The following is a 51,265-nucleotide window of genomic DNA, read 5'->3' on the forward strand; positions in this document are numbered from 1 at the left end:
GATTTGAGGATATGAGGAGTCAGGGGAAGACAGGTATGAATGGGTTGAATTTCTAGTTGGGTGATGGATAAAGATTTGGAAATAGTGATGGTTGGAGAACATTGTAAATGTAATTAATGTTTTTAAATTGTACACTTAAGAGTGGTTAAGATGGTATGTTTTATGTTATACACATTTTACCACAAGAAATCTTTTTTAAGAAGAAAAAGAAATTTGGTTTTTTGACAACATCCCCAACATGATAAAATTAGTCAACATTGGAAAAAAAAAAAAAAGAATTCTGCAGTGGCAAATGGCAGACTCCAAATCATTGCCTGAAAATTACTTAAAACCAGCTGTTTTTTACATAATCCACTTGAAATACGGGGAAGGAAAGACAGGGTGGTGGTCTGGTGGTTTCTTCTCCCAACCCCACTGATCCCAGCTGTATCCTAAACTTGGGCTCGTACGTTTATTTTACAGTCTGCCTTCTGAAATAATTGTACTGTACAAGCACTCAACTGGGGGGAAGGGGCAAAAATCACAGGGATATCTAGGTTTAGAAACATTGTGTAGGTGTACATGGGGTTGTACAGAAGGTTTCCCTTACTCATTGGAGATGAGAATGAGGCCCTTTAAACCTCCTTCTTATCCAAATCTGAACCTAACTCCACAAGAGTAATGGACAGACGCAGTGGAACAGACACTTCTATAGGAATAGAACTCAGGCTTCTCCCTGAAGCTCCTGAAGGAAGCCACGAGCATAACCACACACACGCAGGCAAAACACACAAAGCACAGCACACCTCTCCGTGCAAAATGAACAAACCTTTTGGAACCTCTAAAAGTAAGAAAGAGAGTTTTCTTCGAGCCCAACTTAGGGACAGCTGCCGGGGAAACCTGTTCTTCGTGGGGAAGAAAATGTTCCGGAGAATGAACGGTCTTTACAGGGCGATATGCTCTCTTTTCCATCTTGTAAGAGCTCAAAAGATTGTAGACTAGTCCAAAGGCGGGAATCACGTGTGTCGTCGCCGCGGAGCGGAGCGAGCAGGAGCGCTGACCGCATCTCCAGGACAAGACGGTTTCCTTACACTACTCATCCACGGAGGGAGTACACGATGCACGGTGGCCATAAACTAGGCTTCGGCTGTGAACAAAGCTTATGAACAGTCACACCAACTTGGAAACTTACAGTGGCTTCCCCGCGGGGCACCTGGCTGGCGCAGTGGGAGAGGAGCATGCGCCCGAAAGCACCAAGAACACGTCGGAAGCGTGAGCTCCGGCTTCCCCTTCCTGAAGAGCTCGCGGTGCTCGAGGCCAGTGGCTTTGTTGAACCTCGCGTGGTGCCCACGAACGCGGCCGACCCAGGCAGCTGCTTCTGCTGGCCACTGGCCATCTGGACCTCTGCGGTCCGCTCCAGGCACTCTTTTCTGTATGGTTTCACAACAAGTAGACAAAAACGGGACCCTCGAATATGCCACCTGTGACTTTGAGGCACCCGTTCATCTTCCTCTTGCTTGGGTGTGCTTCAGTGAGAAAACCTGAGAAGTCCTAGGAAATCAAGAGATCGGCCAAGCTATCCCGTTGGAATTGTTCAGCCATTAACACGGTGACTTTTTAAAATAGGCTGTTGGTTGTTATCTTTGGATTCGAACAAACAGAAGATACTTTTGTGAGAACATAACTCTGCTGAATCAGGGTTTTGGTCAATGACTCGTAGAACAAGTTGGAAATCTGATGCATAGGGTACCTGTAGCTAGCTGGGATTCCTCCCTCCAAACCCGAAAAGGGTTTCTGAACAAGACGGAGGCAATGCAGGTGTATTTTCCTTCCTCTGATTTGCCTTCTCTGCTTAAAGGATCATCCCTCCCCAGTATTTCAGACCCCAGGCCCTCGTATCTCCTGCGAGGCCTCAGATATCCCTCTCCTGAATCTTCATTCTGTTGACATTTTTCCTTTAGCAACATATTCCAATCTCTTTCACCCTGGGGCTGCAGGACCTTCTCCCTGTGGGCGTCTGATGTTCTACAGTAGAAATGGCCTCTCATTGTTCATTTTTATAGCCCAGCTTCTGGAAAGAATGATACGGCTTGTGTCCCCTTCTTCCCTTTCCGTCACACCCCACAGAAGCAGAAAGCCAGACTGCCAGGGCTTCAATCCCCATTTTGTCACTTACCAGCAGCGTGATCTTGTACGAAACACTTAACTCACTTGTACTTCACGTCCCTCATCTGTAAGATGGGGTTGTTGTGACGGTTAAACAGCATAGGGTTCTCGGATGACTGCGTTAGTACACATGAAGACCTTATAACATGCCCAGAACATAGGAATTCTCAACTGACCTCTACGGTATGTGACATTGCCATCCCCAACCTTTTGATTGAAACTCTCCTCCCTTGGTTGCCCTAGATTACGTCACTTCTGCCTCTACTACACCACTTACGACAGCTGCTGTCCCCGTGCTAGGTGTGAGCCGTTAGAGGAATGGGACTGGGTCTCATCGGCCTTTAAATTCCTAATAGCCCCTGTGCAGGCACATGAGTTGGTAGTGCTCCATAAGCATTTGCTGAATGAATGACACAAGAAATAAAATGAGCACTCTGGGCCAGTGTCTCTTGAAAGAAAAGGCTGAGGAGTTCAGCACTTTATGAGACCTTCTCACATGCAGTGTGGGGATCAGAACCATTTGCTTGATTTCTATTCCAGAATATCCCCACAATACACTCAACCACTGCTGAGGTAGCCTTCTAAGCATAGTGAGCGCAAGCACAGGCCCTGGGATCAGACTGTTCATCTTTCAGCCTCATCAGTTACCAAACGTGTGCTCTTGGGCAAGTTACTCAATCTCTGTGCGCACCAGTTTCCTCCCAAGATAAATCATCATCATAATACACATCTCATAGAATTTTGGTGACAGGTTAATGGGAAGTGTTTAGATCACGGTCTGGAACGTACCACCTACTCAACTTAAAAATTACTATTTCAAATATGAAGACGACTCCCGGTAGAGCATTTTGGCCTTGCTCAGTTTTCATTAAAAGCAAATATGAAACGAAAATAAACCGCAGCTCCCCCGGAGAATCCCAGAATTAGCAACATGATTCGCTAATCTTGAACGCGTGACTGGTAAACCCTGAGGATGTTCTCACGGCTCCCGGCCCCCAGTACTTTGCTCACAACCGGAAGTCCTTGGTTACACCGCCAAGGACTCTTTGCCGTCTGAGGGCTTCTTAAAAACTTTTGCTCACTCAACAACCGAGCAGGGAAAGCAGATATTCCTCGGAAGGAGGAATCTGCATTCTGCTCGAACCCAAACACCAGGGATTAGTCTTAGCGGATTCCAGCCCAGGGCTGGGGACCCCGCTGGCATCAGAGCAGTCCTAGCCTCCTCCGCTGCAGCTGTCTCCACCTACGCACGACCACCACCACCCCTCTGAAAGCGTTTCATCCAGCTCGCGGGCCACATCCTCTGTGACCGAGCGCTTCCGCTGCGCTGCGGTTCCTCCATTTCTCCCGGGTCCTTCGGGGTGTTTTTCGCGGGGTCCGCGTTCGTCTCCGTGAAGCTACTCCTAGCTCGAGTCCTCCTTTAACTGCCTTGAGGAAAGGGCACGGAAGTCAGACACTGTCATTTAAACAACGTCGTTTCCTCTTAGACCAGGTGGCCGCGGAGCACCCACCTCCCCCCTCAGCCCAGGACCCCAAGCCTCCGAGGAACTCTCCATTTCCTGCCCAGCTCCGCCCCGAACCGCCGAAGGCCCGCAGCGCAGGCGCCTCGGGGCCCCGCCCCGCTACACGGGCTCAGCCCCCATTGGCCCAGAGGCTGGGGGCGGGACGCCCCAGCCGCCGAAGCAGGGGTGATCATGTGACTCGCGGGGGCGGGGCTGCGCCGGCCGCTTCCCAGCCCGGCTGAAAGGGCTCGCGTAGCCGGCCCTGTCGGCCCTTACAGCGGTCAGTGGGCGGCCTGGCCCCAGCTCCCCTCCCGAGCCGCGCAAAGGGAGCTGCTCCTGGCTCTCGTCCGCCCCCCAGGTTTGCTTTCCTTCCCTTCCCGAAGGTGGGCCCCGAGGTCCTCCGCCGCGGAGGCTGCGGCCGCCGGGAAGCCCAGAGCCGAGTGTCCGGAGACTAACCGGAAGTGCGGTCCCAGGCGGAGGGGCGGTGCCGGCGGCTGCCGGGGTAAGCGCGGCCCGCGGGGCCTGGGAGGGGCGCGGCCGCGGGGCCCGGAGGGAGTGGGAGGGGGGCGGCGGGACCAGAAAGCAGCCCCCGCCGCCTCGCCGGCCCCCGGCCTCCGCAGGGCAAGAGCAGCCTCTGCTACTCGCCGCCGAGCGGGGTCTGTGACCCCCGGCCGCCCGACGGCGGACCGAAAGACGGTCAATGAAAAGTTGAAAGAAGAGAAGCTCGGTACGGTCGCTCCTGGAGATAATAGTGAATATTAATTACCAGGCACTTTTCTAAGCGATCTGTATCTCTTCCTACGGGGGGGAAACCGAAGGACCTTGAAGTCCACCCCCTCCCCCCAGCATCTTAAAGGTAGAGATTAGTTATATTGCCCTCAAATGTTCAGAAGAACAGAACCATCTGGTTTTCAGCCGCCTTATAACTATTCTTGGAAAGCTACATTGTATATAAAATGGTACCGTATACACTTGTCAACTACGTCTTGGCGTGTAGAGTGGTTAGAAGAATGGGTCCTTGACCTTAGAAGTTGAGGTAATGCAAACAAAAGATAATTAGCAGAAAGAAAAATTTTAACAAGCAAGTGAAACAGGACTCAGGGCTTTCTTAAGTTAAAGTTAGTCATTGTCCAGAAGGATTCTTGGTGTTTTGTCTAGAGCTGGTTGGGAAGGACCTGAATGGCCGCCAGCAGCAGGTGCCTCTTGGAGGAGAAACAAAATGTAAGCAAGTGTGGGAAGAGGTAAGATGTGGTTGAAGGATGCTGACCAGACTGGGGAGTAAATGGGAGCAATATTTAGATGGCCAGCTCCAGAAAAAAAGACAAATTTCACCAAAAAACTATACATTTCTGCGTTATTGATTTTTCCTCCAGGAGAGGGCAGAATTGCGTGCTGTGAATACTTATGGACCAGAGACCTTTTGAAGCCAGAAGGAACACTGTCTCGAGTCTTTGTTGTTCCCGTAAGTGGCATACCAGGTTGCGTGTTTCTAGATAAGTGTGGATTTGGGAGGGGGAAGGAGAGGTGGGACTGAGGGCCTGCCTAGGATTGGGAGAAGATAACATGAAAAAGGGATTGATACTCTCTTAGCTCCTGAAATAGCAGAGTGATAAAACTGGATCTTATTCCACTAACCTGAATGTATTTTCTACTTTTTTCCAACATGGGTCCTCGAAACAGGCTTGTAGTAATTGCTTCTTGGTTGATTTGCGGCCCAGAACAGGCAGTATGCTCAGTGCTTGGGCAGACTCCGTAGTTAAAAGTTAAATGTAAATCGTGGCTCTTCGGCTGACTAGCTGTGAGTTGTTGGGTGATTATTTAACTGCCCTTAGCATCAGGTTTTCTATCTGTTAGGTGCAAATATGGGTATTAATATCTATTTTATAGAGTTCTTGGGAAGATTAAATGAGACAGTCCATGCCATCAATTAAAAATAAATGAAGGGGGGGGGTCAGCGGGGGGCTCAGTCAGTTGAGGGTCCGACTCTTGATTTTGGCTCAGGTCATGATCTCACAGTTCTGTGAGTTTGAGCCCTGAGTCTGGCTCTGCTTGGGATTCTCTCTCTCTCCCTCTTTCTGCCCCCTCCCATATCTCTCTCAAAATAAATAAGCTTTAAAAAAGTAAAGGAAAGGGGGTAATCCCTAGCCTCAGGCCTGATACGGTTGGCATTACCTGTTTTTTAGATTAATGTTCTATCACCTTTGTCTGTTTGTCCCATGCATCCTTAACCTTGCGCTTTGAAGTTCTAAACTCAGTTTCTCTGCCTGGACTTTTATTGCCTGCCTGCTTACTCTGCACGCTGTGACTCTACCGATGGAAGAGAGAACCAGCGTCTTGCTAGGGTGAGATAAGAGAAACCTCTTGGAAGAGGGTACCCTGAAGCTAAGACTTGCAGGATATGTTTGAGTTTGCCAAGAGGACCAGCCAGGGCTGCTAGCCTAGCCGGTTGCATTGCCACGGGGGTTCTCAGAATTATGACGGCCCTTTTTTTTGTCGTGCCGTTTGGTCATAGGTTTCATTCAACGGCGTAGCCTCAATCCTGGGGATATTCCAGGGGACAATAGCCTAAGGCCTAACCCTAATGGAAGTTATATTCTAGTAGGAGGGAGAAACAAATGAACAGGTATAAAATCTGTTCCACATCGTTGGGTGGGAAGTGCTATAAGAGAAATGGAACAGGATAAGAGGACCCCGCTATCTGACATAAAGTGGTCCAGGGCGTGCCTCCTTTTGAGGAATTAATGTTCAGAGACTGGAATCAAATAAGGAAGCATGCTACCTGGGGGGAGAGCATTCTAGGCAGAAGGAACAAGTGCCAGAGTTTTGGGGCGGCTCGCAAGGCTGAAGGTAGGCAGGGGTGACACAGGACGTCGGACAGCGAAAACCAGGCTTTATTCTGAGTGTGCTGCGAAACAGTTGGAACATCTTGGAAGAAAATAATAGAGCCTGTCATTCATCGAGCATCCCTTGATTCTCAGGCATGGAGCTGGGTCCTTGGTGGCAGCGTCTCAGTTGTCATGGCAGCTCCTTAAGGCAGGCCATGGTACCTTACCTATTTTATCACAGGGGAAACGGAAGCAGAAGGAAGGTAAGTACTTTCCTTACCCAGGTTCCTGCGTCTACAGGGGAGCACAGTGGGAATTTGAACCAAAACCTGATTCCAGAACTTGAACGTTCACTGTCAGCACAGTATATCAACTCACTGCTACCGTGTTCTTTAAAAAACAAACGAAAATATCTGTTAATTTGGAAATAATTTCAGACTCACACAAAAGTTGCAAAATCATACAGAGTAGTCCTGTACCCTTTGCCCAGCAGTCCTAAATGTTACCGTTGTACTGTGTTTGCTTTACGACTCTGTGTGTGTCTGTATTCACCTACATATGCATCCATGTGCATTTTTTTCCTGAACTTTTTGAGAGTAGGTTATAGCCATAATGATTCTTGTCAAACTATGAGAGAATGAAGCCCTGAAGTCTTACGACATGCTAAGCCCTAAAGTCTTAAGAGAATTAAGCCCTAAAGTCCTAAGGTATGTCATGAATTAACTGCTTTCTTATGCACGTGCAATGCTTCTAGCTACATGCCATTCTTGGGAGAACTGAAAAAACAGTTACTCAAATCATTTTCTGTGGAGCTTCATTCTTTCCTCGAACCCCAGGTGAGAGAGCCTGTCCTAAACACTCAATAGTTCCTGTCTTAAAAACAAGGCTGTTCTCTTACCATTACAGCTATCAAAGTCAAGATATTAACTCATATAATATTATCTTATTCAAATTTAACCCATTGTTCCACTAATGGCCTTTTCAAGAAAAGGGAAAAACCCGGTTCTGACAAAGATCAATCCACCACCCCCCCATTTCATTTAATTGTCATATCTTCTTGTTTGTGGCACACATATCCTCAGACTTTGTCTTTCATGACCTTGACTTTTTTAAGAGTTCAGGCCACGTATTTAGTAGGATTTCCTTCACTTTGGGTTTGTCTGATGTTTCCTCATGATCAGATTCAGGTTATACGTTGTTGACAAGGTGGCCCAGGGGTGCATTCTGTACTGCACATTCTAGTAGGAGGCAAGTTATATACCATGTTACTGGTGACAGTGACTTTGATCACTGGGTTTAAGTCGTGGCTTCCAGGTTTGTGTCCTATGAAGTTACTCTCCTTGTCTCTGTAATTATTAAATATCTAGTAGGGAGATATTTTCAGATTGTGTCAATATCCTGATCTCACAAACTTTATACCCACTAGATTTTTACCTGAAATAATTCATATTCTTCTTTTGATTGGACATTGTGACTTTTAAAATTACATCTTTTCTTCTACATTTAATTGTTGGCTTTTTAGTATAAGAAAAACTCCCTTCTCTATTCGCTTTTTTTTTTTTTTATACATATAGATTCATGGATTCTTACTATGTTACTAACTTATTACTGCTTGTTTTGATGTTCTGTTTGTTCCGGATTTGTGTAGTAGCAGCCCCCTCGGCCTGGCTCCTGGGTCCTTTTCCCATCTTGTCACCACTTCCTGAGCACTTGCTTATTTTCTGGCACAAGGTGCTCCGGGCTCATCTTGTCCTTTCTAAAGCCCGGAATCGACATTTCTTCCAGGAGCCCTGATCGCTTTCAGTGGAGGATGGTGTTTAGAAACAAGACCTGAGTGCTTGGTGTGCTCCTTACTACTAAGATTTCATGCTTTCTGTGACCTTTCAGCAGACATTATTAGAAAGATAAGATAAACGTGCACTTTGACACATACATGCATTTCTGTGTTCTGTATATACTTAAAAACTTGATCTCTGGGGCGCCTGGGTGGCTCAGTTGGTTGAGCATCTGACTTCGGCTCAGGCCATGATCCCACAGTTCATGAGTTCGAGCCCCACACTGAGCTCTCTGCAGCCGACACAGAGCCTACTTTGGATCCTCAGTCCCCCCCATCCCGCCCCTCTCCCATTCATGTGCTCCCTTCCTCTCTCAAAATAAATAAATAAACTTAAAAAATGTTTAAAAAAATTTGACCTCCTGATACTTCTAATTCCAGTTAAACACTAGAGTTCTCTTTTCTATATTTGTAACTCCCTTCTCTGACGATAAGGAATCTGTGTGCCATTTTGCCAGTAGTATATTTACTTATTTGTTCAGTCCTAGGGTATACAGTAGGTAGTATATCTTCACCACCACAGGGGGGAAATAGCCCTGCTAATTAGAGTGCAGTAATTGTTTATAGTTCTTTTTATCTTCAACTTGGGTTTATATTCTTAGTATCGTATTAAAGTACGATTTGAGTTTGTCACCTTCAGGGTATTCTTCATTTGAAACACTGACTCATTTGTTTCGCTTGTATTACATTGTAACATTTTGCTCAGGCATCTTGCCTGTTTACTTACTGAGCATGTGGAATGTAACAGTTGTGAAAGTAAAAACGTGCAGGTTACAAACAAGGTAGGTTCACAGAAGCGGGACTCTCCCTCCATCACCTGTTGCCACCAGTTCCGTTTTCCTGTGCTCTTACTGCGGGTTCGCCCCCCACGGGATAGTAGCCACGCGCCTTAGTGTCTTCTTTCACCTTTTCCAAAGCTGTCTGTGGCCAGATGAATAGATACATGTGTAAGTTTTTTATTTCTACTGCGTTCTTACACAAAATGGAGTGGATGTTTTTCTTTTTTCCTTTTTGAGAGTGGGGGGAGGGGCAGAGAGAGGGAGAGAGAGAACTCCAAGCAGGCTCTGTACTGTCAGCCACGAGCCCCATGCGGGGCTCAGACCCACAGATGGTGGGACAGTGACCCGGACCCTTAACGACTGAGCCACCCACGCACCCCACAAAATGTGGCGTGTGTTTCTCGACTGTTGTTTTTTGAAATTTATGGTATATCCTGAAAATCATTTCGTGTCAATTCACGAAGGTTTTCTTCCTTGTTACAGGTGCGTAGTACTCCGTTATACGAGGTTTGTTCAACCACTTTGCTTCACATGGGCGTTGAAGTGGTTTAAATATTTTCAAACCGCAAACCTTGGCTACGGTGCACAACTTCAGGCTTGGATATGTTTAAATTGTTGGAGATGTATCTTCAGAGCCGATTTCTAGAGATGGGACCGCTGAGTCAGATATAAATGCAGATCTAGTTTTAGGAGCTCTGCCAAACTCCCGGCCAGAGCGTCGTGTCAGTTGGCCTTCCCTCTAGCAACACAAGCGTGTCTGTTGCCCCACAGTTTTGACAACAAAATGCGCTGTCATACTTTTCAATGGATGCCGGCCTGATTGGTGAGAAACAATATTTCACATACCTTTTTTAATTATTTCATTTTTTTAAATAGACGTTTTTGAGAGTACTTGCAGGTTCACAGCAAAATTGAGTGGAGAGTGCACGCAGCTGCCTTACGTCCTCTCCCCCCCCCCCCCCCCCCCCAGCCTCCCCGGCTGTCAACCTCTGGGACCAGAGTGCTACATCTGTTACAACGGAACCTACATTGAGATGCCATTATCACCCAAAGGCCTTGATTTACTTGAGGGTTCGTTCTTTGTGTTGTACATTCCGTGGCTTTGACAAATATATAATGGCGTCCGTCACCATTTATGGTGTCACAGAAGAGTTTCACTGCTCTGAAAATCCTCTGTGCTCCGCTTACTCATCCTTCTCCCCAACCCCTGAAACCACTGATCTCTTTCACCAATGCCATAGTTTTGTTTATTCTAGAATATCATGTACTTGGAATCGTACAGTTTGTGGCCTTTTCAGGCTGGTTTCTTTCACTTAGCAATATGCGTATAAGGTTTCCCCAGGGCTTTCCCTGGGGAACATTCCTATTTCAGCTCTAAGCAATGTTCCGTTGTCTGGATGTGGCACCGTTTGGTTATCCTTTCATTGACTGAAGGGCATCTTTGGTGCTGCCGAGTTTTGGCAATTGTGCACAGAGCTGCTGTAAACATCCTTGTGCAGGTGTTTGTGTGGACATCACGTTTTCAGCTCCTTTGGGTAAATACCAAGCAGCACAGTTGCTGGATTACGTAAGAGTGTGTTTAGTTTTTTTGTGTTTTTTTTTAATGTTGATTAATTTTTGAGAGAGACCGTGTGAGTGGGGGAGGGGCAGAGAGAGAGGGAGACACACAATGTGAAGAGGCTCCAGGCTCTGAGCCGTCAGCATAGAGCCCAGCGCGGGGCTTGAACCCACCAACGGTGAGATCATGACCTGAGCTGAGGCACCCAGGCACCCCAGAGTGTGTTTAGTTTTGTGAAAAACCACCAAACTGCCTTCCAGAGTGGCTGTACCATTTTGCGTTCCCACCAGCGATGGACGGGAGTTCCTGTTGCTCCACGTCCTTGTCGGCATCTGGTGTTGTCAGTGTACTGGATTTGGGTCATTGTAATTTTTAGTGGTATCTCGTTTTAACGTTCAGTTCCCCAGTGACGTACGATGTGGAGCATCTTTTCATATGCTTATTTGTCATCTGTACATCTTCTCTGGTGGGCTGTCTGTTCAGATCATTTGCCCTTTTTTTAATCAGGTGGTTCCTTGTTGGGTTTTAAGAATATAGAAATGCATTGTATATTTTGGATAACAGTCCTTTATCAGATGTCTTTTGCAAATATTTTCTCCCAGTCTGTGGCTTCCCCCAGTCTGTGGCTTTAGACTGTGTCTTTTACAAAACAAGTTTTTAACTTAATGAAATCCAGATTGTTATTTCTTTCATAGGTCATTCCTTTGGTATTTTATCTAAAAAATTGTCTTTATTTCCCCCGTGTTATCTTCTAGGAGTTTTATAGTTTTGTGTTTTACATTTAAGTCCATGGCCTATTTTGAGTTCATTTTTGTGAAAAGTGTAAAGTCTGTCTATTTCGTATTCTTGCAGGGACGTCCAGTTGTTCTTGCCACATTTGTTGAAAGACATCTTTCTGGATTGCATCGCCTTTGCTGTTTTGTTGAAAGATCAGTTGACTACATCTATATGAGTCCATTTCTAGACTCTCTTCCACTGATCTATTTGTCCTTTTACCAATACTACATGGGTTACTGGAGCATTGTAGTAAGTCTTGAAGTTGAGTAGTGTCAGTCCCTCAGTTTTGTTCTCTTTCAATAGTTTGTTGACTATTCTGGGCCTTTTGCTCTCTGTATAAACTTTAGGGTCAATTTGTTGATAGCAACAGAATAACCTGCAGGGATTTTGATTGGAATTGAGTTCAACCTGTGGATCAAGTTAGGAAGAATTGGCGTCCTGACAGCATAGATGTCAGCATATCCATGAACATGGGATTTCTGTTCATTTATTTAGTTATTTTTTATTTCTTTCATCAGAGTTTTATGTTTTCTTCATGCATACATAAGTTAGATTAATACATAAGTTAGATTAATACTTAAGTATATCATTTTGCATAGGTGCTAATGATGTTGTGTTTTTAACTTCAGATTCATTGCTGGTGTGGAAGAAGGTGATTGCCTTTTGTATGTTATCTTTGTATCCTGCATGCTTGCTATAATCGCTTAATTAATTCCAGGTTTTTTGTTGATACTTTTGTATTTTCTACACTGACAGTCATGTGATCTGGAAGCAAAGATAGTTTATTTTTTCCCATTCTGTATAATTTTTATTTCTTCTTCTTGTCTTACTGTATTATCTAAGACTTTCAGTATGATGTTGAAAAGGAGTAGTAAGAAGGGACATCCTTACCTTTTTCCTTGTCTTAACTGGAAAGACTCGAGCTTCTCACCATTAAGTATAATATTAGCTATAGTTTTCTTGCATTCTTTATCAAGTTTAGAAAGCTCCTGTCTATTCCTAGATATTTCATGTACTGTTAATTTAAATTTCTGTAAATATAAGTGAGATTGAACATCTTTTCATATGTTTGAGAAACATTTTTCTATCTTTTTTGTGTATTTTTTTTTGCCTATTGTTCTATCAGGTTTTTAGTGGTTTTTTTCCCTCAATTTTTAAGAGACCTTTATCTAATAGATGTAAATATCCGTTTGTCTCAAATATATGTTACAAACATTTTCTTTCAGTTTGTCATTGACTTTTGACTTTGTTCTTTCCTTTTTACACGCAAAATGCTTTTATTTTAGTCAAATGGCCAATCTTGTGTCATAGGCTGAACACCTTTCTGTACACTGAGGTTATCTGTATGTTTCAGTACCTGTGTGGTTTCAACGTGTTAAATTCAGATCGCTGATCAGTTTAGAATTGGTTTTGGTATGTGATGTGGGTATAGATCAAATTGTATCAGTTTTCATGTGACCATCCTGATGTTCTGACATCGTTTATTAAAAGTTCAGCGCCTGGGAGGCTCAGTCGATTGTCTGACTCTTGATTTTGGCTCAGGTCACGATCTCACAGTTCATGAGCTCAAGCCCTGCATCGGGCTCTGTGCTGAGAGTGCAGACCCTGCTTGGGATTCTCTCTCTCCCTCTCTGTCTCTCCCCCACTCATGTGCTCTCTAAATAAACAAATATATAAGTAAGTAAGTAAGTAAATAAATAAATAAATAAATAGTTTAGCTTTTCCCTGGTAATTTGAGACATAACCTTTATTGTATACTAAATGTCTATGTATGTTGATATCTGTTTCTGGATTTTTATTCTATTCCACTTATCTTTTTATGTATTCCTGTACCAGAATATTAACATTAGAAGCTTTATACTATATTTTAATGTCTCATAGAGTTAGTCACCCCCCCAATCTTTCTTTTCATTGTTTCCTAGCGATTCTTGCATGTTGGTTTTCCCAAGTGAATTTGAGTAATAACGGTAGCTCAGGCATTCCTGATATGTCTGTGAAGCGTCAGAAAGTATGTACTTTAGGTTTTGGGGGCCATATGGTCTCTGCTCAACTATTTAACTCTGCCTGTGTGAAAGGGCAATATGTTAATGAGTAAGTGTTACCTTGTTTCGGTAAAACTTTATGGAAACAGGCTGCAGGCCAGAATTGACCTGTGGGCCATAGTTTGCTCACATTTGGTCTGGTTCCATGAAGAAGCATATTATTTCTTGTTGTAATTGCATTAATTCACACATCTTTTTACGAGGAACCAACATCTTCATTATATTGAGTCATTCTATCCAAGAACAAAAGATACCTTTCCGTTTGTTCAGGTCTACTTTTAGGTCCTTCGGTAGTGTTTGAGAGTTTTCCTCTTCTCTATTTTACAAAATTATTTATTTTTGCGTATTTTATATTTTCTGTTATCGTACAAGGAATATTCTCTATCATTGTATGCTCTAGTCGGTTGTCTGTGCACAGAAAAGGGCTATTTGTTTCTGTGGGTGAGTTTTATATCCTGCTGCCTTCTGAATTCTTTTGAGTCAGTTTTAATGTTGATTCTAGAGTTTTCTAGTTATACTCTCATATATCTCCAAACAGATATAATTTTACCTCTTTTCAGTTATTAAACCTCTAATTGACTTTTCGTTTCTAATTGTGTTGGCTAGTACTTCCAGCTCAGAGTTTATTAACAATGGAGATAGTGGTCATTCTTGACTTGTTCCTGATATCATTGGAAATGACTAGTTTTTCTCACTTAGGTACTGGCTGTAAGACTAAGGAGTGTATATTTTATCATTTAAAAGGGAGTATTTGTATAAAAAATAAAATGAAGTATTCATTAATTCCTACTTTCTTGAGTATTTTTATCAGGTATGGATGTTGATTTCTGTTGTGAGTTCCTTCAGTATCCATGGAGATAATTATGATTTTCTCCCATAGATCTGTTAACATGCAGTGTTATGTTAACGGATTTCCTAATATTGAACAAATCTTGCATTCCTTGAATAACTCCCACTTTTGTCATGATATATTACTTTCCTTAATGTGATGTTGGATTTTTGTTAGTACTTTTCACTTTAATACTGGGCTACAAAACATTTTTGTACTCTTTGTCAGGTTAATTGTCAACGTTAAACTATTTTCACAAAAAAATTAGAAGTTTTGTTCATTTTTAAGCGCTCTGGAAGATATTTGTGAAACATTAGGTTTATTTGGTCTTTGTAAGTTTGTTAGAATACTCTTCTGAAATCATCTAGGTGCAGGAGTGCCTGGGTGGCTCAGTCGGTCGAGTGTCCAGCTTTGGCTCAGGTCATGATCTCACAGTTCGTGAGTAAAAAAAAAAAAAAAAAAAAATTTTTAATGATCTAGGTCTAGTGCTTTTTTGTGGGGTAATTCCTTAACAACTTTGTTTATTCTGTGCATATTAGTGTTCTAAAACTTTCTGTCTCTGAAGGGGGTGATTTTGGTAAATTGTATTTCGCCAGGAAACCATCTGTTTCATAGGCTATCACATTTATTTGTGCAGAAGTCTGCAAAGTGATCCGGTGTGTGTATGTGGGGGCGGGGTTTGTTTGTTTTAGCTATTATTTATTCCTTACTTTGTAAGCATGTACTTTCTCCCTTGTTTCCTCATTAAGTTAGCTAGTAGTTTATCAGTTCTTTACGTTTTTTCCAAAGTAGGATTTTGATTTATAATTAGGTTGTTTTTCTCTTCAGTTTCCTGATTTCCGTCTTTAATTTTATTTTCTTCCTTAATTTCTTTTGATTTACCTTTTTTTTTTTTAGCTTTTTTTAGCTGAGAATTTAGTTTGTTCATGTAATTCTTCTTATCGATGTAAAAATATTTAAAACTATGAATATTCCTTGGTCACTGCTTTAAATTTATTCCATAGATTATAATCTGTAATATTGTTAATTGTCAATATTTAGAAATTTTGTTTTGTCTCCCCATTTGCTGAAGAGTTGTTTTATTAGTTTATTTTTCCCCATTTAGGAGGGGCTTTTTTAATTTGATGTTTCAATAAATTTCCAGTTTGATGTCACTTTATGGAACTTACTGATGCTCTCTTTGTGACCTACTATATGACAGAATTCTGTGACTGATTCATGTGTGCTTGAGAAGAAAGTTTATTTCCTGTTATTAGGAGATAACTATCCTTAGCTATCCCTAAGATTTACTTACTAATGTGATCAAGTTTTCTGCATCATAACTTATTTTTGTTCTACTTTGTATGTCCATTTACTGACCGTGGAATGTTAAGTTTTCTTATTAGTAATGTGTGTATCTCTATTTCTTGTTATGTATTGTAGTTTTTGCTTGATGAGGTTGATTGCTGTGTGATTTGGTGCAAAACCATAACTGTTACAAGTCAAGCTATAGTATATGGCTTTCAACATTATCATGTTTCATGTTTTTTGGCCGAATTCTCTTCCTGATATCTTAAAAAAAAAAACAAACCCTACTTTTATTGTTCTGTTTGCCCCGTATCCTTTTTTCTGTCCCTGTGTTTTCAGCCTTTCAAATCTTTGTTTGAGGTGTCTCTTGTGTTTAGCATATAGTTGGGTCTTGCTTCTTGAGCCACAGTAAAAATTTTTTAATAGGTGAGTGAGTCGGTTAAGTGTCCAACTTTGGCTCAGGTCATGATTTCGCACCTCGTGGGTTTGAGCCCTGCATCAGGCTCTATACTGACAGCTCAGGGCCTGGAGCCTGCTTCGAATTCTGTGTCTCCTACTCCTATTAAGATAATAAATATACTTATTTTAAATATTACAATATTTAATATTTTATTAAATAAAAATAATAAATTTTTTAAAAAATTGTAATGGGTGAGTAAAACAACTCATTTATCGATATGATTGATGTGTTTGGTCTCAGCGTGATCATGTTATTTATACTTGTTTTTTCCACTACTTGTTGCTTTTGATTAAAAAAAATCTAGAATGTTTCGTTTTTGTTATAATGGCTACCTTGGAACATAGATCTTTTTTAATGCCTTGGTACCATTTTCTTTTTCTTTTCGTAGTTTTTTTTCTTTTTTTTTTTTTTAAGTTTTATTTATTTATTTTTGACACAGAGAGAGAGTGGAGAGGAAGAAAGAGAATCTCAAGCTGATAGGACAGAGCCTGATGTGGGGCTCAAACTCACACACCATGAGATCATGACCTGAGCAGAATCCAAGAGTCGGACGCTTACACTGACTGAGCCCCCCGGGCACCCTCTTGGTACCATTTTCTTATTTAGCCTTTAATTATCTGGTTTTTCAGGTTTTGGTAGTATCCCTTAACTCTCACCTGCCATTAATACAATAACCAGTGAGGTTATATTAGTTTTTTGTTTCTTTTCCTAGTTTTTAGTTGAATTACGTCTATTTTACTAGAATGTGAAATATTTAATAAGACTGCTAATTCAGCAACACTTTACCACTTTTGTCATTGTGGTAAAGTTTTGTGGCATTGTTTTTCTTTTTTTGTTTTTTCTTTAATGTTTGTTTATTTTGAGAGAGATCGAGTACATGCTCCCAAGCAGGGGAGGGGCAGAGAGAGGGAGAGAGAGAATCCCAAGCAGGCTCCGAGCTGTCCGTGCAGAGCCCGATGCGGGGCTCAGTCCCACAAGCCATGAGATCATGACCTGAGCTGGAATCCAGTAGGATGCTTAACCTAAGACTGAGCCACCCAGGGGCCCCTAGATGGTATTTTTATTTTCCTTTTTTCTAAAAAACTTTTTCCATCATCTTGAAGGACCTTACATCCCTCTCTGCTCCTTTTCTCCTTCACGGTGCAGCCCAGAGGGTTCCTGTTCTTTCCTTTTTACTTTCCTGAAGGATCGCCACCCTGGGACTGCCTCTAAGTGTGTGCAGGCTGAGTCCCTTCCTTCTGTCCTGCTCTGATCAGAGCTTGAAGAAAACATTTTCTACTTGGAGTGAGTTGTGTCCATCGTAGACTGGTTCCAACGCCCCGGCCGGCCAGAAGCCTGCGTCTTCGGCCGGCCCTGCTCCCCTCGCCCTGCTGCCCTAGCCCTGCTCCCCTCGCCCTGTCCCTGCTCCCCTCGGCCCTGCCTCCCCTGGCCCTGCTCCCCTGGCCCTGCTTCTCTTGGGCCTGCTCCCCTCATCCTGGCTCTGCTCCCCTCAGCCCTGCTCCCCTCGCCCTGGCCCTGCTCCCCTCAGCCCTGCTCCTCTCGCCCTGGCCCTGCTCCACTCGGTGGCTTGCCGCTGAGAGCTCACCCGAGGCATTTGGGGAAGGGGTGTGTTTGTTCGGTGCATTTGTTCTTGTCCTTACAGAGCTAGAGGCATGCCGGGGCGGTGTGGGTGTGCGTGTGCGTGTCTGCGGCACCGATACCCCCTCTCTAACTCTCTTTTCTTCCCGTGTTCTGTGTAGTTCTTCCAGAAGTATTCTGTTCTTTTTCCATCCTTAATCCGTTTTCTGTCCCTCGACCGAAGTTAGCATGAAGCCCTTGTCATGGAAGCGCACAGGTTTTTCTGAAAAATCTAGTTGAACCACGACCTACGGCTTCCCTGACCTCTCGTTTCGGCCCGTGTGGAGTTCAGGCCGGGGGCTGCTAAAGGGAACAACAGCAACAACAGCAACATCAACATCAACAGAAACTGGGTTGTGCTTGAAGTTCCCGTCTTTCCTGACCCGCGTGCCGTTTCCTTTCCAGAGTCCTCGGGTAGCTGGCCTGTGCTTCCTGGCCAGGTTTCACGAAGATTCCGAGGGGGGCCGAGGATGGCCTGTGTTTATTACCCCGTCTTACCTGGAGCCAGAGCCAGGAAATAGGTCGTCCGCGTGGTGGCAGCTCTGGACGAGCGTCACGCGGAGCCTCTGCCCGGCCCGTGTGTTGTCTGGGTCCTGATCCCTGGTGGCAGCAGGACCCTCGAGGGACCTGAAGCCTCAGTGGCCCGGAAATGGCGGGTCCAGGCTGCTGAGGGAAGGAGTCGGGGACCGGCCTGGGCACTCGCACTCTCGTGCCCGTCAAGTGCCCGTCATCGGCCGCCTCCTGAGTTGCGTGCGGCCGAAACAGAAGGCGGCTGGGGCCGGTGTAGACTCTCGATGCCCCAGAGCCTGAGGCCTGCCCGCAGCACCGAGTAAAGTTGGGCCTTGTTGCTGTGCAGGTTGTCCCCACGGCTGCGGATGGGGCGGCCTGCGTTCCTGCGGCCAGGGTGTCACCTTTGCGTGTGTCTCTCCTGAGAGTTGGCCTTGGGGGCCCTTCGCCTCCGTGTCAGAACCCTGAGGAGGACGTAGATTGTGCAGATGGTTTTCAGATTCTTGTCCCCTTTCTGGAGAGCCACACGGGATGGGTTAGGACGATTCGTCTCTCAGGACTCAGTGTAAGGGCTTGTGGGAGAACACCCTTAAGTTTTCTTAAGGAAACTTTACCCGTTTTCGGAGTCGTTGAGTGAAACGCTCTAGCGCCAAGTCCACTCGCCTGTGACCGTCCCTGTCATACCCTCATGTCTTACAGAAGGCCGGCTGCCGAGAGAGACCGGATTCGCGGGGCCAGGAAGCCAGGCGCTCTCCCAGCTAGCTCCCAGGTAAGCCGCCGTGTCTAGGCCTCAGCAACGTGCGTCCTGTCTCCGGGACTGAGCCCGGGCACAGCGACACTCGGCCCCCTTCCTTCCCCGCGAGGACACAACAGTTACCAGGGTGGGGGGAGGCAGGGGGAGTGGTGCACGCACCGGAGGTGCCTGGTAAGCACCTGCCGTGTGCACGGGAGAAAGCGCACACACGACACCCAGACGTCCTTGTCGTGCTTCAGCCAGAGGCCTCAACGACCCGAGTACATCACGTATCAGAAGATGGCAGACGCGGTGGAGAAAAGCAAAAAAGGGGTTGGGAAGCCGGGAGCATGCGGGCAGCTCCCTGTTTTAAACGCGGGGGGTCGGGAGAGGCCTCCTGGGAAAGAGACATTTGAAGAAACAGAGGAATTGAGAGGGCGCCGGGCGCACCCCTGGAGGAAGAGAGCTAGGGACCAGACCGGGAGGGGCAGAGGCCCTGGGGAGCGTGGGTGAGGACAGCCCGGAGGCCATGTGGCCAGGTGGGGACGTGCGATGGGGACCCGCAGGGAGCAGGCCGGTGAGAGAGCAGGTGGGGGAGGCCGCGGGGTCAGCAGAGCCTCAGGCTGTTCTGTGGGGGCACAGAGGACTTGCCCTGTTGTCTGGGCTTTTTCTTTGTGTCTTTTCAGAGAGAGTGTGAAAGGAGAGGGGCAGACAGAGAGAGTCCCAAGCAGGCTCCGCCGGGCTTGATCTCAAGACGCTGGGATCAGGACCCCGAGTCATGACCTGAGCAGAAACCAAGAGTCAGAGGCTTAACCGACCGAGCCCCCCAGGCGCCCCCACATTCTGTTGTTCTAACACGAGTTCCGCTGGCCGCGGAGTGGAGAGTCTGAGTGTAGGAGGTGGTGACGGGAGGGTGGCCTGAGTTCTGGGGCTGCCGTGATGAAGTGCCACAGACTGAGTGGTGTAAGGAGCAAATTTATCTTCTCCCGGTTCTGGAGGCTGACGGTCCAAGATCAAAGCGTTGGGCTTGGTTTCTTCCGAGACATCTCCTTGGCTCGCGGCCGGCGAGAGAGGCAGTTGGGTTCTCGTTCTGAGAATGGAGCCAGCGAGTCTGCTGATGGCTCCGTTGTGGGGTGTGAGGGAGAAGGTCACAGGAGGACTCCAAGGCTTTGGCCGAGGACCTGAAAGAACAGGAACGGAGATCGGGTGGCCGGGGGCGGAGGAGGCCGGGTCTGTGCGCCACCGCCCCGCCTGTGCCGAACTTGTCTTTGACGGTCAGTAAGGCAGGAGCAGACACGAGGCGTTTCGTTGCAAACCCTGGTGAATAAGCGTCCTTTGTGACACTTCAGGCTTTGGGGGTCGACGATGGCAGCCCCAGGCTACTTGGTGCTTCGTGCGCTGTGTGTTATTGTTGGTAGTTTCTGGATCACTCTTTCCGAAGAGGCCCCCGGTCCCTCAGTGACCGCGGTAAGTGTCCCGCTGCAGACACCCGCTTAGTGCTCCGAGACACGCGCGCAGGAGTCAACGAGGTGACCTCTGGCGCTCGGCGCGCTGGTCAATAATAGGAGTATTCATTCTCTCGTGAAGACAGAAATGGGCTCACTTTGAAGATATTTTACTGGGTGGCAGAGGTCCATTTGATGGATCAGGTTGGTGACCTTGTTCCCTAGGGTACCCATCATCAAACGATCTGGGAGTGTAAGGAATTCTTAACGCTACCACGAGAGTCATCTGGAACTTGTAGTTTGGACCCCCAAAAATGTCACGTCTGGAACGGCTTTGATGATCACGGTGACGTGATAGGTTTTTTGAAATCGGAGGTGTATACTTAACCGTAGTTAGCATAAGCGTGCTGTCTCTTGTTCAAGCTCACCTCCTTCCCCTGCTCCGAGCCGTTGACTTCACTGCTCTGGTAGCCGTGAGTCATGTTTCTCTCTCATCCTGTCCTTCTGCCGTAGTTTCAGCATTACATTTCTTGTGGACCCGTGTCTGCGCTCGAGAAACCGCACTCACTACTCCCACCCCATTCCGTTTTCTCTCATCCCCTAAACCTAAACATTAGAACTTTTTTGAGCTGACATTTGAAGCCGTGGTATTTCTTCTTATATTTATAAATAACTTTTTTTTTTTTTTCTATCACAACGGCCGTCTCCGTGCCCTGCACATGGAGAGCTTACCGAACTGTTGCAGGGAAATTGGAAAACTGATTAGCAGACTGATGATGCAGAAAGCCCTCCACCTTCTAGATCCTTTTGACTCCTTGTTTTGTCTGAATTCAGGTGGCCACTGCTGCTGCCACTTCTGGAGCTGTCGTGTTTTGGGTTCTGGTCCGTTACGCTTACTAGCGTGCTATACTCAGCCCTCCTGCTGTTTTCATGTCACCTGAGTGTGCGGGTGCCCAGTCCTATGCGTCACAGCTGAGGAACCATGGACTCTGTCCCCAGAAGAGTGTACATACACCAAGTGACCTTTGCATCAGCGTTTTCGTAGGTTACTTTAGGTGTCTGTGGATGCAAAATAACTTCTGTTCTAGCTTTGAGCACCTATTATGCGCTATGAGGAGCTGTTCGGCCTCTTGATTATTCGGTTGAAGCGAGGGGAAGGGGAAGAACCCTGGTTTTGAGATCACCCAGGTTCATAACAGAAATATTCCTGACTGGTCTTTTCCTCAGATGTGTCACTGACCGGTTTCGTATTAGAAAAGAGGAAAACTAACTGGGGCACCTGGGTGGCTCAGTCGGTTGAGCGTCCACCTTCGGCTCAGGTCATGATCTCACAGTCCGTGAGTTCGAGCCCCGTGTCAGGCTCTGTGCTGACAGCTCGGAGCCTGGAGCCCGCTTCGGATTCTGTGTCTCCCTCTCTCTCTGCCCCTCCCCTGCTCGAGCTCTGTCTCTCTGTCCCAAAAATAAATAAAAACATTAAAAAAAATTTTTTTCTTTAAAAAAAAGAAAAGAGGAAAACTAACTGATTTCAACCCTTGTGATAACTAGAGCATTTATGGACTCTGATGGAGAATTTCTGTCTTTTTTGCAGTGATTTTTAACTTTGAACATTCTTTTCTTAGTCACAGGAGTATAGATAATATTTCTTCTTTGTCTCACAGGGTTGAAAATACCAAGTAAGGAATTAGTGTATAGGATGCTGGAAACTTGTAGTGACGAACTGCTCATGACTGAAAGGCCTAGAACAGATGTATCTTTCAAGTTCTTACCAAGAAAACAGCTATGAAGAAAATGATGGGTCAAGAAGACCAGTGGAAAACTCCCTAGGAGAGAGCCATAGAAAATGTGCGCTTCGGAAGAGAGACATAATCAGAGAACTCAGAAAAGGAAAATATATCATGTATGCCCTCAGAAGGGTAAAAAGATTTTTATTCATGTGCATGAGATTACGCAAATAGATGATCAGCTATACCAGTGCCTTGAACGTGAGCAAAACTTGTGTGAACGCTTAGCTCTTATTATGTGTGAGAGATCCCACACTGGGGAGAAACCTTACAGATGTGATATGTGTGAGAAAACCTTCGTCCAAAGCTCAGAGCTGCTTTCACACCAGAGGGTCCACAATTACGAGAAACCTTATAAATGCAGCAAATGCGAGAAGAGCTTCTGGCATCACTTAGCCCTTTCGGGACACCAGAGGACACACGCAGGTAAAAAATTCTATACCTGTGACATCTGTGGCAAGAATTTCGGCCAGAGCTCCGACCTGCTTGTCCACCAGCGAAGCCATACGGGCGAGAAGCCGTATCTGTGTAGCGAGTGTGATAAATGCTTCAGTCGAAGCACGAACCTCATAAGGCACCGAAGAACTCACACGGGTGAGAAGCCGTTTAAGTGTCTGGAGTGTGAAAAGGCTTTTAGTGGGAAGTCAGACCTCATCAGCCACCAGAGAACTCATACTGGCGAAAGGCCCTATAAATGCAACAAGTGTGAGAAAAGTTACCGACACCGTTCAGCCTTCATTGTTCATAAAAGAGTTCACACTGGGGAGAAGCCCTATAAGTGTGGCGCCTGTGAGAAGTGCTTTGGCCAGAAATCAGACCTTATTGTGCATCAGAGAGTCCATACGGGCGAGAAGCCGTATAAGTGCTTGGAGTGCATGAGAAGCTTTACGCGGAGCGCTAACCTGATCAGGCATCAGGCAACTCACACTCACACTTTCAAATGCCTCGAATATGAGAAAAGCTTCAGCTGTGGCTCAGACCTTATTGTGCATCAGAGAATTCACATGGACGAGAAACCGCCCCAGTGGTCTACATGCGAGGGTGGCTTCCTCCTAGGCATGGACTTCGTGGCCCAGCAGAAAATGCGAACTCAGACCGAAGAGCTGCGTTATAAGTACAGCGTGTGCGATAAAAGCTTCCACCAGAGCCCAGCCCTTCTGCAACATCAGACAATCCACATCGGTGAAAAACCGTATATCTGTAATATGGGTGACAAGGGTCTTGAGCTCAGCCCTCCCCATGCATCCGAAGCCTCACAGATGTCTTGATCAGACAAGGAGTTATAATCCCATAGAAGGTGTATGTACGTGTCCGAGAACTCATAAGGTAAAGGACTCCAGGCGAATCTCAGACTTTCCTCGGAGCTCAGACTTCCGTGGGGACCAGAGAATGCAACTGTGGGAAGTTGAGAAATGGTTTGCCCAGAGAGCTACCCTAGCAGGACACTTTTATCAGTCACTCGAGTGAGAAACCTTACAAATACCCTGAGTTTTGGAAAACCCGTAGTCCAAGCTCACAGCTGATCACCCACGAGGGGATTCGTACAGGTGGGAGACCTTGCAAATGCAGTGAGTGTGAGAGAACTTTCTAGCGGTGCCCGCCCCCCCTCATCCCACGAGAATTCACACCAGAGGACTTTCTAAATGCCCTCCGTGTCAACAGAGCTTCAGACAGTACGCACATCGCATCGGATGTCAGAAAGCCCACGGTGGGGAGAAACCCCAGCGAGTGTGTAAAAAGCTTCTAACAGAACTGTGACTTTTTTTACTCTTCAGAGAAGCCATACTGGTGAAAGTGTGTCTATTTGTCTTGAATGTGGCAAATCCATTCATTGGGAGAGCCTCCTTGGGTTTGCACCAAAGAAACCCAATCTGAGGAAGGACCTTACAGAGTCTCTGAATGAGAAAAACTTCTGTCAGTGATCCGCTCTTGTGGTATCCCGGGGCACTCACACAAGTGAAAAAGCCCCTGGAGTCTGAAAAAAGCCTTGTCAGAAACTCTCCTACCTTACCGGGTCCCAAAGAACGTACTCTGCAGAGAACTTTTTGCCAGTGAGAGATCTAATTGTGTGGACTGTGTACATATAATAGGTATGAAGAGAACTGTTCTCATAGTTAGTTGACCCATATGGTAGAGATGACTTTTAACGGAGTCAGTATGTAAACAGTTTTTAGATCCCCAGGAGCTCGTTCTGGGAGGAGTGAGGGCAGATCGCGGTAGGCCTCATGGGTAACTCAGGTAAAGATGCTTTTCTTTTATCTGAACCACTTAATGATTACTTTCGCTTTTTACAATTTGGAAATCCAATAAAGGAAAGGACCGTAACCTTGTGATAGAAGGTGTGACATGTGTTACTGTTGGGGGAAAGGATTGTATTGACTTTGCCTCTGTCCCTTTTTTATTCTTGACCAGAATGGGGACTAGCGTGTTGATAGTAGCCTGGGAACCATTTGCTAGTAGTGAAAAGAACTGAACGGCCAGGGAGTAGTGACCCTAGATCGAAACTGTCCCCCCAGGTTCCTCCTTCAGAGGGCCAACCTCATAAAGAGGCAGAATAGTCAGCTTGTGTATTTTCGTGTGAGTTAAGGCATCCCCTCAAAAGTTTCCTTTCCCTGAAATACCTTTGAGATGATCGCTGGTTTTCGAAATCTCCGCTTTAGAGATTGATTTCTTTCCAACTCACAAGTGCAAATTTCAGCAGAACCGTCATGACGTTGCTAGCGTGCACGTTGTTGGGACCTTATCACGTCTCTTTCAGTGATGAGACCCGCTCTTCAGATCCTCGCAGGCTGATTAAGGGAAACCAAAAGAAAGGTTTAAGCCTGAGCAGGCACAGAAAAGAACACATAATGATGCATTATTAATGGAGGAGCTAAACTTCTTGATTCTGATTATCCCGACTCCAAAGCTGGTGTTCTTTTCACTCTGTTACCCTGCTGTTGATAGCAAATCAAGCCCCATAATGATACGCTTTTCGTTTATTTCAGTTCTGTCAAGAAAAGAGAATACTTTTTATTCCCAGGGAAAGGATTGCAGTCACCACAACAGAAGGTATCTGTTTGGCTTGGAATGTAGGATTCTAAATGCTAGAAGGGAAAAGTAGTTGGCAAATTCATCAGAGGTTTAAGGATGAGCACGTATCTGCAATTTACCAGGATAATTATGATTATCTTTAACATTCTCTAGAAATACTATAATTAATCCAGGGATTATTAACGGACAATTCTGAGGGGTTTTTTCCTTCCCTCAGATTAAAAGACATTTAATATAAATCCTTAAGATTCCTCCAGTGTTTGGGACTATAGACTGGTGAGTCAGTATGTTGTTGCTAGTCTGGGTTCTCTGGTTTATTTTAACAAATCCCCGAACTCCAGAGAGTGTTGGCATTTGGACTCATGGGTGGCCAGTGGCTACCTTGTGTGTGGCTCTAAGCTTTGATCCTAATGACTGGTTGATGATCTTGATAATCTTAGGGTCAGTGGATAGAGCATATAGTGATAATAAGGAATCTGATTCTAGGGGATTTTTTGTTTGTGTTTTCGTTTTTGCTTTTTTGTTTTTTTGTGTTTGAAAACAATTGCTGGAAGTTTATTCGATCTGATGTGTTTTAGTAATTTTCATACACAGCTCTTACACCATGAAAAGTGGCCCAGTGTGACAAAACACGCAAGATGTATTTGTTTCTCTTCGGTGCAAATCATGCCCGTCACTAGTACATGTTTGACAGTTGTAATACTTAAAATAGTATTGGGCGTATGGCCTGGTGGTGATGACCGTTAGTCCGTATGGCTACTTGTTAGTCATTAGAACTTGGAGAAGGGGACAGAGTTTGTATCGTCGCCAGGGCAGTGACTCGCCCCTTCTTTCAACTAATCTTACCGGTAATTGTCTCTCATCTTTACGTAAGTTAAGGATGGACCATCCCTCAAAAGGAGAACATTAGGAGTATGAGACAGGTCTGAGGGTGAGGGCTTTTAACTGTGGGGGAAAAGGTGTTGGTGTTGTTCATAGAGCATAACCTGAGGTTGGAGAGGACCACTTGGGAGCCTGTAACCTAAACTAGAAGGTAACTTCTGGGATGGATGGAGGTTCTCTTGAGACAGTGCCAACCTAAATCTACCTCAGGTAAGTAGTTAGAGTACCTTTCAAGATTTCAGACCAAACGAGACACTTGTATTCAGTCAATGTATTCCTATGCTTTAATGTTTTTGTTTTCCCTTAATTCTTAAATAAACTTTTATTCTGAAAAACTCTATTTTTGTCTCTACTAAGAAAAGGCATTTCCCCTACACTTGCGTTAGAATAAAGCCGATATGGAGGAATCCTTCCACAGTGGACACAGATCAGATCATTGCAATGCCCACGTGAGTATCTTAGAATGTCGCCAGCTCTACCTTAATTAAATACACAAAACAAAGGACTAAAGTTGACATTCACATGGCCCTTCGGCCTGGTAGAGGCGATCAGGGCCATTAGAACAGCTCTAGAGTTCCAGGAGTTTTTGAGGCGAAAGCGGAGAAGTGAACGGAAACCTGGAAGGAATATTGTCTCTGCTCTGCTGTGGATATTGGATCCTTCTGGAGCCTCTGCCGGGCATTACCTAAATAACACAGGAGAGAGTCACCGCTGAAACTGACCATATTTGGGGCTAAAATTCAGTAACAGCAAAACATCTGTTTATGTGAGTCACCTGCAACCTCAAAATCAAGACAAATTTTGAATTTGAAGTTTGAATTTAGAGGGGCGCCTGGGTGGCGCAGTCGGTTAAGCGTCCGACTTCAGCCAGGTCACGATCTCGCGGTCCATGAGTTCGAGCCCCGCGTCGGGCTCTGGGCTGATGGCTCAGAGCCTGGAGCCTGTTTCCGATTCTGTGTCTCCCTCTCTCTCTGCCCCTCCCCCGTTCATGCTCTGTCTCTCTCTGTCCCGAAAATAAATGTTGAAAAAAAAAAATTAAAAATTTAGAATCCGCCCGGGGCGCAGTTCTACCTCTCCCCTTGGCGGAGTGGTGTCGGCGGGGTGGCTCCGAGTTTCCCCCCGTTGTCACGTGTGCCTCCGTTTGTATCTGTTTGCTCCCCCAATGGAATAGGTTTCAGGGTTTTAAGTGGCTTTTTCATTGTGAGGAAAGAAGAGGGAGGTATGACAGCCAGCGGACGAAAAGGGGAAGGGAAAATGGCCCAGCTTCGGCTTGTTTTCCTTCTGGCTTGCGGGTAGAGAGGTGTGCCCCAACGAGGCCTGCAGCCCTCCTGCTGCTCTGTCCCCGGCCCGACATTCAGGTGGGCAGTGCTGAGACAAGCCTGGGGAAGCAGCCATTTCCCTTGCAAGTGACGGGGACAGAAGTGATGTCTCTGGAAGTGGAAGAGCGAAGGTGCGTCCCAGCGCCCACAGAAGCCGTAAGTGTTTGTCGAAAATAGTTCTTTCTCCTTGAGGGAAAAAACAGCTTGTCACACAGTAGAAGCTTGCTCGTTTCATGCCCCAGGCGACAGCTTTGGCCTCGCCTCCCAGTTGGACTCTAGAAGCAGTGGGGCAAGCTGAAAGCGGTTGACCCTTGCCGAGGCCGTCCTTCTGTCAGGCAGGGGAACCTTGACACGGAGGGGCTGCACCTGCTAAGGTCAAGTAACTGGCGGTTAAGGTCTAGCGAGGAAAGGAGAGGACCCGTGGGGTAGCTCCTGTTTATTATGTTCCGTGCCCATTTTGAGAAATCTCCGCAGCCCTCGCGTACCTTAACTCCTGGCTCAGAAGGTTGCCTTAACATATCTGAAAACAAGGAGGAGCCTTTGTATGAAATCCAAAGTGGACCTTCCTGGTTGAATCCAGCCCCTGTTCTAAACGGGGAGCCCCGACGTGCGGGCGGAGGACGTTGGAGCTGCTCGTGGTCGGTTCGGGGGCGGCAAGGCCTTAGGGTTCGCCAGTGGGCCGTTCAAACCCTGTGTTTCTGGCCGAGCGGGGGACTGACGGAGTTTGGAACAGTCGCCGCTGGCCTCCTCTGCCCTCCTCGGCGCCCCCATCGGATCACCTACACAGAAAAACAAAATCTGGCAGTCAGGGCCCTCCTGACCGCTTCAACACAAATCTTTTTATCTATCCCGCCTTTCTTCTCCCAGAGGAATAAACGTGCTGACTCCTTTAACCTGCCCAGCCCATGCTGCCACCGCCTCTGGAACCTACTTCATTTGTCTTTTCTGTAGGTTTTTAAAATTCATTTCCTTCATGGAGATTTTCCCTCATGTGTTCAAATATGTGCAGATGCCCTTTTGAGATCAAGAGTCAGAAGCTTAACCGACTGGGCCCCCCAGGCACCCCCGAAGTAGTTTATCTTTAAATTGGTATTTAAGTCATGGAGAAAAGGATCATTCATTTGAAATGTGCTTAACCCATTAAGGGTTGGGGAAAAGGCATTAAATTCCCACCACACCCAATCTAAAAAACGGTCTGGAGGGGTTTCATTAGACAAAATGTACTATTTTCTTTTTTTTTTTTTTTTCAACGTTTTTTTTTTTTTTTTTTTTTTTTTTTTTTGGGAAGAGAGAGACAGAGCATGAACGGGGGAGGGGCAGAGAGAGAGGGGGACACAGAATCAGAAACAGGCTCCGAGCCATCAGCCCAGAGCCTGACGCGGGGCTCGAACTCACGGACCGTGAGATCGTGACCTGGCTGAAGTCGGACGCTTAACCGACTGCGCCACCCAGGCGCCCCAAAATGTACTATTTTCTTAATGCAAAACATAACATCATGGTTGTGCCAAAATAAAGTTTATGATAATTTAAAAAATAATAATCCTTTGTTGTGAAGGCCTTTCTTCACATAATATCACTGTCAGAAATTATGAAAGAGTTATCAGACTTGACAGTATAAAAACTAAAAACTTAACGTTACTTAATTGCCCCATAGACCAGATAAGGAAGTCTACTCACCATATGTCACGGGCAAGTGTTCCTATTCATGCTATAAAAGAGCTTCTACAAATCAATAACTAAAAATAGGAAAAGATGTGAACAGGGAGTTACTGAGGGAATAAAGTCAATATACACTTGAAAAGAGAGTCGCATTCATGAGTAGACACTTTTCCAGTGAAGACATCCAGATGGCCAACAGACACATGAAAAGATGCTCAACGTCACTCATCATCAGGGAAATACAAAGCAAAACCACATTTGGATACCGCTTCACACCAGTCAGAGTGGCTAAAATGAACAATTCAGGAAACTGCAGCTGCTGGCGAGGATGTGGAGAAACGAGAACCCTCTTGCACTGTTGGTGGGAATGCAAACTGGTGCAGTCGCTCTGGAAAACGGGGTGGAGGTTCCTCAAAAAATTAAAACTAGAACTACCCTACAACTCACCAATAGCCCTGCTAGGAATTTATCCAAAGGATACAGGAGTGCTGATTCGTAGGGGCATGTGTACCCCAATTTATAGCAGCACTATCAACAATAGCCAAATTGTGGAAAGAGCCTAAATGTCCATCAACTGATGAATGGATAAAGAAGATGTGGTTTATATATACAATGGAATACTACTTGGCAATGAGAAAGAATAAAATCATGCCATTTGCAGCAACGTAGATGGAACTGGAGGGTATTATACTAAGTGAAATAAATCAGTCAGAGAAAGACAGATATCATATATTTTCACTCATGTGGAACTTGAGAAACTTAACAGAAGACCATGAGGGAAGCGAAGGGGAAAAAATAATTTCAAACAGAGAGGGAGGCAAACTGTAAGAGACTTTTTTTTTTTTTCAACGTTTATTTATTTTTGGGACAGAGAGAGACAGGGCGTGAACGGGGGAGGGGCAGAGAGAGAGGGAGACACAGAATCGGAAACAGGAAACAGGCTCCAGGCTCTGAGCCATCAGCCCAGAGCCCGACGCGGGGCTCGAACTCACGGAGACGCGGGGCTCGAACTCACGGGCCGTGAGACCGTGACCTGGCTGAAGTCGGACGCTTAACCGACTGCGCCACCCAGGCGCCCCTGTAAGAGACTCTTAAATACAAAGAACATACTGAGGGTGGATGGGGAGGTGGGGGAGAGGGGAAAATGCGTGATGGGCGTTGAGGAGGGCACTTATTGGAAGGAGCACTGGATGTTGTATGTAAGCGATGAACCACAGGAATCTACCCCCAAAACCAAGAGCACACTTTACACACTGTATGTTAGCCAATTTGGCAATAAATCATATTTAAAAAAAAAGTCACATTAATATTCAAAGTAATGTAAAAGACTTTGATTATTCTTGAATTTTCCAACTCTTGGTAATGTTTCATATTAGCAAAGATTAAAAAACAGTAATAGCCGTATTGGTGGCAGTTTGGAAAAACAGAAACCTTTATAGATTGAATGTTCGTGTCTCCCCCAAATTCTTACAGCTTCATGGCGTTTGGCAGTGGGGCCTTTGGGAGGTGATTAGGTCATGAGGGTGAAACCATCATGAATAGCGTCAGTGCCCTAATGGAAGAGACCCTAGAGAGCCTTCTTGCCCCTTCGGCCATGTGAGCGCCCAGCAAGAAGACTGCCATCTTGAACAGAATCGGGAAGAAGGCCTTCACCAGAACTCCCCCATTTTGGCATCCTCGTCCTGGGCTTCCAGACTCCAGACTGTAACAAATAAATTTCTGCAGTTTAGAAGCCGCCCAGTCTATAAATAGACTAAACCACTCTTGTACATTACTAGTATGAGTACAAATAGTTTATATATGTATATACAGTCTTATTGGAGAAACAAACTTTACGCCTGAAATGGTTTGCAAGTAGAATAGTAGCTTCCACATTTAATGTATATATTCTTTAACCCAGTAATTACACTTTAAGGATGTTCTATAAATCTACTGATAACAAAAATCTATGTGTCTATATCTACATGGATATTTATTGTAGCCAGCTTGTGATATAGCAAAAAATTGGAAACGATTTAAATGCTAAGTTAAATAAACTATTTAAATCAACTGCGGTGACTCCATTTGATGAAATGCCCAAACTATATTTGTGTCAAGACTATCAAAGTAGGAGGTACATTATTGTAAAAAGTGGTATGCTTGTAAATGCATAGAAAAATTCTAGGAGGATATTGAGAATAGTATTTTTATGAATGTTAAAAATAGAGGACATTTTCACCTCCTAATTTTTATGTATTATATATCATCTCATTATTTAAATGTTAAAATTCGGAAAAAACAGGTTGAACAGAACATTAAGAATACAACTATTTTAGGGGCGCCTGGGTGGCGCAGTCGGTTAAGCGTCCGACTTCAGCCAGGTCACGATCTCGCGGTCCGCGAGTTCGAGCCCCGCGTCGGGCTCTGGGCTGATGGCTCAGAGCCTGGAGCCTGCTTCCGATTCTGTGTCTCCCTCTCTCTCTGCCCCTCCCCCGTTCATGCTCTGTCTCTCCCTGTCTCAAAAATAAATAAAACGTTAAAAAAAAAATTTTTAAAAAAAGAATACAACTATTTTACTGGAGTTGGGCAACTCTTAGAGCGTAACTGTACCATAAACCACTGGGACTGTTTACATGGTAGATCATGGTACTTAAAACCCAATGTCTTTTGTTCGTCGTTCATCTTTTTCTTCTGTCTGTTCTAGAGTTATACCTACCTTTGTTTTCCGAGGGATTTCTCCCTTAGTTTTCTCAACACTCAAATCCTCTTGGATTTGATCTGAAGTTATTTTAAGGAATATACCATTAGGAAGCAATTAAAAGTGTGACAAAATACACATACAAGGATGCTTGTCAAAGTGAGTCGTAAAATGTATATGTCTGACACTAAGGGATATGCATGATACATTGCAAAAACTAAAAGGCAGGTTATACAGTGATATGTACTGAATGACTCCACTTTAATATATATAGACATGTATAGGAAAAACATTGGGAATATGCTCATTAAAATGGTTACAGTGATTATTTCTGTTGGTTTATATTTATTTCCCAAATATCTAATAGTGAACATATTTTTGAAATTGAAAATGCAAAATCCATGTTTTTTAAAGAAATTTCATAAAATATAACATAAAATTTACTATTTTAACCGTCTGTACATTTACAAATGAAGTACATTCCCATGGGGTGCCTGGGTGGCTCCCTCGGTTGAGCGTCTGACTTTGGCTCAGGTCATGATCTCGCAGTTTGTGAGTTCTAGCCCCGCGTCGGGCTCTGTGCTGACAACTTGGAGCCTGGAGCCTGTTTCGGATTCTGTCTCCCTCTCCCTCTGTCCCTTTCCTGCCCCTATCCCACATGCACTCTCTCTCTCTCTCTCAAAACATAAATAAACATCAAAACAAAATTAAAAAGTTAAAAAAAGGTAAGTATATTCCCAATGTTGTATAGCCATCACACTGTCAATTTCTAGAACTTTTTCATCCTCCCAAACAGAAACTCTGTTCCCATTAGAAAGTAACTTCTCATTCTCTCTTCCTCGAGCCCCTGGTAACCTCTCTCTTACTTTCCACCCCCATGAGTTTGCCTATTCTAGGTACCTCTTATGAGTGGCATCATACGATATTTGTCCTTTTGTGTCTAGCTTATTTCACTTAGCATAATGTTTTCCCGGTGCATCTCTGTGCAGCATGTATCAGAATTTCATTCTTTTTTAAGGATGAATAATCTTCTGTTGTATGAGTACACCACATTTTGCTTATCCACTCATCTGCTGATGGAAAGTTGCGTTGTTTTCACCCTTGAATCCATGTATTTCAAAATAGTTCGTGTAGCTTTGAGGGTCTTGATGGAGTGAAGCTCTTATGTTTCGCCTACAAAATTTAGCTGCCAACTGGTCTCCTTTTTTTTTTTTTTCTTTTTAAAGATTTTACTTTTAAGTAATTTCTGCACCCACGTGGGGCTCGAACTCACAACTCCAGGAGTCACATGCTCTATCGGTGGAGCCAGCCGGGCGCCCCTAAATTGTCCTTTCTTAAAAAGATGGCCTCGTATGTTGGTAAACGTCCCGAGAGGATTCTCTGGTGCTGTGTCCCTCAAGTTCTTCTCATCTTTTTCTCTCTTAGGTATCCTCAACGTTCAAGATTTTATACGGTTTCCTTTTACGGGGGAAATAAAACTTACACGCAAAATGCTTTTAAAATAAGAGATCAGCCAAGAACTTCATTGTGATACAGACTTTGTCTAGGTGGAATTCAGAGGAGGGAGGCATCACCCAACCGGACCCCTTGTTAGGAAAACCAGTTCTGGAAGCCCCATCGCTCAGCGACGGAGTCTCTGGTGGGACTTCCCACCCGAGGGCCAGAGCCTCTCCGCTTGAAGTGTGCAGTTTCCGTATACATCGTTTGTGATGTGTTCCTGTGGAAATTTCCCCACTGGGACACCCACTATCCTAGTAGGTACTCTAAAGATTTCAAGTATTAGCTGGAGGAAATGAAACACCCGCAGGGAAAGAAGCCTCCCTAGAGGGAAGAGAGGTGGAAAGGAGGTGACATTTGTTAAGCACTTACTGTGTATGAAGTGCGATCATGTCTTTCCGAGAACATTCAAATCTGGGAGTAGGACAACCACCGGAAGTGACGCAACCTGGCGGTGGCTTGGCCAGAAGGCGTCTTATTGGGGCTTTGCCTGAACGCGCGGGGCTGTGAGTAGGTTGAATGCGGCCCGACCACCGTGGAAGAACTTTTTCTTTATGTAACAAATGGTTGCTGAGGCTGGACATCATTGTAGACAACGCGCAAATATCAGTGAAGAGAACGTGCATTTATGAAGTTTGCATTGTGATAGGAGGGTGGGGTAAACACCACAACAAACGGTCGCAACGCTCACACGCCTGGTTGCAGGGAACGAGTCTGTGAAGCCTGGTGTGTTGTAAAAAGAACCCTGAGAGAGAATCAGGAAGTCGGGCGGTTGACCTTTGCTCTGCTGCTTATAAGCCACATGCCGGTGGGTAACACATTTAGCCTGTTGGGTCCCCACCTTCTTCTTCAGTAAGATGAGTGGAGTTCAATCAGTTGGTCCCCCAAATATATTCGCCTTAGCACTCTGTGATTTCTTCACTTTTAATGTAACCAAAGTTTACAGCATTGACTCAGCACCCCCTCCGCCCCTCCACCCCTCTGCCTACCTCTCCAGAGAGGTACCTTCCGGTACATTCTGAAACAAGTCTCCCAAACTGAACAGTCTACTAAATTCACTCCGAAGTGAATTCTATGGGGAATAATAGAGCAGCAAACATGATTTGTTTTCTCTTATTATGTCCCTCTATGGAACTTAGCGGATTGATTGCCATGACCCAATAAAGCAGGAGGGAGATATTAAAGATGCGTCACTGAATGAAAAGGTAGACTACGGCTGCTGTCACATTGAATTATACTTTGCAGAGCAAAGGGCATTTTGGGAGAATTCCAGGTGTGATCACTGTGTCCTCACCGTAAGACCAAAGGTCCATTTCCGAGATCCTAATTTGAATACAGGTACAGGTAACAGTGCTCGAGAAACTTCCCTTTGATCGTGTTTTGAGTCTGGTCAGTAACACCCCTCCTTTTTCATATGATTGATTGATTGACTGATTTAACTTAATAGACTATTATTTAAAGCAGTTTTAGATTTGTAGAAAAAATCATCAATCACTGGGGCACCTGGGTGGTTCAGTCAGTTAAGCGTCTGACTTCAGCTCAGGTCATGATCTCACAGGTTTGTGAGTTCGAGGCCTGCGTCAGGCTCTCACTGCCTGGAGCCTGCTTCAGACTCTGTGTCTCCCTTTCTCTGCCTCTCCCCATTCATGTTCTCTGTCTCTCAAAAATAAATAAACATTTAAAAAGTTTTTTTAATAAAAAAAAGAATAATCAGAAATACAGGGAAAAACCCCACAAGAAATAGAGTTCTCACATACCCCATCCCCCTCTGCACACAATTCCTCCCGTTTGTCGCACTTTGTATCACGCTTTGGCTACTTATTATTACTCTCCAAGCAAAGAAAATTACATCACACCTTAATTTTTCTGATCGCGTTTTCCCAGCTGGGGCTCTCTCCAGGGACATATTACTGTCGATTTCGCACTACTTTCCAGCCTTCCAGACCTTTCCATGTACGCTGTATCCCAAAATACTCAAGTCTGTGCTGAGGACCCTTAAGTGGATGTTTTGACTTTGGAATCTCCGAGATCTTATTTTACTCAACCAACATTTTAAATTCTTCATGTTTCTTTCCTTTTTTTTTTCCCCGAAGAAGAAATTCTGTCCAAGACTGTGACACAGAAATCCTGTCTGAGTTCCAGCTTGCTGGCCAGCTCTATACACATCAGCCCATCAGATAGGTAAGGGATGAGATAGATAGATGATGGATTGATTGAGGACTGGTAGATGGATCTAGAAGAGGGGGAGATCTCTAGAGAAAGGAACTGAGATAGAGAGATGAGAGAGAGGAGAGATATTACATATGTTCTGCTTCTCTGGAAGAGCCATGATTGAAACAGTCACTAACGTTTTTCAGCATCTTGTTCCACGGCAATAGCTAAATGAGGCAAGGAGGCCAGATGTTATCAAATGACATCCAAGCTAATCCTTTTTGGCCAGAATATCATGTGGGCGTGCCCGTGTGACTTCACCAGGAAGTGCCGAGGTTAATCCGCCCCATTGTTAATGATGCTCAATTTGATCCCTGGTGTAAGTGGAGACAGAGGTCATTTCGTAAAGACTTTTCTCTTTGCAGTTAGCAAGAGATCTCTGCGCTGCTGCTTTGGTGCGTGAGAATATCCTATTTCCGGGCAAGTACACTTTTACCCGATCATTTCAGGATCCACTGATGAGCCTTCAGACTGTCCCCTAAATGGTTTTCCTTTCTGCGTTTCTCTTACTGGAATCTTTCCCATTGAAGGTATCTTCACCTGTACAGAGCCCTTCCAGGGGCTTCCCTATCAACCGGAGTGTTAGCAAAAGCTCTCTTATCGACCTGAAAAGAAATTCGGTCCAGATGTCTTTCACTATTATTATTATTATTATTATTATTATTTATTTTATTATAATCACACTTTCTCGGGGTAAACAGCAGTCCCGCGCCCAGCTCCCCACCCAGTCAACACTCTGAGGTTCCTAAGAATAATATCTGTATTGTCAAAATTTGTTTTCAAAACATAGGAACAACAGAAACCAGGAAACGAGGGAACATTTCTTCAATACACATGCCCGGCAAAAGGTTCGTTTCTTGAGTATATCCCACGGTCTGGACTGGGGAAATGACATGATCATGTTTGACAAGAGAGCTCCTCGCGTCCCCGTCTCTGTGGCGCAATCGGTTAGCGCGTTCGGCTGTTAACCGAAAGGCTGGTGGTTCGAGCCCACCCAGGGACGGCCCTTTCCCTTTAAGGACTCCGGTTTTCGGACATTTTGTCGGACAAAATCCGTTTGTGAACATTCTCACAAATAAAATGAAAACCGAGCTAACGTAGCTCCCCAGGGCGTCTTGCGACAGAGGGAGTGTTCCCGTGTTCCCGGATTATTTGCTTGAAAGCCTTCAGGATGCAGCCAGACGTGGGCGCGATCCCGTCATTCTGTCCCTAATTCTACTGAATTTGTTTCCAGATTCCTTCTCCCTCAGCTGCGTTGGTCCATCCCGCGGCGTGAACCCCGGCCGTCCACACCCAGCTGGCCCAGGCTGTCCCCGAGTCAGGTCCTCGGGCTCTGGACGTCGGGAATGGGCCGCGGAGGCGGAGTGCAGGCTTCCATGGAAATCATCTGACTTTCCTCGCTTATAATCCCCCAGAGGGTCCCTGGCACTTTCCATAAAAGGCATTTTGACAAGATCTACCAAAATTACTCTGCAAATCCACTTCTGGGAACGTACACAATCGCTGCATTTGTACAACTAAAATTGACCCATGTCAGGGTTACTCGTGGCAACATTCAGAAAATAAAATTTTAAGTGTAAAAGAAGGTATTTTCCTGCCCTCAAAGGGCTTGGTCTGCAGGGAATCAAGCTGACGGTTCCCCAGAAACTCATTGTCTTCCACCCATTCTTATCTTCATTTCTCGTTCAGCCTGTGATTTACCCAGTTTTCCAGGCTGCGGCTAAACTCTTTGTGCGAACTACTGAACGGGGAGACTTGGATGCTGACCTTGAATATACTGACACCTGATGCCACCCAGCCTGAGGAGTTTATTTCATTCAAAAAATCCCGAAGCCCCATGTTTTACTTCCTAAATTGTTAGCAACCTAAGGGGAAGAGATTTCTCACTCTCGATATTCTCTTTATCTACCAAAGGTGACAGTGGCACTGGGAATCCTGGATAAGTGAATATGACAGCTTGTCAGATTCTGACACGGAATTTATCTCGCTCACTTGGGAAGACATCATGACCTGAGGAAACGACCCACAGGAAACAAACGCACGAGAAATGAACACAGAAACAAGGGTATCAAGTTCCCAAGACTGAGGGTGTAACGTCACACAGATGTTTTTATCAGACGGGTATGAGAGGGTTAGGGACGTGGGAAACGTGACACCCAACAGCCATCATTTTGAACCGGAAGGTCATTTTTATTCTCCCACGTAAAGTGCACCTATCGAATAAAAATCGTAACAGGACTAAGATTTTATCATTTTAGAGCCAAAGAAGTGGATGAATCTGCTTCACCCAAACACGAGTAATTATATTGAGGAGCGGCAGCGGTGGTGGGGGGGGATTAAATTGCACAAGCAAAATCCATATTATTATAGTCACTCTACTATTTCCTGTAGGTTTAACAGACTGGATAGTGACTAGTGTTTTTTAAGACTTTTTCAGTGATCTCTGCACCCAACTCCAGATCAGGAGTCGCTCACTCCATGGACCGAGGCAGCCAGGCGCCCCTGACCGGTTTCAATTTCTGTGAGGCTGCGTCCAGGTTTCTTAACACTTCAGTTTTCCGTTTCTCTTAGTGGCTGCCATGGATTCTGTGCGGCTTCTAAAGCTGCTTTGGTGTTGTCTGTGAGCCCTCCCCCTTGGCTAAGCCCTAACTCGTAGACCACCCGAAGGGCACCGTGCCTACCTCCTAGGCTTTGTCTCCCTTTACAGTGGTTTGAACCCAACGCTCCATCCATGGAGCTTTGTTTCCAACAACAGGAGTACATCAGGCTCATTCAGATTTCTGTTCACTTTTCAGGAGCGATATGGAAAACTTGGTGAAAACTGACCCCTCTCTGAAGAGTGTGATGAGGGATCAGCTTCATATTAAGCACTGGTTACCTTCCCAGATAAACCAAGCCCTCCCATGGCTCCTCCTCTAGCCCTTATATATTTCTACATGATGCCTGCAGTACCTCTGGACATTATTTCTTGAATATCTGTCCCTTTCTAGTGGCCTACAACTCTTAATGCCAAGGGCCGTGTGTTATTACCTACCATCACTATGTCCTCATGCAGTGACTTGGTAAATGTGGAATTAGATCATTGATAAAGTGGGCTAAGAAATTAATCTGATAGAAAAGAGTTCAGACTGAAGGTGGAGAGGGAGGGGGAGGTGGCTCTGAGACCAGGAGATGACATTAATGGGACATGAGGAGACAGAAGTTAGAACTTATAAAATGCACCCCCCCCCGCACCAATTAACTACCAAAGTATACAAATATATGTATTTTTTCTTTTCTATAAATACATTTGGAAGGTGGCTCCCACCCAGTCCCACCCCATTAACCCATCCCTGTTAATCTTTTCTAAATAAAAAGGATGTGGCCGCTACCCTTCACTTACAGTTGGTAAAAAAGTTGCCTGGACTACACATTCCCACTCTAGCTTGAGGTAAAGGCTCTTCCTGAGGCCAGAAGGTGGGATTTTTAGAGGCTCCCACTGGGCAGGAGGCAGACGGCCAAGAATCAAATGAAACAGGCATGTGCAGTAGTCATACTCATGCTAGTATGAATTAGGGGCCTTTGCCAGGCAACAGGAGTGGGAGCGGGGAGGAGAGGCCCACAAAAGGTCTGTCTGAGCACTCATCAGAGACTCCTGGTCTGAGAAAGATAATAAAATGTCTGCCTCAATAGACATTATCAGGGCTACGAGATAGAAGGGGTCTCTCTGCCCTTCACGAGTCCCTGGCTAGTGAGGGTTCTTCCACGCTCTCTGAAGGTGGTGGAGCTCCGAAGATCTTGGCAAGCAGCCCTCGGTTGGAGCGAGCCTGGTCCTGGACGTTAGCCAGGCGAGCCCGTTCACGTCCCCCGGGCCGAGCTGCCTTCCGGGCTCTCAGCTCCTGCTCAGTAGGACGCTGGGCAAAGGCCCAGGTGCCATTCGGGCGGGCGGAGTCCCCATCAGCAGCAAGGAAGCGCTGTCCCCGTTCCACACTTCGAAGGTAGAAGTCAGTCTCACGCTTGGCCTGGGCAACCTCGGCCCTCAGGCGCTGCCTGCGTACCTGGCGCTCAAAGGCAAGATGTTCGCTGAGGTGGGACCACGTGAAACGGTGCAGGTACTGTGAACAGCAACAACAACGACAACAAAAACGAGAAAGGACGTGGGTAAGGCGTGGCAGGAAGGCAGAGGAGAGGAGAGCGAGTGGGGCCAACAGGAGGTAAGGGAGCAGCCCCGGCTAGGGCTGGGAAGGCAGACAAGTCCGCCCCTTACCTTGAGGTTCCACAGGTCGTAACGGAAGGGGCTGCGCCGTCGGGCTCCCATGGGCGTGTTGTGCAGACTGGCCGCCACGCGCTTGGCCACTCGCTTGTCCCGAAACTCCACCCAGCCCTCGGTGTAGTCCTTGCTGTACTTGGACCGCTTTTTCCCTCCCGTGGCCGAGGCTGCCGCCGCCTTCTTCTTGCGCCTCACGAACCCGTCTGCGCGCCGAGGACACAGCAGAGGTTTCAGGGGCCCACGTGGCTCCCAAGGAACTTCACCCCCACTCGCCCGCGGGCCAGGATCCCACCTCCAGGCCTTTGCCCGGGGAAAGGACTCCAAGTTCCATTCATTCCCCGTGCACCCTTTCCCCACGTCTAACTCCTTTCCTCAAACGTCAACTCCTGCATCAGATCCGCTCCGAACATTCTACTTACAACTCTCACACGCCCCCAATCCCGATTCGATTAGTGTCCGCGCGGGAGCTGGGGTCAGCTGACCACACAGTGTCTAGACCCGAGCCGCGATGACAAAGGGGATGGGTTCAGTGTGTGAAAAAGCCTCTGAGACTTTTATTCAGGATGTACTCACTCAGTAAACTGGTAAAGCTGGTTCAGAAAAGAGGGCTGCGCGGGGTCGACATCAGAAGCCGGAGTTCACCACCCGAGAACTACCCATCTGTGCGCAAGGCGCTACCCACACCTAATCCCGTCTCCTTAAAGGCTTGCGCACCACTCGTCTCCCCGGGCGCCGGCCTCGAGTCCCGCGCCCCACAGCGCCTCGGACGCGCACAGCCCGGGCCACGCGACGCGCGGGCGAGTCCACCCTGCTGCCCGCACAGCCAGGGCCTCCGCTCTTACCCTCCGGCTGGAAAAAAACGCGCCCGACCTCGCCATAGGCGCTGAGAAGGTTCCGTACGTGCAGAGGCCGAAAGCGGGGCGGGAGGTGCCCCAAGTACACAATACCCGGCACTACCCGCTTCTTGCCGCCGCAAGCCGCCTCTTCGGCTTCCTCCTGCTCCTCCTCCGCTTCTGGTTTCTGGTCTCTCGCTTCCGGGGGCTCCGGCTCCGCAGCCTCCTTCTCCAACTCCTCGGCCTCCATGCTGGCGGGGACCGGAAGCACGACAGCCGTAAAGCGCCGCGCCGCGCCGCGCCGCGCCGGCTGCCGCGCACCGAGTACGCCGGCCGGCGGCGAGGGGGCGGGACCGACGCGGGCGGAGATAAATGGAAGAACCAGATTGGGTGGAGAGAGCGGAAGTGGGGGCCGGAGCGGCCGCGAGATCCGAAGCTGACGGGTGGGGCCCGGGGTCGAGCAGGCCCAGAGGCAGAAGCCGAGCGGGTGGGTCCCCAAGTGTTAACGCGCCCTAGAGAACGCCTTGGTGAGGTGTAGAAAGGCGGGAAGCAGGCTCTTCCTGGAAATGCTGGAAAACTGGGAAGTTGGGAGAGGTTTCTGTGTGTCAGCGATCAAAACAGCATTTTACCCAAGGGACCCGGCTGTGCCTCCGGTTGGGGGCTGTTCCACCTTTTACAGTTTAGTTCAGTTTTTAAAATTGTCTCGAGTTTTGAAATTTGAATTATTTTTCAAAATTTAGCTGCGAGGTTTGAATGTTTCTAAGTTTTGGAAATGTAGCTTCGCAAATACAGGTTTTGGAAGTGAGATTTGCATTTTGAAAATTTCAGTTGTGACCTCAAGTAGTTTACAAGTATTTTGTTTACTTTAAAGTATTCATTTTAGATTTGATTTCGTAAAGATGTCCCCCAAATGTTCATGTGTAGCAGTTATTGCCCTAACGTTAAATACGTGCTTGGCGCCTGTCGTACATTTGTACTGATACGTGATTCGTGTTTATGTTATAAACACCTGTTGGCACATAGACACACGACCGGAGTCTGGGGACCCCCCGGGCGGCGCGCTTAACCCTGGTCTCGCGAGACCTGTCTGTGCGGACGGCCCCGCGGACGGTCTTGGCACTCCTGCCGAGACCTCTCCCGCAGGTGCCTGGCTCCGCCCTGTCCCGTCGCGCGCGGACGCGCCCAGCAGGGGGCGCCGTCTCCGTGCTCTTGGAGCCGCCGTTCCTCCCACGCGCACCTGCGGTGGGGCGGAAAGGGGCGCGGCCTGGAATGCGGACAAACCCTCCAGCCCGCTTTCCGGAAGGGGCCCGGGGCGAGTTTAAGCGTAACTTAGACCCGCCCTCGCTGCAGCCGGACGGAAATTCCCATCCCGCTGGAACAGGCGAGGGCGCCGAGGAACCCAGGGGACCGCAGCAGGGGGCGCAGGTGTCCGTCCACAAGCTACCTTCCTAGGTGACAGCTCCTGCCAGAGAGCCTCCCAGTATATTCCTGCAGGAACGCAGCGCCACGCTCTTCCTGGAGTGGGCGAAAGATCTAATAAACTCGAGTTCCTACACGCCGGTTTCATTAATGTTACGAAAGCAAACTTTATCATTTGCCCGCCGCTCCTTTTTTCGAGGCGGGAGAGGGCGGTAAGAGGCACAGACTCGGTCCCGTATGTCATTCTTCCGTCTTCAAAGCACCGAGCAACTACGGATGAAGTGAGAGCACATCTCGGCACTGCTTCAAGAGGCCGGGGTGGGAAGGGGGGCATCTGCGGAAATAGATGCTTCCTGTTGTACCCATGTGATGGCTGCGATGGTAACATATGCTGTTTTCTCGACCTTGTGTGTGTTTCAAGTTGCCATTAATTAAATGTTTATGCGCTTAAATATCAGCATAACAGAGAGTCCAGAAAGACCACCGGGCCTCCAAAATGAATTGTAAACTTTGGGTCAAGACGCCCTTCCGGTTGTCCGCCCTCCCCATGACCCTTTCCCTTTCCCAAACTCCATGAAAAGTCAGCCTTCCTGGAGACCCCGACTTACATAAGCAGCTTTTTGTGTACGTATCTGGGGGTCGTTTACTATTGTTTTTATTATTTTTCAGTCCTACGAGTTCATCTGTAAGTACAAATGACAGTCCGCCCAACTGTGTTCAAGTTTTCCTACACACGCTAAGGGACCAGGTGTGCAGTGTCACCGAAAGCCTTTCAAAAAGGCCAAGTCCTTCGAGCCGGATTCGAACCAGCGACCTAAGGATGACCACAACCACACGCCTACAGTCCTCCGCTCTACCAACTGAGCTATCGAAGGATTGGTGGTAAGACTTGTTAGAATACCTTAATGTTTCTCCCAATGGTTTTGTTTGGATTCTATTTTTAAAATCTAGTGCGGATTTTTTTCTAGGATGCTGGAAATGTTCTAAAACTGATAGGGGTCGCGATCATAGAGGTATATTAAAAAATGAATATTCATAAAAACTTAAGTTTTGTGCTTTTTACTGCCTGTTTCAGGTCTTTAAAAAAGGAAATACCACCATCCATGTTCCATATCCTGCTCCCTGAGGCCCATCACCCTTATCCCTACTGCGGCCCCGCTGTCCCGGCCACTTAACGCCTGTTATAGTGGCCGATAAATGATAACTTATCCTAAATATAGATAACTCGGTTGAAGAGGGCTCTACTGTCTTAAAGCAGAGACACTGCCAAGTTCATTTTGGAAACATTGCATTTCTCCTTGTTGAAAGACAAGGAAAGTGTACAGACAGAAATGTGCTAGACCCAAACCATGAGGGGCATCGTGTATGCGAGTGTATGTCTAGGAACTGAGTGCCTCATGTTAGAGTGGACCAAATAAATGAAATACGCCCCTCCCCAATTTTGAGAAGAGCGGTGTAGACATTTATTGGGGGGGGGGGGATGCTATCATGCATTGCTAATGAACACCTGTAATGGTATTTGGCTTCCTGGTTGAACACGGTTGGAGAAAACAGGAAGCCATCTGGACAGACATTTCTCGATGATGTATCCTTAGAAAAGATTTCTGGTAAGTTTATCTATAAAAGAGTATTTCTTATTTAAAAATACTTCGTAACTGTAGCCTTGAAAAAATACATTTTTCTTCAGAAGATCCTACCCAGTGACTTCTATGAGAAATCTGCCAACACATAATTCATATTAAATGTAGTTATTCTGTTCCCTCTCATGAGAAACTAAGAATATATGGTCTAGTACATTTCTCTCCTTTTTTTTTTTTAAGTTTACGAATTTATTTTTAAGAGACAGAGAGAAAACGTGGGGGAGGGGCAGAGAGAGAGAGCTGTTTTCAAAAGATACCACTAAGAAAATGAAAAGTCAAACCACAGACTGGGAGACAGTATTTGCAGAACAAACATCTGATATACAAGACTTTTATCCAGTATAAAGCATTCTCACAACTCAATCAGGAGGCAAACGATTCAATTTTTTTTAAAAAAGGGAAGGATCTCAACAGACATTTCACCGAAGATGTGCAGATGACCTATAACTACCTGAAAAGGTAGACATCATTAGCTACAAGGGAAATGCAGATTAAGCCCCGGGAGATGCCTCCACACATTCATCAAAGGAGGCCGAAATCTAAGACGACCCCGAGATTTTCACCCACCTCTTAGAATATCTGAATAATCCCCTCCCCATAAATGTGGTTGGGACATGTGAATGTGTTACAGTGTTCGTTACGATTCTGAATGGCCAGTATTTAAAAGACTGACTGTGCTAAGATGTGGAGAAACGAACTGCACTGAGAATGTAAAACGGTATAGCCCCCTTGGAGAACAGCTGGTAGTTTCTTTGAAAGTTAAATACACACTTCCCATAGGAGCCAGCAGTCCCATGCCTATGTTACTTACCGAAAATAAATGAAAACGCACGTCCACACAAAGACTTACACCCGAAATATTTATAGCCACGTAATAGTCGGTGAGGACCGCCATGACAACGCGCCACAGGCTGGGTGACTCAAGCAACAGAAATTTATTTCCTCACAGCTCTGGAAGCTGAGGCCCAAGATCAAGGTGTCAGCAGGGTTGATTTCTTCTGCGGCCTCTGTTTGGCCTCAGAAGGGTATCTTCTCGTTTCCTCCTTCCACGGTAGTTACTTCGTACTCACATGCTCCTAGCGTCTCTCTCTGTGTCCTCATCACCTCCTCTTATAAAGATGCCAGCCAGATCGGGTCAAGGCACACAATGAATGCAGTAACGTCTTTCAGGGTCCATCTCCAAACACGGTCTCATCCTGATGTACTGGAAATCAGGGCTTCAACATAGGAACGGGCGGGGGGTGGTTATTCGGTCCATAACAAGCAGTTTTGTTATTAACAAGAAAACCAATACCAACTTTCGTTAGCTGGTGAGTGAAGAAACAAATCGTAGTACATCCCTACCATGGGCTACTGGCCAGTAAGAGGGAATGAACCATGGGTATACACCCGGTGAATCCCAACAGCACTGCTAGGTAAAGGAAGCCAGGCTCCCAGCCGCACGCTGCGCGAGTCTCTCTCTAGACTTTTGCAAAAAGCACTGCGACGGAAAGCAGATCAGTGCTTCTGAAGGCAGAAGTAAACTTTTTGGAGGGATGAAAAGGTTCTATATCATGATGGTTGTGGTAGTTCTATGACTGAATATAATTTTCAAGACTCACCGAACATACACTTAAAAAGACTTAAAAGGAATGGATTTTACTATGTGTGTGTGGGGGGGGGGTTGTTTTGTTTTAGAGAGAGAGAGAGAGAGAGAGTGCACAAGCAGGGGAGAGGGGCAGGGGGGAGAGAGAATCTTCAGCAGGCTCTGACACCAGGGCTCGATCTCACACACCATGAGATCCTGACCTGAGCCAAAATCAAGGGTCAAATGCTTAACCAACTGAGCCCCCCAGGAGCCCCTGACTTTTACTGTGTTTGAATTACATTTCAATAGAAGTAATTAAAAACAAAAGAAAACTGGTCATCCATACGGAAACTTCAACACCAACTCGATGCCATTGCTAAGCAGTCTGTTTCTTGCTGCCCAGGACCTCCTTATCACCAATTCCCAACTTACCCTGTTTACTTGTTCTTTTACCCATAGTACTTACTATTTGCAGCATATTATGCAATTACACAACTTTGTGTTTACCCTATTTTTAAATCTCCAGTGCGTTCAAGCTGATGTTTTGTATCACATACAAGAGTTTTAGTCGTCCTAAGTGTCACATTTGGACAGACCTAGTTGCATTTATGAAAAGCCACGTAGAAACAGATGCAAATCCTTCACCAGCGAAGGAACCAGCGTGCATCACTCAGAGATGCTAGACTTTCAGCAAACTGACGTTCTCATGGACTTTTATGTTGTCTCCCCCCAGGGGAAGCCAAGCGTGTTTGGCTTTTAGGAAGGAGGGTGGGCAGAATCGTTGGTGGCTGCGTGGTGAACTGTAATGGACACTATTGCTTTTCAAAAGTCTCCTGACATTGTGTTGTACCATATGTAAGATTAGAGTTCGTTACTCCTTTAGAAATAGATGTGGCCGTGTGACACAACTGTTTTGACCAATGAGATGTCCCTCCTGGAAGTTGGAGAGCCAGTGAGCCATCCACCACACCCCTCTTGACCCTTCCCCTGACAAAATATGATCTGAGTTGTTGGGGATCCACAAGGAGCCCACCAGGCAAACCATGACTGATTTATATGACGCCGAAGAGTTTCCGGTTACGAGCCATCATGATTTGCAGAGGGAGGGATGCTTGTGACTGCAGTGTAACCTACCCTACTCAGGCGGACACACAGGAAACGTGCAAGTCTGAATCCACGAGGAAGGCTCATTCTCCTCCTAGGAAAACACCCAACAGAAATGTGTGAGCTTCTGCACCAAGAGACATGTATGGTAAGAGGGTTCAAAGATTTGTTGGTTGGTTGGTTTCCAATTGTCCGTGTTCTATCGCTGAGTGAAAGAAAAGTTCAGTGACGTTTGCCAAGAGTCTGCCTGCCAGCCTAGTGTCATTTTGTATTACTTTAAGAGAGGTGAGTTTTTTTTCCAGTCACTCCAAGAAATGGATTCCAGGAAAGTATTCTGGAAAAGCTGCTCATCGTAGGCTCAGGCTCTTTGTGGAATTTCTAAACGTGTTGAGCTAAAAGTGGAGCAAATTTATCAGAGTGAATCCAGACCTTGGATGGGATTTGAAAAGGCTGTGGCAATTTTTCAAGACTGAAAACTGCAGTAGTTGGGACTCCAGCAAAAAGGATACAAGTCGTTAGACACGAGGCGTTTCACCTGCTCTGTCCTGCGTCACGTGGGCCACAGGACTGCCCTGTTCTCCTTTCCTCTCTTGCAACAACATTCCAGAATTCATTCCGCTTAAAACTTGGTAGCTTCTACCGGCCGTTTGGTTGCTGGGAACGGGCTTCCCCAAAGACAGACTGAAAAGGACAGCAGGAATCTTCAAACCCTCCTAATTCCTTGCTGTTCCTGAAAATTACCATTCGAGATCATTTTTAAATGTTGGGTTTTACACCAAACTATTAGCAAACAGGCTGAGCATGATATTCTACGAGAAGCTACACGACTGTCTCAAACATGCGTGCCATGTCTAAGTTCACGGCCGAAAGCTAGAGGAAAGCTGTGGGTGGTCTCGTCCCCCTGACGGCGCGCAGCAGACAGGGCTTCCGCAGGCCCAGCTCCTTCGAATTGCGCAGTAGCCGCGATCGGCTGGGAGCAGAGCAGGTGTCTTGGGTCACGAGCGAACCCGCGTGTACAAGTTCGACCTCCTCGTTTGTCTGCACGCGTCCCAGCGCGGGGACATCCCCAAGGTGCAGGCGGCCTCCCACCCGCGCACTCGGTTCATCTGAAAGGTGATTGTCCTCCATTCCTGGTGTGTTTGCAGAGGGGACAGGAGGCTTGGGCTGGTCCTGTCCCCTCTTCCGTCCTTCACACCGATCTCTTCGAGACACAGGAGCGGGAGAAAGGAGAACACATCTCGGGTTTGTGCCCAAAGGTCACAGGTTGCGGGCAGGGTGTGGCTCTGGGGTTAGACGGTGCCACGGTGGTGGCCGTATCTGGGCGGTGGGTACGATGGGAGTTCGTTATGCTGCGTCCTGGGTGTGGCTGAAATTTCTCCGACAGAAGGCTTCTTCAGACATCACCGGGCTAACAGGGCCCCCAGCGGCGGGCGCGGACCCCAACGTCGGAGACACTCGCGCGCCCTCGCGGTTGCGCTGCGCGGAGCCGGCGCCGGGGCCGCGCGCGGGGAAACGCTGAACCTGGAACCCGGGACGGCCGCGCGCAGGGAGCCCAGGGTCGGGGCCGCGCGCGCAGAGCCGGGCCGCCCTCGCGAGCGTGTGAGTTTCACAGGCGAAAAGGTGAACGGAGACTCGTGGGAAGGGCTTCCCCCTCCGCCTTACCCCCTTCCCTAGAGCCACCAGGTTGGCAGTCTGTTCCAACGCGCTTTGTGCTTGTAAATAAGAGAGCGCGTTCAGGTTTGAATCTCAATTAAAACCTGAAACTGCACAGCGCGGAAAGGGACTATTCCCTGCGTTCAGTAAGGGTCTAAATGTTGCTGTGGCGTCGCTGGAGTTGTCTACGATTTCCAAAATTGTCGTCCTTCGAGCCGGATTCGAACCAGCGACCTAAGGATGTCCGACTATCGCACCTACAGTCCTCCGCTCTACCAACTGAGCTATCGAAGGACTCCTGGGAGGCACCCTTTCAGGATTCCTAAAATAACGTCGGCCCAGACGGTCTGTGTTGGTAATGTTCACGTGCACTTTTCAAAGTGCAGCCTTAAGCTGACTTCCTAGACCCCGAATGCGTTTTATATAGTGATCTGGATAGACAGCTGGTTCCATGGGTTTATAAAGACATAAAATTCATTGGGTTATACATATAAGACATTAGGATATCACTTATGTAGCTCTCAAGCAAAACCCCTAAGGCTGTCCCCTGTCCTCCTCCCCCAGGAACAATATAGCTGAAGGTAGTGCCCTCTTATTATGGACCGATTTCCTTCCTTCCTCTCTGGTTACCTACTCCTTCTCTCCAAAGTGTCAAAGTTTGCTCAATAAATGTTATGGTTGCCCTAAATACAGACCACTAGGTTGGAGAAGATCCCTGGGTTGTGAACAGAGCAAGGTCCCATGCATTTTGGTACATTGCAGTACTCCACAGTGAAAGTCCAATGGGAAATCGTGTCTATTCTTAACTCTAATGATGAAAAATGTGGAGTGTTGTGTGTGTGTGTGTGTGTGTGTGTGTGTGTGTGTGTAAATGTTCTTAGTTGGGTAAATATGATCTGGGTGGTTCATATTCCACTGCATAATTATAGTAGAGCAATTAAAATGAAACAAAAATTCTTAAAATTCTTAAGCGGAAATATAAATATTCCTTACCCAAAGAAAATCAGACAACATTGAGGTTCAACAGAAATTGATCAGTTTCCTTGCACCTGCTACAGAAATAGACACAAGTAGAGAATTTGCTAAACTACCTGGAGCAAAAAGGCTTTCCTTTGTAATATATTTAAGGAAAAGATTAAGTGGGTTTCTCTATAAAATATCTGTGCTTCTTATAATAAAAGTTCTACAAAACCATATTATTGGGAAAAAAAATCCAAATTTTTCTTCAAATGGCAATTGCCAGTGCCTCCTATTAGAAACATTGAGAGCTCATAGTTGATAGGGAGCTCGGTAATGAAGTCCCTTTCCATGAGACGCTAATGAAACGGAACCTAGTAACGTTCCTTTCAATGTTCCTGACCTAATAGAGGATTAGCAGCTAGAGAAAAAGGGTCCTAAGAAGTGGACGGTTTCTCTTAACATTATCAGGTGTCCTTTCTGTGCTTTGAATACCAAGTAGAAAACGTTGCCAACAAGTGCTGAAATTTCAGGATGGTGATGGATTCATCGCTGGGGCCACACTTAGAGGAACAGGAAGTTCCCGGAAAGGACACAGGAAGGAGTAAGCCCACCTTTCCTCCTTCTCCAGCCTTTCATTCTCCTCCTAGCTTCCCTTTAGGCAGTAAACTGGCAATGTGGTTCACAGACTCCCATCTCCTTCATCACAAGGCAGATTAAAAAGGGGTTTTTGTCTTAGTCTGCTCAGGCTGCTGTGACAAAATGCCACAGACTGGGGTGGCTTAAACAACAAAAATTATTTTTTTCTCACAGTTCTGGAGGCTGGAAGCCCGTGACCAAGGCCATTCAGTTCCTGTGACAGCTCTCTTCTTGGCTTGCAGATGGCCGTCTCCTGGCTGTGCCTTCACAGGGCAGAGAAAGAATGGGCTCTTTGGTGGCTCCCCTGTAAGCCACCAATCCCAGGGGATCAGGGCCCCGCCCTTACAACCTGGTAAACCTTAGTTACTTCCTTATTCCAAATACAATCACCCTGGGGGTTAGAGCTTCAGCATGTGAATTTGGGGGGAACGCAATTCAGTCCAGAACAGAGAGCTTAGAGTGGAGTCTGGTAACAACTGGTAAAACGTCCATGTGAGTTTTAAAGTAATATTCTTGATTTTCATTTGGTCTCTGTGGAAGCCGAGTGTCGGGAAACGTAACACCCAACACAGCGGGACTGGGGACGAACACTCCCAGCTCATGGCTGCAGGCCCCCAGACAAACCAGTCGCTGCCGGTGCGGTCAGTCATGCCAGCGTTCCGTCCGTGGACCTGAGCTGTGGAGCAGGCCTACTTTCTGTCGCTAAAATTCCACACCTACACCCTTAGTAGAATCATAGGGAAAATAAATAGGGAGGAAAAAGTGAGCGGAGGCCAAATGGACTTCTGCAGCAGGGTGAATTCTGTCCAGGAAAGAATAGGGGAGACACATCCAGATGCTGGGGACAGTCGGGGTGGGGCTGGCCTGGAGCTAAGTTTTGAACTGAACGGTGGGTTTCTACACACACTCGGAAAACCCGAGTTGTGAACTCTCTTTCCTAAGTTGTGGGGAGGCAAGAAGGTGGAAGTTTTCGTCAGTCAGAGGGCTATTCATCCGCGTTTTTATCAGCCCTGATTGCACTTTCCTAATTGAGATGTTTCTCCTCCGTTTGAATTTTGATCGCTTGCCTCAATTTCACTGAGACTAAAAAATAACACTAAACCAAATGGAGGAAGTCTCTAATGATGGAATATTAGGCAAAGAAGTCGAAGGTGTAGATGGGGCTGAAAGCCTTCATATGGCTTTCCTGCACCTGATGGGCTCCTGGCAATGCCCAGCGAATCCTGCTCTTCGGAGCTAGCTCTGTCCAGTAAGCAGCACCTAGTACAGTACCTGATACTTAGTACCCAATAAGTCCCGAAGAAAAAGAGGCGACTACTGCCTTTGTCTTTTTGCAAAGACTCTAGATCTCAGCCTGCGGGCAGAATTATCTTAGCATCCGATTAATGTTTACCTTGGAAAAATGCAAAATAACTTTTACACCCTTTCATCAAAATCAGAAATATAGAAGCCAGAATGAAAGGAGAAATAAACTGGGACGCGCGCCCCCTCGTGGCCATGTATCCACAGGCGGGGATTTTCTTTTCTTTAAGCCAGTTTTTTTTAAGGGGTATTTTTTTTTTTTTTTTTTTTTTTTTTTTTTTAAGGGATGTCTGTGGGGACTCCGGAGAGTCTGTTTCTGAAGCCAGCAGAGTCAACTGGTGGAAAATGTAGGGGTGCAGGGATTGTCAGGGCCTATTGCGAAGGCCAAAGCCGAGCCTCTTTGCTCGAGAAACTTAGTTTCCCCTCCTGGATGCACCTGCAATTTCCTTCCATTCCCTGTTTCCACAGATGGACGTCCAGGGTTAAACTCTTGCCCAATTTCT

General features: G+C 46.3%; 2 protein-coding genes, 1 long non-coding RNA gene and 3 other non-coding genes across 10 annotated transcripts; 3 read left to right on the forward strand and 3 right to left on the reverse strand.

The window, feature by feature from the left end:
• Positions 1–3,871: 3,871 nt before the first annotated feature.
• Positions 3,872–26,376, forward strand: ZNF322 (zinc finger protein 322). 4 transcript variants are annotated; one of them, XM_030316912.1, is made up of 5 exons: positions 3,872–4,149; positions 4,806–4,888; positions 5,021–5,109; positions 18,862–18,931; positions 21,999–26,376. In XM_030316912.1, the coding sequence occupies exon 5, from the start codon at positions 22,181–22,183 to the stop codon at positions 23,387–23,389; it is 1,209 nt and encodes a 402-aa protein (XP_030172772.1). In that variant the 5' UTR covers positions 3,872–4,149; positions 4,806–4,888; positions 5,021–5,109; positions 18,862–18,931; positions 21,999–22,180; the 3' UTR covers positions 23,390–26,376. The 4 variants fall into 4 exon arrangements, with proteins under 4 accessions (XP_030172772.1, XP_030172773.1, XP_030172771.1 ...); XM_030316913.1 differs by having other exon boundaries at positions 4,806–4,868; XM_030316911.1 differs by lacking the exon at positions 4,806–4,888.
• A 9,952-nt stretch (positions 26,377–36,328) lies between these two features.
• TRNAN-GUU lies at positions 36,329–36,402 on the forward strand. Its single transcript has one exon. It is a non-coding gene; the product is annotated as a tRNA-Asn (tRNA).
• A 1,065-nt stretch (positions 36,403–37,467) lies between these two features.
• On the reverse strand, positions 37,468–40,753 carry ABT1 (activator of basal transcription 1). Its single transcript, XM_030316950.1, has 3 exons — positions 40,491–40,753; positions 39,646–39,851; positions 37,468–39,493 (listed from the first exon to the last, which is right to left on the reverse strand). The coding sequence occupies exons 1-3, from the start codon at positions 40,729–40,731 to the stop codon at positions 39,113–39,115; spliced, it is 828 nt and encodes a 275-aa protein (XP_030172810.1). The 5' UTR covers positions 40,732–40,753; the 3' UTR covers positions 37,468–39,112.
• A 151-nt stretch (positions 40,754–40,904) lies between these two features.
• Positions 40,905–42,942, forward strand: LOC115514850. Of its 2 annotated transcripts, none has more exons than XR_004343593.1 (2): positions 40,905–40,968; positions 42,570–42,942. It is a non-coding gene; the product is annotated as an uncharacterized LOC115514850 (long non-coding RNA). The 2 variants fall into 2 exon arrangements; XR_003969111.1 differs by lacking the exon at positions 40,905–40,968 and adding an exon at positions 41,790–42,281.
• Positions 42,687–42,775, reverse strand: TRNAY-GUA. The gene is given in 2 exon segments: positions 42,687–42,722; positions 42,739–42,775. It is a non-coding gene; the product is annotated as a tRNA-Tyr (tRNA).
• A 5,128-nt stretch (positions 42,943–48,070) lies between the features above and the next one.
• On the reverse strand, positions 48,071–48,158 carry TRNAY-GUA. Its single transcript is given in 2 exon segments — positions 48,071–48,106; positions 48,122–48,158. It is a non-coding gene; the product is annotated as a tRNA-Tyr (tRNA).
• Positions 48,159–51,265: the final 3,107 nt, after the last annotated feature.

This window comes from Lynx canadensis, chromosome B2, assembly GCF_007474595.2.
Source record: "Lynx canadensis isolate LIC74 chromosome B2, mLynCan4.pri.v2, whole genome shotgun sequence".
NCBI classification, from domain to species: Eukaryota; Metazoa; Chordata; class Mammalia; order Carnivora; family Felidae; genus Lynx; species Lynx canadensis.

Coding starts and splice junctions, on each gene's coding strand:
- ZNF322 (XM_030316912.1), top strand. CDS start 22,181: ATGTGCGCTTCGGAAGAGAGACATAATCAGAGAACTCAGAAAAGGAAA.
- ABT1 (XM_030316950.1), bottom strand. CDS start 40,731: ATGGAGGCCGAGGAGTTGGAGAAGGAGGCTGCGGAGCCGGAGCCCCCG. Junction 39,852..40,490: donor CGTTTTTTTCCAGCCGGAGG/GTAAGAGCGGAG, acceptor CTCGGCGCGCAG/ACGGGTTCGTGAGGCGCAAG. Junction 39,494..39,645: donor ACGACCTGTGGAACCTCAAG/GTAAGGGGCGGA, acceptor TGCTGTTCACAG/TACCTGCACCGTTTCACGTG.